Source organism: Neofelis nebulosa, chromosome 13 (genome assembly GCF_028018385.1).
Source record: "Neofelis nebulosa isolate mNeoNeb1 chromosome 13, mNeoNeb1.pri, whole genome shotgun sequence".
NCBI classification, from domain to species: Eukaryota; Metazoa; Chordata; class Mammalia; order Carnivora; family Felidae; genus Neofelis; species Neofelis nebulosa.
Window position 1 is genome coordinate 289,688 of NC_080794.1, and position 71,273 is coordinate 360,960.

Sequence of the window (71,273 nt, forward strand, 5' to 3'; positions counted from 1 at the left end):
GCCATCAGCACAGAGCCCGACGCAGGACCCGAACTCACTGCAAGATCACTATCTGAGCCGAAGTCGGATTCTTAACCGACTGAGCCACCCAGGCGCCTCCGAGCAGATGACTTCTAAGAGTAGTTGGGACTAAGTAGTAATCAGAGTGTTTTGAACCACAGTATTATTTGAAGGTGGCTAATGGGCATCCTTAGGAATGACAAGGGTGGGCAGTCTATGCTTGATCTCCGAAACAGCAACAATTCTGGGCCTTCTTACAAAACTTAGATTAAAACAATGCTCGGTCATGATCTCTCACCATTCTATGGCTGGTTCCTTTTTTTGATTGCAGCAAGATGTGCATGGCATAAAAGTCACCATTTTAGTTATTTTGAATGCACCGTTCTGTGGCATTAAGTACATTCCCGTTGTCGTGCATCCATCACCACCATCTGTCACCAGAGCTTCTCGTCTTCCCAAACTGAAACTCTGTCTCCATTAAGAAGCAGCACCCCACTGGGGGTTGTAGGGAAACCAGTCTGTCAATAAATTGTGTGAAAAAGAAAGAAAGAAAGAAAGAAAGAAAGAAAGAGAAAGAAATAAAGAGAGAAAGAAAGAAAGAAGAAAGAAAGAAGAAAGAAAGAAAGAAAGAAAGAAAGAAAGAAAGAAAGAAGAAAGGAGGAAGAAAGAAAGAAAGAAGAAAGGAGGAAGAAAGAAAGAAAGAAGAAAGAAAGAAGAAAGAAAGAAAGAAAGAAGAAAGAAAGAAAGAAAGAAGAAAGAAAGAAAGAAGAAAGAAAGAAAGAAAGAAAGAAGAAAGAAAGAAGAAAGACAGAAAGAAGAAAGAAAGAAGAAAGAAAGAAAGAAAGAAGAAAGAAGGAAGAAAGAAGAAAAGAAGAAAGAAAGAAGAAAGAAAGAAGAAAAAAAGAAGAAAGAAGAAAGAAAGAAGAAAAAAAGAAGAAAGAAGAAAGAAAGAAAGAAGAAAGAAAGAAGAAAGAAAGAAGAAAAAAAGAAAGAAGGAAGAAAGAAGAAAAAAAGAAGAAAGAAAGAAAGAAGAAAGAAAGAAGAAAGAAAGAAAGAAGAAAAAAAGAAGAAAGAAGGAAGAAAGAAAGAAAGAAGAAAGAAAGAAAGAAAGAAAGAAAGAAAGAAAGAAAGAAAGAAAGAGAAAGAAAGAAGAAAGAAAGAAACAGCTCCCCACTCTGAGCTGTTGGGACCCGCCATTCTACTTTCCGCGTCTATGAATTTGCCTGTTCTAGGTACCTCGTACTGGTGGAATCACACAGTATTTGTCCATTAGCGACTGGATTATTTCTCTTAGCCTAATATCTTCAAGGTTCATCCATGTTGTAGCCCGTGTCAGAATCCCTTGCTTTTTAAGGCTGAATAATATTCCATCGTATGAATATATCACATGTTGTGTATCCATTCGTCTGTCGATAGGCATGTAGATCATTCTGCTGGGCATATTGGTGTGCAAATATCTCCTGGAGTCCCTGATTTCAATTCTTTTGGGTAATACCTAGGAGTGGAATTACCGGTTCACATGATATAATTCCATGTTTCATTTGTTTGAGAATTCACCGTACTGTTTTCCGCAGTGCCTGCACTGTGCTTCTAATTTCTCCACGTCCTTGCCAGTACTTGTTATTTTCAGTTTTAAAAACTTGTTTTTCTTCCTTTCTCTGTCTTTTTTTAAGTTTTAAAAAAAATGTTTAGTTATTTATTTTCGAGAGCAGGAGTGGGGGAGGGGCAGAGAGCGAAGGAGACACAGAATCCGAAGCAGGCTCCAGGCTCTGAGCTGCCAACACAGAGCCCGACACAGGGCTCGAACCCACAAACCATGAGATCACGACCTGAGCCGAAGTTGGACACCTAACCAACTGAAGCCACCCAGGCGTCCTGTTTCTTTCTTTCTCCTTCCTTCTTTCCTTCCTTTTTTCCTTCCTTCTTTCCTTCCTTTTTTCCTTCCTTCCTTCCTTCCTTCTTTCCTTCCTTCCTTCCTTCCTTCCTTCCTTCCTTCCTTCCAGTAAGCCATCCTAATGGGTGTGAATATGGCACTTCTTACCAGAGTCTCTCAGGTAGCTGCTGGGCTTGGGGTGGGGGTCATTTGCGGCTTCCCCCATGTGTCTTGGGTTGGGATCACTGGAACACTACGGTCTTCCAGGCAGTGTCCCCTTCAGACAACCCCTCCATATGGCTAGTTTGGGCTTCCTGGGGATCTAGGGTAGTTATGCTTTTTGATATAGCTTCTGGCTTCCTCCTGAGCAAATGTTCCAAGACAGAATGTAGAAGCAGCCAGTGTCTTAAAACGTGGGCTTGGAATCTATTATGGGGACCCTTCCACTGTATTCTTTAGTCAAGCACTCACGAACATGCCGAGTTTCAAGGGGAAGGGACTTGGAGGCTACCTCCTAGGCCGAGGAATGTCAAAAGATTTTTGAGCGTCTTCAAAAGTCCCGGGTGAAGTTGCTAGACTAGGTCGTGCTCCTAACAGCTCTCACAGGCAAACAGATAGAGACATTTCCTCTACTTCAGCCTTGGCCTTTTGAGAAGTTGGAACTCCAGCCCAGCATCACTCTCTCTGAGCCACTCATTTTGCAGTCTGGGTGACACGTCACCCCCTGTCAGTACAGCCTGGTCGTCCCTCCCAGGCCATGGCTGAGCAAGCCTGAGGCTGGATTGAGGTCTCTGAGGGCCAGGGACTCAGTTAAGTCCCTTTGAGGACAGGTAAAGAGCAACTCTTCCCCAACAAAAACTTGTTACAGATTGAAGTCTGGGTATAACCCATCACAAAGAGAAGGATCTGTTTTCTGCATTTATTGTTTCCTTCTGGGCTTCTGAACTCCCATGTTCGGGCAGAAGAGGCAACCTACTTGGGGGCCTCAAATCCAGATGGTTAGACCACTTATTTTTGGAAGAATAATTTCTTCTTTATTCTGTTTAAGTTAATAGGAAAAAAAAAAGTCTGGCTAGAAAGGTTATCTTAGAAGTAAGTTCTGGGGCGCCTGGGTGGCTCAGTCGGTTAAGATCCAACTTCGGCTCAGGTCATGATCTCGCAGTCCATGAGATCGAGCCCCGCGTCAGGCTCTGTGCTGACAGCTCGGAGCCTGGAGCCTGTCTCAGATTCTGTGTCTCCCTCTCTCTCTGACCCTCCCCGCTTTATGCTCTGTCTCTCTCTGTCTCAAAAGTAAATAAATATTAAAAAAAAAAAAATTAAAAAAAAAAAAAAAAGAAGTAAGTTCTTAGGGGTAGGTTTTGCGGTCACATGAAAAGTTGTCCCTGAGGGGCGCCTGGGTGGCTCAGTCGGTTGGGCGCCCGACTTCAGCTCAGGTCATGATCTCACAGTTCGTGGGTTTGAGCCCCTCATAAAGCTCTGTGCTGACAGCTCGGAGCCTGGAGCCTGCTTTGGATGCCGTGTCTCCTTCTCTCCCTGCCTCTCCCCTACTCACGCTCTCTCTCTCTCTCTCTGTCTCTCAAAAATGAATAAGTTTTTTTAAAAAAATATTAAAAAAAAAGAAAAGTTGTCCCTGAGATGAATAAAGATTGGCACAGAGAGATTCAATGTTTAATACACACTATTTTTTCGAATTTTAAGAAGAAAATGTATCATATGCACACTGAAGCCTGTAGATTAAAAAGAATAAAAAGAGCTCAGGATTCAGGTGAAGTTGCCAAGTATCTCAGGATTCAGTAAAAAAAAATTTTTTTAATGTTTATTTATTCTTGGAGAGAGGGGGACAGAGCAGGAGTGGGGGAGGGGCAGACACACACACACACACACACACACACACACACACACAGAATCCAAAACAGGTCTCAGGCTCTGAGCTGTCACCACACAGCCTAATGCGGGGCTTGAACTCACCAACTGTGAGATCATGCCCTGAGCCAAAGTCCCTTCCTTACTGAGCTCTTGTCAACGGCCTCCCTTTGTCCCCACCCCACCCCACCCCACCCAACAAGGGGTAAGTATATCCTAATTACTTTATTAATAATTCCCTTCTTTTTCCATATAGCTTTACCGCTCATGTATGGGCCCTCGGTCATAAACAGTTTAGTTTTGAAAAGCCAAAACCTAAACCTAACTATGCCAGAAAAGAATGTCATTGCCCCTGTCAGATGAAGACTCCCTGGAGAAGAAAAGTAGAACAAGATTTCTGAGTTGTAACCAGGCTCTTTTTCTTTGCTCTGTTAGTTTTCTAGCACAGGTTTTTTTTGTTGTTGTTGTTTTTTTTGTTTGTTTTTTAACGTTTATTTATTTTTGAGACAGAGAGACAGAGCATGAACGGGGGAGGGTCAGAGAGAGGGAGACACAGAATCCGAAACAGGCTCCAGGCTCTGAGCTGTCAGCACAGAGCCCGACACGAGGCTCGAACTCACGGACCGTGAGATCACGACCTGAGCCGAAGTCGGCCGCTTAACCGACTGAGCCACCCAGGCGCCCCTAGCACAGGGTTTTTTTTTGACGCTCCAAGTTTCTCCAAAAAAAAAAACAAAAAAAACAAAAAAAACCCCCGAAAACCCAAAAAACAAACGCTATAAATTTCTCTTAGTAGTCTGTATCCTACGGCTGTTGATAACGTGTTTTCCTTTTCACTGAGTTCAAAATATTTTCTAACTTTTCATGAGACTTGGACTCATGGGCTATTAAGAAGTGAGCTGTGTACTTTTCCTAATAACTGGGGATTTTCTAGGTTTCTATTGCTGATTTCTAATTTCATTCACTATGGTCAGAGAACAAACGTACTTTGCATGATTTCAATTCTTTTACATTTGATACAGTTTGCTTTAGGGCCTGGAATATGGTCTATCTTGGTGAATAGTTTATGTGTACTTACAAAGGATACATTCTGCTGTTGTCCGGGAATGCTCTATAAATGTCAATTAGATCCAATTGGTTGATGGTAGCTTTCAGTTTTTCCGGTTTTCTGTCTACTCCTTTTATCAATTACCGAGAGAAGAGTACTGAAATATACAAGTATACTTGTGGATTTATCTGTGTTTTCCTTTCGGTTCTATTAGTTTTTTCTTCTTTTTTTATTATTTAAAAAAAATCTTTTTTTTAATGTTTATTTATTTTTGACAGAGAGAGAGAGAGACAGAGAATGAGCGGGGGAGGGACAGAGAGAGAGGGAGACAGAATCTCAAGCAGGTTCTAGGCGTCAGCACAGAGCCTCGCCCGGGGCTTGAACTCATGAGCTGTGAGATCATAACCTGAGCCTTTGGCCACTTAACCAACCGAGCCATCCAGGTGCCCCTAAAAAGTCTTTTTAGATTACCCTGAAGGCATATGTTCCAAATATTGTGTTCAAAATTTATTTGGGTTATCAGTTTTTTTTTTAATTGGTATTGCTTTACCAAAAAATTAGTTACAGACAAAATCTTTTCTTTTTTATTAATAAAGTAGCTTGGGGAGCACTGCATCTTCGTGATGCTCAGGTGTCTTACTGAAGAACAGGTAATTTCAGGGGCACCCGGGGGGCTCAGTTGGTTAAGCCTCTGACTCTTGATTTGGGCTCAGGTCATGATCTCTCGGTTCGGGAGACTGAGCCCCTCGTCGGGCTCTGCTCTGACAGCAGGCAGCCTGCTTGGGATTCTCTCTCTCCCTCTCTCTCTGCCCCTCCCCTCTCAAAATCAATAAATAGGGGCGCCTGGGTGGCGCAGTCGGTTAAGCGTCCGACTTCAGCCAGGTCACGATCTCGCGGTCCGTGAGTTCGAGCCCCGCGTCAGGCTCTGGGCTGATGGCTCGGAGCCTGGAGCCTGTTTCCGATTCTGTGTCTCCCTCTCTCTCTGCCCCTCCCCCGTTCATGCTCTGCCTCTCTCTGTCCCAAAAATAAAAAAAAAATAAAAAAAAATAAAAAAAAATCAATAAATAGACGTTCAAAAAAGTTTTAAAAATGAAAACGTAATAAAAAATACCAAATGATTTACAAAAAACCTATTTGAGTCTACTTTTGTGGGGTTTTTTGCAAGTGTAAAACGTTTTCCTCATACTGGTTTTGCACATTCTTCCGTATGTTATTTACTTTGTTGCTATTGTGAAGGGAGTTTTCGCTATGGTTTCATCAGCTGACTGCTCATCGTTTGTGGGTATGAAAGCTAACAATTTTTGGGGGTCAGTGCCCTGTCTGAATTGTTTTGAGTTAGTTTTATCATTGATAATCTAGAGTTTGACAGGTGCACGATCACAGCCTTTGCAAATGGAAGCAGTTTTGCTTCTTTTCGTGTCTTATCTGTGCCGTCTGTCTTTGCTTTCTCTTGCCTAATGGCATTGCTTCACACTCACCGTGTAATGTTGCAAGGGGTGGTGGTAACGGGCATTCTTTCTTTGTTCCTCTTCCCAGCAGAAATGCCTCTGGTGCTCTAGTGTTGTCCCATTAGCAAGATGCCGGCTTCCGGACTTTAGGACGAAGATATGTAATCATATGGATCTATTTATCTATGATTAAGAAGGTATCAAATAATTTCTGTTTTCATTTGTGTTTTACAGGAAGGGATATTGAGTTTTATAAAAAGTTTTGTAGCATCTATGGAGGCGATCATATGATTTTTCTTCTTACGTTGATTCATAGGGTTTATTATATAATGGATTTCTTCACAGTGACTCCATCGTGAATTCCTGGAATAATTCCAACTCGGTTATGGTGTATTATTTTCTTAGCACGGTGCTGTTTACCAATATTTCATTTTGAAAATTTATCTCAATTTTCATTATGACATGGGTTTGCAATGTTTCTTTTTCTGCACTGTTTTCAGCAAGTTCAGGTAACAACTATTTAAAAAAGAAAAAAGTAATAAAAAATTAAAAAGTGCAAACAAACCAAGTTCAGGTACCAGTGTTATATTTTCTTCATAAAATGTTAGGAAAATTGCTTCCTTTTTCAAAGATCTAGAACAATTAAGAGATTAACTTTTTTGGAAGAAGATTTCCCTCTGAAACCATATAGACCTGGTGTATTCAGGGGTATAGTTCCTTGATAACTTTCTCCGTGTATTTGATAGATATTGGTTTGTTTGAGCTTTCTAAATCTAAAGAGGTTAATTTTGGTTAACTGTATTTCCCTGAAAATTATCCATTTCACCTAAGTTTTCAAATTAATTTGTATACGAGTTCTGCAAAATAGTCTCGTATGATTTATTATATTCCTCCTGTTTCGATGCTTATTTTCCCCTTGCCGTTTCTTATTTCATGTTTGTGTTTTCTTCTTTTTTTCTTGATTATTTTAGCTGGTGGCTTGTCTATTTTCTTAATTATTTTTGAAAACCAGGAATTTGTTTTACTAGTCAGATTTACTGTTTTTCTACTGAACTCACTCTTCCCTTTTAAAGTTTATTTATTTATTTTGAGAGAGAGAGAGAGAGAGAGAGAGAGAGCCAGAGAGGGGCAGAGAGAGGGAGACAAAATCCCAAGCAGGCTCTGTGCTGTCAGTGCAGAGCCCAAAGTGGGACTGGAACTCATGAACAGTGAGATCATGACCTGAGCCAAAACCCAGAGGCGATCACTCAATCAGCTGAGCCACCCAGGTGCCCCACATGCTGCTAATTTTTTTTTATCTTTAAGTTTTCTTTCCTTGTACTTTCCTTTAGTTTGCTTTGTTTTGTTCTTTTTCTAGCTTTTTGATCTGGGAATTTAATTCCTTTATTATTGTTGATCAAAGTGTTTAAGATTATGAATTTTTCTATGATCACGGCTTTAAATGTGTATCACATATTCCGATACATTATGCTCTTATTATTGTTATGTTTTAGAAATTTTGTAATTTTAGTGTCTATTTCTTTTTTGTTGTCATTTTGTAATTTTAGCGTCTATTTCTTTTTTTTTGGTCAGTAATAATCTTTAGTTTTATTCCTTTGTGAACAGAGCTGTTATATGTAACATTTCTTCTGTTTTGTTTTGTTTTGTTTTTTTTTTTAGTTCAGCAATCAAAAGGAAGAAAATAATGACATTTACACTCAAATATGCCCATCAATCCTCCTTTACTATTATAGTTAACTACGAGACCGCTTGGTCTTCAGCTTGGTATGCTATTTTATTTAAATGGCTTTCTCTTGGCTCCTTCTTGTTGACCTTCTAATGTCTGAACGCCTTAGAGTTTTCATTGCACCCTAGACATTGGTTGACAGTTTTGTTGTTTACTTGCAAGGGTAAAGGTACTGGTCATTTACCAATTTCATGAGTCCTTTCATTTTTATGATTACTGCTTAGACACCCAGTAAGCCACTCATACATAATTCCCAGGCTCCTCTATAATTAAGCCCTTCTGATTGGATATACTAGGGTAACAATCCATTCTCCCTGATTATCTGAGATTGCTTCAGGTCTTTTGAGAACTGGTCTTATGCATAATATCATTTAAAACGACCCTTGAATTCTACAACTGATTCTTGTTTGTTTGTTTAGTTGAGTACATTTGACATGTAATATTGTATAAATTTATTTATTTATTTATTTTTTAAAATTTTTTTAATGTTTATTTATTTTTGAGACAGAGAGAGACAGAGCATGAACGGGGGAGGGGCAGAGAGAGAGAGGGAGACACAGAATCGGAAGCAGGCTCCAGGCTCTGAGCCATCAGCCCAGAGCCTGACGCGGGCTCGAACTCACGGACCGCGAGATCGTGACCTGAGCTGAAGGCGGACGCTTAACCGACTGAGCCACCCAGGCGCCCCTAATATTGTATAAATTTAGAGTGTACAACGTGTTACTTTAATACATTTATAATGGTAGTATGATTGCTGATGTACGATTTTGTCACATTACATAATTAGGATATTATTGCCTATATTCATTATGCTCTAATATTATTGTCTATATGCATTATGCTCTACGTTAGATCTCTGTGATTTATTTATTCTCTAGCACAAGGTTATGCCCTTGCATACCCCACCCTGCGCCTCCTGGTAATGACCATTTTATTTTCTTTCCCTCTCTCTCTCTCTCTCTTTTTTTTTTTTTTTAGAGAGAGAGAGAGAATGCATGGGTGTGAGCAAGTCAGGGGCAGAGGAAGAGGGAGAGGGAAAGGGAAAGAGAAAATCTGAAGTAGGCTCCAGTTCGGGCTCAATCTCGCAACCCTGAGATCACGACCTGAATTGAAATCAAGAGTCCAACGCTTAGCCCACTGAGCCACCCAGACACCTCCCTCCCTCTCTTCTCTCTCTCTCTTTTTTACCTTTTTTTTTTTTTAACTTTCTCTCTTTTACAGGTTTAATTTTTTTTTTTTAAGAATCCACATGTAAAAAAAAAAAAAAGAATCCACATGTAAGTGATATCATTACAGTACTTGTCTTTCTCTGACTTATTTCACTTTGCATATGATATTTCTACTTTATGGAGCTTGCTATTTTCTTTGTGACCTGATACATGACTCACTTTGTGAATAATCCTTATACCTTGAGACGGAGTTGTATCTTCCACTGTCATGGTGAAAACTTTAATATATAGCCATAAGTTGTATCTTATTGATTATGTTATTTAGCTCTTCTGTATCTTCATTTATCTTTGATTCACTAGACTTGTCGTGTTCTGAGTGGCCTATTAAAGTCTCCCATTATCGGGGCGCCTGGGTGGCTCATTCGGTTAAGCAACCGACTTCGGCTCAGGTCACGATCTCAAGGTTTGTGAGTTCGAGCCCTGCATGCTGACAGCTCAGAGCCTGGAGCCTGCTTCGGATTTTCTGTCTCCCTCTCTCTCTGCCCCTTCCTTGTTCGCACTCTCTCTCTCTCAAAAATAAATAAACGTTAAAAAAAAATGAAGTCTTCCATTATTAGTGCATTTTTATCGATGCTTCTTTGCGTCTCTTGTAATTATTGCTTTGTAAGTATGACGTCTTTGCGTTGAGAGAGAGAAAGAGCAGGGGAGAAAGGCAGAGAGAGGGAGAGAGAATCTTAAGCAAGCTCCACGCTCAGCACAAAGTCCTCCAGGGGGCTGGGTCCCACGAACCTGGGATCATGACCCGTGTCTAGATCAAGAGTTGGGCGCTTAACCAACTGAGCCACCCAGGCGCCTCCCCCCCCTCCCCCCAACAATGTAGACTTTTTTAAAGCCCATTGAACTTTTTCTTCCTGGAATTACTTCATGTGGGTAATTCCTGCTTACTTTTCTCCTTAGTGTTTATGCCATACTTTCCCCTGACTTCCCATAATTTGTCTCTCTGTTATCATTTCTCATGAAGAATATATAAATTCATCAAATCCTTCTCTACGTGTTAAGTTCCTCCCGTGTGCCAGCCACGGTTCCAGGTATTGGGAGAGCAGTTGTAAATAAGAAAGCCAGGAACTGTCACCATTTATTTGTCTTTCAAACATTGAACACAATTTGTGGTTTGATACTGCCTATCGGCTTCCAGTCACCATTTTTCTTTCCTAAGGCTTAACCTAATTTGTGGTTTCATATTTTCTGTCTGTTTACTGTCAGTACGTTTCATGAGCAGAAGAACCATGTGTGTTTTGTTCACTGTTGAACCCCCAGCACTTAGTACAGTGGGGACCATAGGGTGGGCGATCAGTAAGCATGTATTAAATGAATCTACAGATCTGCCTGTATTTGTTTTCATATTTTATATATTTCAGATTCCAGACTAGTGGCAACTAGTTACTATTACACACACACACACACACACACACACGCACACACTTTATTTTTTTTCAGTTCAACAGTACATTGTTCTTACTCAGGTGCTATCTGAAATCCATCATGAGGGAATATCATGAAAGATAGGGAGGGCTTCATATTGTATTCAGGCACACATTCCGGTTTTTTAACCTTTGAATAAATGAGTTCACTTTTCTTTTCTTATCTAGGGATTACTCGGAAGCGGCTGGTACTTGTGCGGGTGTCCTGACTCGGACGGGCTGTGGCCTATTAGGAGGCCTGTGCTGAGGACGTGCTATCAGAGGCTGTAACAGAGCTGGAAGGAGCTGGAGTTAAGAGTTAGTCTTTTCATGACACTGAAACAAAAGCAGTGCCTGTCCCAGGAGGGTTTTAGAAGACCAAAACATTTCAGATCTTCAAAACCGTCGAAGAGTGCTTTTTTTGATATACCTACTTTAAATTTTTTTAAAATTTTATGTTTTTTAACGTTTATTCATTTTTTTGACAGAGAGAGAGAGAGAGAGAGAGAGAGAGAGAGAGAGAGAGAGAGAGCGCCGGTGGGGGAGGGGCAGAGAGCGAGGGAGACACGGAATCCGAAGCAGGCTCCAGGCTCCGAGCTGTCAGCACAGAGCCCGATGCGGGGCTCGAACTCACAGACCGTGAGATCATGACCTGAGCCGAAGTCGGCCCCTTAACCGACTGAGCCACCCAGACACCCCTGATACACCTACTTGAAAGGGTGCCTGGAATTGCTCTGCTTGTCCTTATAATAAAGCTGTGTGTCAGTCACCTGGCTGCGAAGTACAGAGCCCTTTACAAGGACAGAGCCAGAAAGTCTCAAAACACAGTCTGTATGAGCAACAGCTTCCCCCGAATGGAGATGACGTCTTTCTGCCTCTAAGGACCTATGGTATTTAGCGTCACTTCAGTGTAGATTCTCAGAGGTTAGCGAGAATATCTGCCACCCGTGAGCTATATACTCCCAAAGAGTATATTTCAGACTACCATGGAGGGGGTGGTGTGGGGAGAATGGGGAGAAGGGTATCTTTATCACTTACCCCCCTAATCCATCATTGTGAAAAGCCTTTGCCAAGGTGAGCTACCATTACCGAGTGATGCTGGAGGCATGCCCTCTGGCATCTTGGTATAGGAAAAAATTGAGAATCAGCTTTAGCGAAATGATCTTATCAGAGATGATACTTGCTTGCTGGCCCGTCATCTCAGTTAATGACAGCAGTGTCCTAGTCTCTTAGTGTAAATCCAGTTCTGGGTTCTGGGACCAGACACAGCACCTTTGAGTCCAGCTAGCTATTGAAAAACTATTCCAGATCAGAAGAAGATATAAGCAATGGATCAGGGTAATTTTAAACCCCTCATGAGCACATTTGATTAACAGGGTTGTGTCATGTCTGAATATAATATAGGATATGCCTATAGATCCTTTCACCTAGATCGACTTCCTCTGTGAAAATTACATTTGTTTTTCTGCTATATATAAAAATATTGACTAGATACTACCGTAAAGATGATGCGATATTTTATAAAATCTTATTTTTTAAATAGGAATTCGAGAATAATTTCCAGAAGACCATTTTCATGGTGTCGCTTATGTTGGAAATTTACATGTGAATTGGGGACAATGAGAGGAAGACATAACCTTGAGCTTCCTGACCCTCAGCAAGAACCGCTTATCCATCCGTGGATTTCTAATAAATGGGCTAACAAGAAACAGAGCTTTGAAACAGGAATAGTCAAGAGTTTGCTTCTAGACTTGAGGAGATGTCAGGATGATGCAAGTAAGTTTCAAGGCCAGATGGAATCCACTATGAAGGTTTGGGGCAAGCTTAGGAGGTTTATTAGTCATCTATGGTCATCTAACAAATTATCCTAGAACATAGCTTAAAATATTTATTATCTCTGAGTTTATGGGCAAGAATTAGGAAGCACCTTAGCTGGGTGGTTCTTGCTTATGAGACTGTAGTCGAGGTATTGGCTGAGGCTGCAATCTTCAGAAGGCTTGACTTCCACTCACATGGCTATTGGCAGAACACCTCTGTTCTTTGTCATGTGCTCTTCTCCATATGTCTGCTTGGTGTCCTCATGACATGGTAGCTGGCTTTGTAAGAGAGAGTTACCAGCCACCCGCCATCATTTCTGCCATATCCTATGAATAATCTGAGTATGAATCATCCCTACCTAATGTGAAAGTCCTAGTGTGAAAAAGGACTACACAGGGTGTGACAACACTGGGGGCCAGCTACCTGCAGGAGGTTATGCCGGATGCCAGCCTAGAAGGTGAGAACTGCCTTATCAACTAGATGAAGAGATCGGGGGACCGGTATTAGATGTTCTTAGGGAACTTTATGAGGGGAGGGAAGGGAAAACTATGCAACGTGGCTACGAGGTGTCTTGAAACTCAGATGTGGGATTTTTGGGAGATGTTAGAAAATTGCTTTTCTTTTTTTTTTAATGTTTATTTTTATTATTTTTTTTGAGAGAGACAGAGAGTGGGAGAGGGGCAGAGAGAGTTGGGGGGGGGGGCAGAGTATCCAAAGCAGGCTCTGCACTGATAACAACAAGCTCGACGCGGGGCTCAAACGAACTGCGAGATCATGACCTGAGCCCAAAGTTGGATGCCCAACTGACTGAGCCACCCAGACCCCCCCAGAAAACTGCTTTTCTTAACTGGAAACCTAGAGACTAAAGTATGAATGGGGAGATTAGGATGGTCATAGGGGGACATGAACAGCTCTGCCCAGGAAATGCCTTAGGAATGACCAAGTAGCAGATGACCTTGGATGCTTACTGTGGGAGGGATTGGGTCTTTTACTAGCTGGGAAAGCAGGTTTTGAGAGGGAGTGAGCATTATACCAGATCTGGTAACAAGGTCAACCCAAATCAGCTTTACCTACGTGGCCAATTGAGCAAAAGGCAGCGTGGTTTTAAAACCAAAATATAACCTTATTTAGGTGTGTGTGCACTTATGTATGTATATAATCTCTGCACCCAGCGTGGGGCTTGAACTCATGACCCTGAGGTCAAGAGTTGTATGCTCTTCTGACAGCCAGCCGGGTGCCCCCAAAACCTAGCTTTTAATAGGACCTACTCCACAGTGCCTCTCTCGAGGGGATAAGGGAGAGTAGCAGGAGGAAGAGAGAGATTTTCTGCTAGTTTCATGGGCGACATCAGTATTTGGCTAGAGTTTAGATCAGGTAAGACTCAAAAAAATCTTCATATGTTCTTGTATTATTTTACTTTCCCATCCATCCATACATCTATCCAATGTTTATTGATCACTTACTCTGTGCCTTGATTCTCTAGAGAAAAAGCAAAATTGATGAATTTTTAAAAAACTGTTTTTAGATTTTTATTTATATTTGAGAGAGAGAGAGAGACAGACAGACAGAGTGTGATGGGGGAGGGGCAGAGAGAGAGGGAGACACAGAATCTGAAGCAGGCTCCAGGCTCTCAGCTGTCAGCACAGAGCCCGACGTGGGGCTCAAACCCATGAACCACGAAATCATGACCTGAACCGAAGTCAGACGCTTACCGACTGAGCCACCCAGGCGCCCCCAAATACTCTGTCTCTGGAGCATATTACCACACTAGTCAAAAGAAGGGAGCTAAAATTTGTTGGGGGTGAAAGTCACACAATTAACAAATGGTAAAATTGCAACCAGATTCAGGTTGGCCGGTCTGTCTATGCCCTTTGGATCACATTTCCAAAAATGACTATCTTAATATTTCTTTTTTTTTTTTTTTTAACGTTTATTTATTTTTGGGACAGAGAGAGACAGAGCATGAACGGGGGAGGGGCAGAGAGAGAGGGAGACACAGAATCGGAAACAAGCTCCAGGCTCCGAGCCATCGGCCCAGAGCCCAACGCGGGGCTCGAACTCGCAGACCGCGAGATCGTGACCTGAGCTGAAGTCGGACGCTTAACCGACTGAGCCACCCAGGCGCCCCTCTTAATATTTCTTAATACAGTAGCTTTCTCTCCCCTAATGCTTCACCAAGAAACATTGATTATTGCTTCTTTTGAGAAGACTCTCATTGCTCCCCAGGACACCTGAAATAACCTTAAAGAAAATTACATTAAAATTCCCATACCTTTAAAAAAAGTTAGACTTAAGTACGCTTTTGTAAATATCTATTTTGGTCTCACACTGTAATTATGAGAATTCCTAATAGATAATGGCCACTTAAGCAAAAAAAATTTTTGTGTCCGCAAATAAACATTTAAAAACAGGGCTTTGGTTGTCAGATACAATTCTCAATAGATAATATATACTGCTGTGTATACAAAACACATACTCAAAACATTCTGTCTCCAAGTATATTATCTACATTGTTATGGGCTGAATTGTGTCTCCCAAAACTCACGTGCTGAAGACCTAACGCCCTGTTTACCTCAGAATGTGTCAGTGTTTGAAGAGGTCACTAGAAGAAATGGGGTCATTAGGGAGAACCCTAATCCCATCTGACTATTGTCCTTACAAGAAGGGGAGAGGAGGACACAGAAAAGCACAGAGGAAAGACCATGTGAAGAGAGGACAGCCACCTACAAGCCTTTCTTCCTAAGATAAGCAGAATATTTTAATGCTTTTTATTTATTTATTTTTAAAAAAGCATATTTATTTTTGAGAGAGAGAGAGAGAGAGAGAGAAAACGAGTGGGGGAGGGGCAGAGAGAGAGAGAGAGAAAGACACAGAATCTGAAGAGGTTCTAGACTACGAGCTGTCAGCACGGAGCCCGATGTGGGGCTCGAACCCACAAACCACGAGATCATGACCTGGGCTGAAGTTGGCTGCTCAACTGACTGAGCCGCCCAGGCACCACATTTGAGTGCTTTTTAAAAGGATATCGAAGACTGGAGGGCTCATGATTAGTCAAAGTAGAGCCCCCCAAAATCTGTCCCCTTAGTTCTAGTAAGCTTGAAGCACACATGGATTTTATCCGGCGAAATGAACTCTGGGCAGGTCTGTTTACCGACACAAGATCAACGCGCAGATCCAGGGGCTGTGCTGGACAAAGAAAACCAGACTGTTTGGTTCAGGGCTGTGTGCTCAGGACACAACCCCACGACTGCCCAGACTTTGTTTCGACCTTGGTCGTCCCTGCCTTCGCTGAAATTCAACCCAGAACTAGAAACTAATGAAGCAATCAGTTTGTAAACAGGGTGGCTACAGCGCCATATTGGGTTTGTTACCGGCCACCTTAGAAATAAAGGAGACAAGGATTGTTTCAAATTTGAAAGGGGCCAAATGGCCTACTGTGCAGGGAGGCTGGAGGCACCCACGCAGATAAGCTCTTACTCATACAGTTAGTGCACTTAGCAGTTACTTTTCCGTTTCTCCCTTTCCGGCATCTGATATTTGGTCTTAATATTTGTAGGTTTTTAACTGTCTGTCCTTTTCATTTAATGTCAGAGTCCCACAGGTTAGCCCTGGGGCCTCTCCGCTTCTTGGTCCAAACTCCTTGGACCATCCTTGGACTTGGTCCATCCTTCCTTGATGATCTAATGCCCTCCCATCCTTCATCTATGTGCTGGTGAAACTCTCTCACGTCTCTAGACAGCATCTCTCTGTGGACTCCAGACTTGTATATTCAACTGTCCACTCAATATTTCCTCTTGGACATCTCCTAGGCAACTCAACCTCCTAGGTTCAAACTGAATTCCTACTCTTTCTTCCTGAACCTGCTACCTGCTGGAGTCTTCCTTACCCAAGTTAATGACAACTTCAGTTTGTCAGGCTATGATCCTTGGACTTGTCTTGCCTCCTTGGGTGCCCTCAAACCTAGGACCCAATGCACAGGAGGGTCGTGCTGGCTCCGCCTTCAAAGCGTGTCCCAAACCTTCCCACCGCCACTTCCGCACTCCCAGTCAAGTTCTTCATCTCCTAAACTGGTCTCCCTGCTCCCCTCGTCCTTGACGGTGGCTTTTCATCTGTAGCCCCAGGGGTCCCGGGAGCCCGGGTCGCATGGTGCTACTACCCATCTCAGTTCCAACATCCAACATGGAAGACCTGTCACCATGTCTGCCATGGCCTAGGTTCATTTTCCTTTTTTCATTTCTTCCATGGCCTGATCCTCCCCCTTGCTATCATCTTCCGAGGCGCACGAGGCTCCTTGCTGTTTTTCGGACCTGTTGACCCAGTCCCTGCTAGCAGAGATTTTGCTCTTGCGGTTGCCTTTGCCTAGAATGCTCCTTCCCCATTCCATGGTGAATCAAACTAGCTCACTATGACTTACACAACAGAATGCTCCTTCCCCAGACACCCACACACCTACTCCCCTCCATCCTTCGAAGTCTTTGCTTAGACGTAACCCGTGTGAGGCCTCCTCTGACTACCTGATTAAGACATACTCCATCCCTTGGGGTGCCCGGGTGGCTCAGTCGGTTGAGGGTCTGACTTCGACTCGGGTCATGATCTCACTGCTCGTGAGTTCGACCCCCGAGTTGGGCTTTGTGCTGACGGCTCGGAGCCTGGAGCCTGCTTCGGATTCTGTGTCTCCCTCTCTCTCTGCACCTCCCCTGCTCGCTCGCTGTCTCTCTCAAATATAAAATAAAACATTAAAAGCAAACCATACTTCATCCCCCTTCTCTTTCCCTGCTTGCTCTCCTCTATGGTGCTTTTCATCCTCTACCATGATACGTAATTCACTTACTTGTCTGTTGTGCTGATTGACATATCCTCAGTACCATAGGCCTCACATGCAGCTTAATCAATATGTCCTAAGTGAGTGAATTTAATGACATTCCTCCCACACAATATCCCTTCTGTAGAGAGGAAAGTCCCACTGCCTGGGAAGAAAGGGTACACCCGTGGTGGCTCGAGAAAGTTCCCTTTGAATTAAACTAAATCTAGTGGGGGTGGGTTTTGAAGTTCCCTCCTAAGATAAGGTAAGGTTTGTATTTATATTAAATATGTATGATTTGGAAGCTCCTGTTTCACTAGGTTGATCTCTGTTCTTTTAGACCTTAAATATACCCCCTGACACATAGACGCGTTCAACAGATATGGGCCGAGGTGAGCCAAATCACGTTGATTGACGTCATGTCCTTCGCTGGAGCCAAGCGAAGCCACGTATTTTGGTTGGCTGTTTTTCAGTCTTGTCTGGTAGCCTTTCTCTGCACTTCATTTCATTTCATTATTTCATTTCATTTCATTTTATTCCACGTGCTTTCAAAATTTCAGGGCTACTGTTAGAAGGATTCAAGGAAAAGGAAACTAATGTTTTTAATCAACAAAAATCTTGCCTGCTGCTCGTATTCATCTTCTGGGTTATTTCAGATTCAGGAATTTGAAGGCGCTCTCTTAGAATGTGTGGTAGGAATTCGCTCTGCACCCTCGAGTCCCAAAGGGCAGGGTTTCAAATTCTACAGAAACTAGATCCCAATGATAATAAGGCTCGTTCTATGTTCCTAGGGAGGAATGGCCCAGAAGTATTTCTCACCCAGTGGTGCCCAAATCTGGTTCCCTGCCACGCTTGGGAGGTATACAGCTCTAGGAGTCATTTCCAGAAGCCCATGGTGGCCGCAATACCAGGGGCCATTGGCACAGAGCCCCTCCCCCTTACCCCCACCCTCCCAGCTTTGGAAGCCTCCTTAGTGAAACTGTGAACCTTTCTTTACCCTCCATGTCTGCAGAGCCCATCTGTGAGGGGTGAGCATACCAAGAAGGGCACTTCCCAAGGTGGTGAGCACAGAGGACAGAACGATAGCAAATTGGCCATTGGCTCCAGCTGGACCTACAAAGATGCCTAAGATTTCGTCAGGTAGGTAAAGGCAATAGAAAGCGCTCTCCAGACTGGGATAACTCTGTAAAATATTTTCATTGATTTCCAATTTTGTTGATTAGAGAGCCACCTGAAGTAACAAAATTTTAGAACGACAGGAAAAATTGTAAACAAAATATTTGGTCCTTAACAAGTCCTTACGTTAACAAAGGGCCACAATCAGTGTCTCTGGAATTACTTTAATGCATAGGTAAAAATGATTTTAAATTTGCAATACGCACATATGAAAACATTTCAACAGGGCATGATGTATATATATTCTACTTTTTGTTAATTTTATTACTCTTAAAAAATTTTTTTTTATGTTTATTTACTAGAGAGAGAGAAAGAGAGAGCACAAGCAGGGGAGGGACAGAGACGGAGAGGGAGACACAGACTCCGAAACAGGTTCCAGGCTCTGAGTTGTCAGCATAGAGCCAACGTGGGCCCCAGGAACCGTGAGAACATGACCAGAGCCGAAGTCAGACACTTAACCAACTGATTCATTATTGCTGATTCATATCAAGTTCATGAGTTGGATCCTTCCATCCAATAAGGTAGCTAACATCCACACTCTTTTACCTTCCAAATAAAATTCATGGCACAATTCCAATGTGCAGACACAGTATTCACCTTCTGACCCACTCTTTTTTGGATATATATGACAGAAAAAACGGGCCTCCTGCTACACGATTTCTTCTCAAAGACGAACTGAGGCAGGTTTGTAAAGCATCTGGACGTGCACACACTCATTTTGTGTGTTACACTGTCAGTGCAAACCCAGCAATGGATTCTGACAACTATTGGAAAATAGGAAAATTCCCTTCTCTTCCCTATTGTAGGATTGGGGGTGCTTCCTGGCCCTTGGCGGGGACGATCTCGAAAAGAGAGATGGTTGCAGTTTCTGGCAGGGAGCAGGACAGTCCTGTTATTTCAGAATTGCCAGCTTGGGTGATTACACTTGTTGGGAAATGATTGCATGGTAGTTCTTATCTTCAGGGTGGCTGAAAAATGAGAGGAGGTCAAGGTTTTGCAATAGCTAAGAGGGGTTTCTGAGGAGTTCTTATCCTGTGTAAGGATTTGGACAGCTGGGAAATGTTTGGCCTGGGGAGGTTCTGTGATGTGTGTTTGGGGAGGGAAGTTGGAAGCATATCAGTTGCTGCAAACGTCTGGGAAGGAGGCTTTTCTATCAAAAAGGTCAGAACAGCTGGGAGGGCAAATCCAGAATGTTGCAACAGGTCTTAGGGTACGGACTTGGTGTTTCCCACCAATGGCAGAGTTGCAACAGCTGGGAAGACCCAGAGTGGGGATTTTAAGGAGGAAAATAAACCAAGGCCGAGTAGGGGGACAGGTGCCCGCAGTGTGGCTCAGCCTGCCTTGCACAGCGTCTGTTTTTGACATTGGCGGTGATTCCGGCCTTTCCTCTCCAGCGAGTTCTCAGTGCCAAGTTGCCTGCCATCCCTCCGAGGGCCCTCCCTGGTGCTCTCATTTTCCTCCAGGAACTTATGTCTGTAAATTGCCAATTCCCGTCTTTTGCAATAATCCTGCAGGACCAGTTTAGTTTGTTAAAAATTTTAAAACACCTATAAACAGCACTTGTTGGAAGATGATGCACATATTAAAAATAACTATTAGAGATGTAAATTACGTACAGCAGGACTTCATGATATGTGGGAAAGTTTTGTGTAAATAGGATTTGGGGCAATCAAACCACATTTAAATTTCACTTTAAGGGGCGCCTGGGTGGCTCAGTCAGTTAAGCGTCCGACTTCGGCTCCGGGCATGATCTCACGGTGAGTTCGAGCCCCGCGTCAGGCTCTGTGCTGACAGCTCAGAGCCTGGAGCCTGCTTCGGATTCTGTGTCCCCCTCTCTCTCTGCCCCTCCCCAGCTCACATTCTCTCTCTCTCTTAAAAATAAATAAACTTTAAAAAACTGTTTAAATTTCACTTTAAGAGTCTGTTATCTAGTTCAAAAGGTGTACAATGCGTGTTAGCACTGTGCTAGGGCTAAAGCAAATAGTTCTTTAAATGCAAACACCCATCAGTCCTATTTAATACAATTTTTAGGTTTCAATATTTTTAATCATTTATAATGACTATAATGAAATTCATAAAAGTGAATGCATTCATATAATGAAATTCATAAAAGTGAATAAAACAAGTATATAGTGTAATAATTAATTACTATAAAGCAAACACCTATGTAACCACCACTCGGAACTGTATCTGAACATCAGAAGCCCCCTGTGGCCCCCTCTCCTTTCCAAATGTAACAATTATCCTCAATTACTCTGACTTCTAATGCTGTTTAGTTTTTCTCCTGTCTAAACTTTATATATATCAAATCAGATCGTTCACACTTTTTTTGTATCTGGCTTCTTACACTCCGCATTATGTGAGTGAGATTCGTTAGGGCTGTATTTATCTGCACTTCATTCATTTTCTTGACCGAAAGAGTACAACATAAATTCCAAAATGAACTTACCCACTTTACCATTTTGACACTTAGATTGTTTCCTGTTTTGAACCCATACAAAATTGCTGTCGCATGCATGGGTACATGCACAGAAATGCATGGTGCACGCAGAGCTGTAGGCTGAAGTCATATCTGAGAGGAAGCATTTAATAGTTGGCATGTGACCTGCCGTTTTCTCTTTCCTGGAAACCATGTGTCCCAGGTGGCATAGTTACAAGACACAAGCAGATCAGATCCCTGAGTCACAATTTGGAAGGGAGCTGCCTTGGAGAACCACTAGGTCTGCGGCGGACTTTGCATGACCCCAAAATAGCTCCTAAGTTTCTAGACATTAAGATTTTGAGTTTATTATCACTGCTGTACAGCCTAGCTAATATCTGATCAGTAGAAACAATACATTTTATTTTCAGATATATTTCTTCTTTTTTTTTTTAATGTTTTTATTTATTTCTAAGACAGAGAGAGACAGAGCATGAGTGGGGATCCCACTTTGGATCCTCTTTCCCCCTCTCTCTGCCCCTCCCTCACTTGCGCTCTCCCCCCCCAAAATAAATAATTGAAAACAAACAAACAAGAGTAAACACACATAGCTATGTGCCCTGTTATCATGACAGATCCAGAAACCATGCACTTCTGATTTGGTTATCTGCTGTTATTTATTTATTAGAGATGGGTAAATGGTGAAATATTATATAAATAGCAGAAAAAACACCTTTGTATTGAATCTGATGATGGATCCTGGCAAGAGATGTATTAATTAAAAAATTATGGTAGCTTACTTCTTGAATATGTGAAAAGATAGAAAAGTGAAAGATACACGGTGAAGATTCCCTTAGGACGGCTGTTTTACTATATTGGTAAACAAGTTATAAATTCACGATAATTAGTAGATTTCAAAATTAGATAATCTTTGCTAGTGGAACAGGTAGAAGAACTTTTTGGAAAAAAATACTAGAAAATGTGTTGGAGTTCAAGAGTTTGGTGAAGCAAAGCACAGGTACGTCAATGTCAGGGGGTCAGGGAACACTTCCTGGAGGAAGTGACGTTTCAGCTGAGACCTGTGTCATAAACAGGGATAAGTCAGAGAAAAAAGGGGGAAAGGGGTGCAGGCTCCTGGCCTGGGTGTGTCGGGCAATGGTGGGACTCTGGAAGAGTGGGAAGAAGGGTTTGGGGTGGGGTGGAAGATGTTCACACATGAGCTGGAGAGCCAAACAGGGATGAGATTTTTTTTTTTTAATGTTTTATTTATTTTTGAGACAGAGAGAGACAGAGCATGAGCAGGGGAGGGGAAGAGAGAGAGGGAGACACAGAATCCGAACCAGGCTCTAGGCTCTGAGCTGTCAGCACAGAGCCAGACGTGGGGCTCGACCTCGCAAACCGCGAGATCATGACCCGAGCGGAAGTCGGACGCCCAAGTGACTAAGCCACCCAGGCGCCCCAGGGTTGAGATCTTAAGAATGGAAATCCTGTGGGGCATCTGAGCGGCCCAGTTGGTTGAGCAGCCGACTTCAGCTCAGGTCATGATCTCACGGTTCGTGAGTTTGAGCCCCACATCAGGGTCTCTGCTGTCCATGCAAAGCCCACTTCAGATCCTCTGTCCCCCTCTCTCTGCCCCTCCCCCACTTATGCTGTCTCTCAAGAATAAAACAAAAACATTAAAAAAAAAAAAAAAAGAGTGGAAATTCTGTGCCCAGGCAATTGCCAGCATTTCCCGTATTTCCTACCCTCAAGACCCAGTGGAGACATTGAATCAATTGTGCGGTCATGGTGAAGTCAAATTGGGATACAGGAGGGGTAATGCATTCTTAAAAGAGAGGAAAGACATGGTCTTTCCTAGTCATTGCTTCAAGACACAGATTTGATTGTGTAACCGAAGTAATAGAAATAGTAGTCTATTATTTGCCCCACGTGATTCTGAGTGTGGGGTGTAGGGATAAACAAAATAAAGTCCTTGCGAGAGGAAACAGACAGAAAATACATTTAAAAAGTATCATTCGGGGGGCACCTGGGTGGCTCAGGCGGTTGAGCAGCCAACTTCGGCTCGGGTCATGATCTCGCGGTCTGTGAGTTTGAGCCCCATGTCGGGCTCTGTGCTGACAGCTCAGAGCCTGGAGCCCGTTTCGGATTCTGTGTCTCCCTCTCTCTCTGCCCCTCCCCTGTTCATGCTCTATCTCTCTCTGTCTCAAAAATAAATAAACGTTAAAACAAAAAAAAAAAGTATCATTCGGTTTGGACCCACATACTTGGAGGGCAGGGCCTGACCTCAGTTGGCTTTCTGGTGCTCCAGGCCGCTTCTCCACTTTTCATCTGGAATGACATACCACACCGTGAAGCGTGGAGCCTGCTCTCCTGAGTCACCAGCATCAGATTCTTATAAATAGGGGGAGAAGTCGTTCTGGGTATTTTTGATAAGGCTGCAGTTTATTAAGCTGAATCGAGAAAGAGGGGGCGAAATGAGTGGGGATGTGACAATATTCAACCTAGTAGGGGACAGCATAAAAAAAGGAGTGCAACTAAAAAGGTTCCACACAGCAAAGAAAACCATCAACCAAATGAAAAAGTAATTTATTGAAGGAGAGAAAGTAGTTGTGAGTCATCTGTGCGATAAGGGGCTAATACCCAAAATATGTAAACAACGCATAGAAACTCAACAGCAAAAAAACTCTCAAACAATCCGATGAAAAAATGGGCAGGAGGTCTAAACAGACATATTCCCGAAAACATATGGATGGCCAACAGGTACGTGATAAGATGCTTACTAGCATTAATCATCAGGGAAATGCAAATCAAAACCACCGTGAGATACCGCTTCACACCTGTTAGAATAGGTGTAATGGAAAAGACGCGAAAGAACGAGTGTTGCTAAGGATTTGGAGAAAAGGGAACCCTGGGTACATTGCTTGGTGGGAACGTAAATTGGTGCAGTCTTTATGGAGACAGTATGGAGTTTCTCCAAAAAAATAAAAATAGAACCACCATATGATCCAGCAATCTTACCTCTGAGAATTTATCCAAGGAAAGTGAAAACATTAGTTCAAAAAGGTATCTGCACCTCCCTAGGCATCACAACATTATTATTATTTTAAATATGAAATTTGTTGTCAAATTGGTTTCCATTCAACACCCAGTGCTCATCCCAACAGGTGCCCTCCTCAATGCCCATCACCCACCCTCCACTCCCTCCCACCCACCCCCTCCATCAACCCTCAGTTTGTTGCAACATTATTTTTAATGGAGACATGGAAACAACTTAGGTGTCCTTCAATGGATGAATGGATAAAGAAAATGTATTATATATACACGCACAGTGGAATATTATTCAGCCACACAAAAAAAGAATGAAATCTTGCCATCTGTGAAAACATGGGTGGGCTTTGAGAGCATTTTGATAAGTGAAATAAGTCAAATGGAGTAAGACAAATATTGTATGATCTCATATGTGAAATCTAAACCAACCAACCAACCAAATCAACCAAACAAAAACCAAATAAGCTCACAGATACAGAGAGCAAATCGGTGGTTGCAAGAGGTGGGAGGTGGTGGGGGTGGGAGAAATGGGTGAATTTTTTTTTACAGTTTAAATAAATTGAACAAAACTTCTAAAAAAGGGAGTAAAGCAGGAGTCAAAGGCTATAGGATACAAAAATTAACATATGGCCAGATGTAGGGGGTAAAGCAAAGTTTTGTAGAGCCTAAAAGCTTATCAAATTTGGGGGCCTTCTTTAAGAGAAAAATATCAATTAGACGATTAGGTACAAAAATAAATATTCAGGGGCACCTGGGTGTCTCAGTCGGTTAAGCGTCCGACTTGGGCTCAGGTCATGATCTCACAGTTCATGAGTTTGAGCCCTGCATCAGGCTCCGTGCTGAAAGCATGGAGAGCCTGGAACCTGCTTCAGTTTCTGTCTCCCTCTCTCTCTCCCCCTCCCCCACTCACGGTCTGTCTCTCTCTCCCCCTCAAAAATAAATAAACATTAAAAAAATATTCATTTAAAATGAGAAATGCATCACAACAAGCTATAAAACTTAAAAGGCCAACAAATACCATAAACATCAAGAAAAACCCGCAAGAAAACATTTTAATAAGCTGCCTGACACACCGCTCCATAATACTATTTTTCAACCTTCTTTTACCTGCATATCCTTTTCCTCCAGTATAGTTGACAATTAAAAATTGTGCACATTTAAGGTATACAATTTGATAATTTAATACCTATATACGCAGTGAAATACTCACCCCAGTCAAGGCAATTAACATTACCCATCACCTCACAGAGTTACCTTTGTGTGTGGGTGGTGAGAAATTTAAGATCTGCCCTCTTAGCAAATTTCAAGTAGGACGATACAATGTTGTTAACTATAGTCCCATTGCTGCACATTAGATCTCCAGAACTTACTTATCTTGTGTAACTGAAGCTTTGTGTCCCTTGAACAGAATCTCCCCATGGCCCCATAGCTGCATAGTCTCAGCACTGAAATGTATAGGATCATTGAATCACTATATTGTACATCTGAAACTAATATTACACCGGATGTTAACTAACTGGGATGTAAGTAAGAACTTGGAAAAACCAAGAGCTTAGGCTCTGGAGCTAGACTATTTGGGTTTGGATCTTGTCGTTGCCACTTTACAGCTTGTGGAAACTGGGCATTTCTAAAATATCTCTGAGCCTGAGATTTTCTCATCTGTAGAATGGGTATAAGTCACGTGAAGATTAAACAAATGAGTTCAGGCAGAGTGCTTCCAACAGTGTCTGGCACATAAAGGCTCAATATTTATTAGCTCCTGCTGTTATTGTTATTGTTGTCGCGCCAGTATTTATGTGAATAGTATGTGACGCTTTTTAAACCACCTGTAAACCCCGAGAAGCCTTTGCGTCCAGACTAGAACCAGGCTTCCCTGTTTTCTGCGTGGACTGTTGACTAAATGTAGGAGGAAGAAGTCAGAGACAAATGGGACTCCCCGCCCCCCATTATATTAATGTCTCCAAATAACATTTACGCAAAAGAAGAAATTGAATCTACAAATTACTTTGCTGGTTCATGGCATGCCCAACGAGCAATAGCGCTGGACCTGACATCATTTTGTTCCCAAACGATTGGAGCACAAATGATCTTAGAAGAAAAATCACACGATGGGCTGTAGCGAAGACTTTAAAAAGTTGCCTTTTAATTCAGTCTCCTGCGGGCGTGTCCCCAAGACACTTCATTTCCCCCTTGGGTGAAGCACTGTGGCCAGCAAGGGGCCCCCACGGCACAGGCTGCGGCCGGGAAGGGGAGGCGGGGAGCCAGGGGAGCCGGAGGAAGCTCAGGCTTCCCCGCCCGCGTGGGCGCAACGAGGCGGAACCGCTTCGGTCACTCCGGCGGTGGTGTCAGTCTCGGCCGCCGGGGGTGGGCGGAGGCTGCCTTCCGCTACCCGTCGCCTCCGGGCCACGCGCCCCGGAGTGGGTGTTCAGGGTCCACCCCCAGAGCGGGCGGCAGCCGCGCCCCCTGCAGCGAGGGTCCGTTCGGGCCCGGAGCCGGCGACCGCGCTCCTCACCCGCCCGGCGTAGCACCGCCTCTGGCCCGGGTGCAGGGGCCCGGCGCGCAGGCGGGGGGCGCTGTGGCCTCGGCGCGGGGACAGAGCGGCCGGGCCGGACCCGCCTCTTTCCCCTCCCCTCCCGCCCCCCACGCGTCGTGTCGCCGGGAAGCCGGGAGGAGACAGAGCGCTCGGGCTCCACGGCGCTCGGCCGGCCCGCAGTCCTCTGACCGCGCGGAGCGGAGCCAGGTGGCGCCGCCCGAGCCCAGAGCCGCGACCCACCCCGGCCGCCTTTGTCTGGGAGCGTGTGGCCTGGAACCGCCGCTCTCGGGGGCCGGGCACGCGCCCACCGCGGTCGGTGACAGCTCGTCCCTCTCGGAGGGCTCCGGGACCGAGGGGCGGGCGGGCCGGGCCCTGCTCGCTCGCGCCTGCACGCCCGAGCGCGCGCACCGATGCCCCCGCAGCAGGGGGACCCCGCATTCCCGGGCCGTTGCGAGGCGCCGCCCGTTCCGCCGCGCCGGGAGCGCGGGGCGCGCGGGGGGCGCGGGCCCGGGGCGCCGGGGGGCCGGGGGCGCGCGGGCTGTGCCGAGGGGCGCGGCGTCAAGTGCGTGCTCGTCGGCGACGGCGCCGTGGGCAAGACGAGCCTGGTGGTGAGCTACACCACCAACGGCTACCCCACCGAGTACATCCCCACCGCCTTCGACAACTTCTCGGGTGAGCGGGGACGGGGGCGCGGGGCCGCGGTCTGCGGTGCCGATGGCCCCGGTGCCGCGGTGGGGGGGGGGGGGGCGGGGAGGGCGGCGCGAGGGTCGCGGGGCGGGGCGGGGGGGGGGGACCGAGGGGGCTGTGGGGCCGGGAAGCCGACCAGGCGCGGAGCGCAGGGCATTTCCCGAGCCTCGGGGACCCGGCGAGCGCGGAGCCTCCAGAGGCAATGGGGAACCCTAAAGCCGGAGCCTGGCGGAGGGGGCGGGGTACGGGGGACAGAGCCTACGCGAAAAGAAATGGTCGGGCAATTTAGTAGCAGACGAGCGAGTATCAGACAGGTCGAGTTCAGGTTGCCTGGTCAGTTTGCTGCGTAGGAAAGTTGCGTCAGGTCGACGTTGCTGGCGCCGCTGCCGAGTTTCAGTGGGAAGGTGACGCGCAGGTGGCCCTACCTGTGGCCCGGAGAGTCTCGGTCCTTTCCTTTTGGCGGTTCCCGTGACAATGGGCGTCTCCGCTTTAAAGAGCCAGAAAATACTCGCTTTGGTGAAAACGGCACTGGTAAAGGCTTAGGTCCGGATTAAACCTGGAGAGTAAACCCAATTTCTTAGGAGTCCCTCTCCCCTGGCCCCACTGCCCCTACTTCCATCTCCCTCATTGGCTGTGTTTCTGATGTCTTAGTATCTTTTCAGTTATCTCTAAGCTATTTACAGCTCTTAAGTATGGTATGCTGGGTTTTAGTTTGGTGGAAACAAAGATAAAGGGGTTTTCGGGGATTTTTTTTTTTTTTTTGAAATTCACAAAAACGTGAAAATCCACAGAGCCTAGTGTGAAACACTCCCTCTTGCTCTTCAAGGAAAAAAAAAAAAAAGAAATGTTTCTTGACCTCGTAGTCCCAATGGCAAGGGCTTGGGTACCCTAGATGAAAGTGTGCCGCACCTAATGGGTTTCCCACCTAAACAGTTTTGGGTTTTTTCCCCCCTTTCCTCCTCCCAGCTGATCAGTGTAAACATTAAAAGAACTGGGAAAGTTGTACTGAGACAAACTTGGGTGCTTAATTCAAATAGAAACCTCAAGCTGTGCCCTGAGGCAGGCCCCTGCCCAGTACCCCATCCCAGTGGAAAGGTGGACAGGCTTTCTTCTCTTTTTTAATCCTCTCTTTGAGCCGACAGGGTGAGATGAGTAGGGCCCGCTTCCATAAACAGGACAATGCAGGCAGCCTGTGTTTGCTCGTGTTCTCAAAACAAGCTACAATTTTCTGATAAACCATGAAGTCTTGGAACAGATCCCAAGGGAAAACAGAATTATTTGTGAGGCTTCCCACTGAGTTAAAACGGCAAGGTTGGTTCCCATTTACCCCCTAGTGTTGCTTTTAGGTTTTTTGAAACTAGTGTGACGGGCAAATAAATCTTCCGGGGCTGGGAGAAGAGTGCAGGCCCTTCTGGGGTGCCATCCGATGGCTCAGGGGTTTGTGGCCTCATCCTGGGCAGTGCAGTGAGGTGCCAGCCCAGGAGGGCTGTATACAAAAGTGCCTGCATGGGGGCCTCCTTGTTTTATTTTTATTTTTTTTATTTACAAAAAAAGTTTTTTTTTTTTTAAATTTTTTTTTTAACGTTTATTTATTTTTAAGACAGAGAGAGACAGAGCATGAACAGGGGAGGGGCAGAGAGAGAGGGAGACACAGAATCTGAAACAGGCTCCAGGCTCTGAGCTGTCAGCACAGAGCCCGACGCGGGGCTCAAACTCACGGACCGTGAGATCGTGACCTGAGCCGAAGTCGGACGCTTAACCGACCAAGCCACCCAGGCGCCCCCCAAAAAAATGTTTTTTAATGTTTATTTATTTTTGAGACAGAGAGAGACAGAGCATGAGCAGGGGAGGGGCAGAGAGAAAGGGAGACACAGAATCTGAAACAGGCTCCAGGCTCCGAGCCATCAGCACAGAGCCATCAGCACAGAGCCCGACGCAGGGCTCAAACTCACGAACTGTGAGATCATGACCTGAGCCGAAGTCGGACGCTTAACCGACTGAGCCACCCAAGGGCCTCCTTGTTTTAGACCAGTCTTTAATTCATTAGGGGACCCAGAATAACTGAAGGGTTTGGAGGGACAATGGTAGTTGCAGCTAAAACGATGTTTTTCCTGAAAGGGGTTAAAGGACACCCCCCCCTGATCATTGTTTTCATCTTGTTTTTAAGCGGTGGTTTCTGTGGACGGACGGCCTGTGAGACTCCAGCTCTGTGACACTGCCGGGCAGGTTAGTGTATCGTCGCTGCTCAGTGGTGGGAAGGGAACCAGCCTTTGAAAAGCCTCAGAATACCCTCCTTGCATAAACGGGGTCATTCTAAAGCCTCACGAAGTAGACCCACCCCTGAGAGGGTGACGGGGAGGGGGATAAAAACCGGGTTTGGCTCAGCTTCGAGTGGGCAGGACGGGGACAACAGGGTGAAGAACAGTTCTCTTCTCACAGGCGTTTCTGACCTTATTTACTCTCTGGTGTTTATTAAAAATTATCACTGACGCTCTGTGATCATTTCTCAAAGTTAGTTGGCGATGTAATCATTTCATTAGAAGTCAACCAGCCACATATTAAAGAAATTTGCTCGGGGCGCCTGGGTGGCGCAGTCGGTTAAGCGTCCGACTTCAGCCAGGTCACGATCTCGCGGTCCGTGAGTTCGAGCCCTGCATCAGGCTCTGGGCTGATGGCTCGGAGTCTGGAGCCTGTTTCCGATTCTGTGTCTCCCTCTCTCTCTGCCCCTCCCCCGTTCATGCTCTGTCTCTCTCTGTCCCAAAAATAAATTAAAAAAAAACGTTGAAAAAAAAAATTAAAAAAAAAAAAAAAAAAAAAAAAGAAATTTGCTCAAGAGAAAGATGGAGTTTTGGGGCACCGGGGTGGCTCCGTCCGTTAAGCGTCGGACTTCGGCTCAGGTCATAGTCTCGTGGTCTGTGAGTTCGAGCCCCGCGTTGGGCTCTGTGCTGACACTTCAGAGCCTGGAGCTTGCTTTGGATTCTGTGTCTCCCTCTCTCTCTGACCCTCCCCTGCTCATGCTCTGTCTCTCTCTGTCTCAAAAATAATAAATAAATAAATAAATAAATAAGAAAAAGATGGAGTTTCCTAAGCCGTGGTTTGACTTGCTAGGGCCACCTTTGTTCCCTGAAGCAAATGCAGGGGTCAAAGCTGTCCTGCACCAGAGTCATGAATGAACCTGGACTTAGTCTTTCCAAATCGTGGGAAGGTTAGGCACTTGGATCGGACACCCAGGGAGCGATGGGGATTCAGGTGTTTCCCGACGAGCTCCAGGGACTCATCATCACCCGTCCTCCCTTGGCATGGCGCTCGTCACCGAGGTCTCCTTGTTCCCTGTGAGAACCCAGGGTGCTGTCTCTTGAGTTGGTCAAAGTGACAGTTAACAAACATGTAGTCCTTCCTGTACTTTGTTAGAGCAAATGCTGAGGGGCACTTTGTAGGCCCGTAAAAGGGCCCACTTCACTTTCTGAGGTATCGTCACGTGACCTTCCGTGTTTAAGAAGTTGGCCTTCCAGTATTCTCTAGTGCCTCGTCCCAGCCAGGACTTCCAAACTGCTTACCTAGCCTGGGGACAGCAAGTTCAAACCTCCAGGTGATACAAGCCTGAGCAGCTCTGGTCTCCAGCTCAACGCTGGTTTGGCGGGGGCCACAGTGGCGGGAGTGGTAGCCCGGCCTCTTCTTTCTCTCCTCATCCTTCCCCTTCCGCTGCAGCAGGGAAAATCAAACGCCGTGTGTAGTCTGTGCAAAAGAGAGCACAAAGAACACCGCCGTTGCAATGTTTCATCTTTCTGGACGCCCTCCTCGTATTTATAGCTAACGCTGTATGGCTTTGCATAAAGCGGGAATATTTTTCCTACTCCGTGTCTGATTTTCTGACCTTCCAAGTGAGGTCAGAGGAGCACATCGATAAATATAGGCATCCCTGCTAAAGCAGGAAGGAGCAGCTTAACGGCCCGAGAAGGCACAGTTACTGGGGACCCCTGCGGGGGGGCCTGGGAGCAAGCAGCTCAGTGCACATCCCTGCCCACTGATGGGGCTCTCCTGTTACATGTTGGTTCTTGCCGCAGACACGGCTTCCTAAGTTGGGGTTCTGCCTGCATAGTGCCTGCCACATAATAGGGCTGAGTCGCGGTTTCGCATGGAGACAGACAAAGGAGAGCTAGGTCTTGGGGAAGTGCTAACTGAGGTCCTGGGCCTGCCCCTCACAAGACTTTACAGTCTGTAGGGAAGACAGACCAGTGAGGAGAACTTGTGGAAAGAAACCAGTGAAGTTCCATAAGGCGGAAGGCAACGTGGGCTCGGGGTGCAGGACAGGTGGGTCTGGGGAGAAAACCTCTGAGCAGTTTTGGAAGAGGCATAGGAGTCTCATCGGGACCGCTTTGTGGAAACGATCCTGAATTATTGAGGCGGGGTTTGATTTGTCGTAGTATGGCCTGTCTGAAAGTGGGGGAAGCACGAGGATAATTTTGGAGACATTTTCATGAAGAAATTGTTTAACTAGGGAAATAGAAGGATTTTGGTGCAAGTTGGTACGTTTTGGTTTATTTGGAAAATTTTTTTTTTTTCTCTTGCTCTCCCAGTGATGTTTTCGTTGAGATGGACTGTATTTCCTTTTTTTTTTTTTAATTTATTTTTGAAGGAGAGAGAGAGAGAGACAGAGCATGAGCAGGGGAGGAGCAGAGAGAGGGAGACACAGAATTCGAAGCAGGCTCCAGGCTCTATGCTGTCAGCACAGAGCCTGATGCGGGGCTCAAACCCACGAACCGTGAGATCATGACCTGATCCGAAGTCGGTTGCTCAACCGACTGAGCCACCCAGGCGCCCCTGGACTGTATTTCTTAAATGACGTATTGGTTAGTAACGCATACCTTATTATGTAACGGAGGAGGTGACCATCTAAAGACATGTAGAAAACTAACTTCAAAAACTATTCATGAAACCTACACGGTTGGTAAGATAAAGTCCTTTTTCCCCTACACCCCAAGTGTTATTTGGGACTTATTTGGACTCACAGCAAAGCCGGTCCAAGTGGTAGTTCTTTTCCAACTTCCTTAGTTAATCCAGATCTGATAAACTGCCTTTTAAGGGACTTGATGTGACACCTGCTGTGTTTCCCTGATGTTGACTCAACCAGTGGAACCCCCCCTGCCCCCATCCCTTCAGGCAGTTCTCACAGTAGCCTTATGACTTGTGTCACATCTGAGTCCCAACCCAGGGAAACGTGAGCACAGATAGCCCTAACCTGGGGCCCAAATACCCTGGTTTCATATGGAAGCTCGGGGCAAGAATGTGGCTCTCCTTGGCTGCATGAGGAACTAGAAATCGCTTTTTGTGCCTTCGGGTCTTCCTGTCAGGGAGGTAGGTGAGCATATAAGGCCTTACGAGGAGCTCTTAACACTGGACTCACAGTCTTACTTGAGTGAGAATAGATCGGAGACTGAGGGCTCTGCAAAACATACCTTTGGCAGAAGAGAAAGGACTGTCACTGAGATAGGAGTAGTTCGCGGTGGCATTACCAGGAGAAGCTGAAAGTTCTTCAGCCTTTTGACCCGTGAGGCACTTAGAAAAATCTCTGTGGTACCAAAAAAAAAAAAAAAATCAGGTTGCAGCTTGACCAACGTTACTGTTGAGCTGCCTGTCCGGCCCGCCCCGCCCCTGACGGAATTCTGTACGTCTTCCGACCCGGCAGGTGCATGCCAGTCACTGGGCCTCAGCACACGTTTCCTTGGGGGTGCGTTCCACTGGCCTCGTCCCCCATGTGCACATTGCATTTATTTCAGCAAATATCTAAGGTTTCTGGGCAGGCCGTGAGGAGGAGGGTTTCATTTCTGCTCGGCTCCCGGAGCCCCTTAGCCAGACTCCCCGGAGGTCTGGGGAGCCAGATTTCCAAAGGCCTGTCCCAGGGCCCAGCCCCTGTGCTTGTCTTTCTTTTTATTGGAAATGCAAGCCCAGATTCCAGGCCACGGCCGAGGGTGACTGCCTTCTCACAGCGAGGTGCAGCTGCCTGAGGGAGCTGCCTTTACGTGGGGCTCAGTCTTGTGCTTTTGCTTTGAGGCCTCCGAGAACAGAAGGAATGTTTTATTACGAGGTCTTCAGAGCGAGGCCGTAGTCTACCTGGTCGGGTTTCTGCGTTTATTCCTGCACACAGAGTTGGCACTAAGGAAGCTAAGTTGTTCTTTTTAAACCGTCGTTTGTAGAAGACACGTGGCAGTGACGTTCCGAAATGCCAGATTTATTCCTGAGCATTGTAGCCGGCTGACTTCAATATTGCTGGTTGTTGCCCTACAACTGAAATATGGAGCTTCAAATGAAGAAAAAAAAAAACAGATCCAGGTTTTCTTTACATCTGCAGAAAGGCTGCAGATACGGAATAATGTGCATGTCAGTAATGAAAACCTGGATGACATTTCACTTTTTCTTGCCACTGGGAAGTGGTCTGTTATAGTCCACTTGCGGATGGCTGGCGCCCACCGACAGAGATTTTATTTTATCTATTTTTTATTGTTTTTAACGTTTATTTATTTATTTTTTTCATGATCGCTACACCCAGTGGGGGACTTGAACTCACGACCTTGAGATCGAGAGTCCTATATGTCTTCCGACCTGAGGCAGCCAGGGGCCCCCACTGATAGAAATTAAAAAAAAAAAAATTTAATGTTTATTTCTGAGAGAGAGAGAGAGACAGAGTGCGAGCAGGGGAGGGTCAGAGAGAGAGGGAGACACGAATCCGAGGCAGGCTCCAGTCTCTGAACTGTCAGCACAGAGCCCGACGCGGGGCTTGAACCCACAAACCGTGAGATCATGACCTGAGCCGAAGTCAGACGCTTAACTGACTGAGCCACTCAGGCGCCTCAGAAATTCTAAATAGGAATGAGATGATGTAAATATTTTCCTATGAGAGAGGTGAGTGAAAGCTTTCAGTTAGCTGAATATGGGACTCCAGGAGACTATAAAGAAATGCTGACTTGGAGGCAGACATCTCTGCAAGGGCTGAGGCCAGGTCTGTCTGTTCCCAGTGAATCCCCTGGCCCTGCCCGGGGCCCGGTGTCCAGCATGCATCTCTGTGAAGTGGGTGACTATTGCAGATATTCAGCATGATGCTTGGTTTCTATAATGAATTAGAATTATTCCATCCAATTCTCTATATTTTAAGAGTAGGGTGGGTATGCCCTTTCTCTGGTCCTTTATCTTCCCAAAGCACCGTGCGTGGAGGCCCCTGGTATTTGCAGGGGGTAAAAAAAAAAAAAAAAAAAAAAGGCTAAAGGAAGTAAGAAAAGGAAGAAAGGAGGGAGAAAAAGAGATAAAGCAAGAAGGAGGTACATCAAGCAAGAACGAGAATGTGTTAACCAGTGTTGTAAGTGATTTGCCAGTGAGAGTGGCCTATGAGAGGTCTCAGCTCCAATTCTGGGTCTGTCCTTGTGTCTGATTAAAATTCTTCCCTGCACTGTGTGTGCCCTGAGTGTGTACAGGTACAGATAGGTGAGGCGGGCGTCGCTCACAGCTGTCATGGGGACAGGCAAGCCTGGATTCTTCTTTTTTTTTTTTAAGTTTATTTATTTTGAGAGAGACAGAGGCAGCGGCTGGGGGAGGGACAGAGAGAGAGGGAGAGAGAGAGAATCCCAAGCAGGCTCTACTGTGTAAGCACAGAGCCCGACAAGGGGCTTGAATCCCCAAAACCGTGAGATCATGACCTGAGCCAAAACCGAGTGGGACGGGTAACCGACTGAGCCATCCAGGCACCCTAAGGGCAGGGCTGGATTCTTGAAGACAGGAGCTGTGTTAGACCAGGGCTCACTGGGGTCAGCTTGGAGACCTGGGGATCAGTGTGGATGCTGTCTAAGTTTTGGAAGAGTGGCTAAGTACCACAGTTGAGAGAGTAAGTCTGGGTTACTCTGAGCTGAAGGCTAGATGAAGTCAATTTTATTTCTAAAATTCACCCGATGTAAATACTTTTTCTGTGGTGAGTTGCAAGTGGGTCATGAGTGTTGATGAAAACACCGAACACTTTGGGCAGATTGCATGGGGTTGGGCGTGTGGGCCCCACTTAGGGGAAGCAGCAGGATTGCTTTCCGAGGCCCTGGCAGTGGGCTTGCTATAACCCTTTCCGAGGAAAAAATTGGTAAGGGGGTCTTTTTGCTAATGAGAATGGATTTAAAAAATAACTTTCGGGTGCCTTGATTGGTTGCAGGATGAGTTTGACAAACTCAGGCCCCTCTGCTACACCAACACGGACATCTTTCTTCTGTGCTTCAGTGTGGTGAGCCCCTCATCCTTCCAGAACGTCAGTGAGAAGTGGGTGCCCGAGATCCGATGCCACTGTCCCAAAGCCCCCATCGTCCTCGTTGGAACTCAGTCGGATCTCAGAGAAGACGTCAAAGTCCTCATTGAGCTGGACAAATGCAAAGAGAAGCCGGTGCCTGAAGAGGCAGCTAAGCTGTGCGCCGAGGAGATCAAAGCCGCCTCCTACATCGAGTGTTCGGCCTTGACTCAGAAAAACCTCAAAGAGGTCTTTGACGCGGCCATTGTCGCCGGCATCCAGTACTCAGACACTCAGCAACAGCCAAAGAAGCGCAAAAGCAGGACTCCTGACAAAATGAAAAACCTCTCCAAGTCCTGGTGGAAAAAGTACTGCTGTGTCGTATGATGTTGGCAAGAAACCCGGAAAAGGCAGTTTTTAGATGAAGCCGATATTAGAAGCTATATTAGCTGACGTGACTCCTTTTATTGTGTAGAACCTGGATAGGAAACGCGTGTGTATGCGTATAACAGGTGGAGCTCTCAGTTTATGTATTCTTTCTTGCCTTCGATGTTTTTGTTTGTTTCAGCTTAGGGACCAGCCAATTCTGCAAGATATTTCTGAAGGGAGTTGAGCAATGTTCCTAACTCTGGAAAAGGAGAGCTCCGAGACCTCGGGATTAATTCATATCTGATATGAAAGAGAGCTGCTCGGATGTGGGTGTCAAGGATGCAACTTGGCCGCGTTATGATGCGCAGAAGGACCAACGGCGAAATGGTGTGGTCGACCCTCCCTTGATGAAGGGCTACTCGATGCAAGGACGTTCCGTACGCGGGCCGGCCAGGGAGCACCCGCCAGAATTGCGTTTAAACGTCCACACTTAAATCGTCCCGCCTGCAGGGAAGTGAACATTCTTGAAGGGCCTGCAGCAAATGTTTGTAGGAGACAAAATGACCTTTATTTCCCTTAAGTCAGCCAAAATGTGCACACACACACACGCACACGCACACACGCATGCATGTACGTACGGCTATATTTGCTGCTGATTCAGACTTTTAAACGGTTAATGGGGAAAAGCACGGCCACGAAAAAACATATGAGGGAAGCTCAGGTTCCTGCTTTTGTTACTTTTTTGAACAGCTCTCTTTTTGATGATACCCTACTCAGAGATGGGATTTTAACTACGTCTCGGCACGTCTTTGAGGCCACCTGAAAACCAAACGTGAACATCTCTTGAAACCTGTTTTAAAATGGGTGTCTCTTGAAACCCGTTACGACAACCAGTGAAGTCCACAGATGCCTTTCAGGGACCTGGCAGCAGGGCCCGGCGCTGTGTGTCACCGGGCTCGTGGGGCCGGTCTGCTGCGGCCGGCCGGGGGGGCGGTGGGGTGGGGGGTGGGGGGTGGGGGGGTGGACCACAGCCCCCTCGCGAAGCTGCATCCTTCCTGTGGGACAGCCAGAAAACCATATGCTTGTGAAACGTTTGTGTTCTTCAAGGTGGCAGAATTTTTAGAGCTTAGTCCTCTGGAGAAAACAAGTGCCGTATCAGAGGAATAGTTTTCCTTTGTGATGGCAGTGCTTCCGAAGTGCCAAAAAAGGTAGCCTGACGCGTTGAATTATCACGTCCGGCTGCCGTGGGTGACACAGACTCACCAAGGTCGGCTCAAAAACTAGGGATAAGCTCTGCAGAGCCAGCGGAGAGAAGCGTCTCCTCTTTCCGTGGGTCTTGCGTTGTCTTTTTTATATTCAAAAAAACTAATTTGTGTTTTTCTATGGAAGAAATCAAAGGTTGGGACGGGGTTTCTTTCACCTCTGTTGGCAAATCAGATTAACGGGTTTCCTTGTTTGAAAATGAAAACACATGGGTTGTTTGCTATTTATTTTTGCATCCGTTGGAAATTGATAATCCGCTGTTTCCTGAAGCATTTAGTTCTTTTTTTTTTTAAATTTTTTTTTTTCAACGTTTTTTATTTATTTTTGGGACAGAGAGAGACAGAGCATGAACGGGGGAGGGGCAGAGAGAGAGGGAGACACAGAATTGGAAACAGGCTCCAGGCTCCGAGCCATCGGCCCAGAGCCTGACGCGGGGCTCGAACTCACGGACCGTGAGATCGTGACCTGGCTGAAGTCGGACGCTTAACCGACTGCGCCACCCAGGCGCCCCTGAAGCATTTAGTTCTAACCTGAGGGAATAACGTTACTTCGTTGTGAAAATGCTCCAGACAGACTTCCCGAAAAGCAGTCTTGCCTGCCTGGTCACAGCTATCTGTGAGAATAGCTTTCCGGGCTGGGCTCCGCCCGCCCTGCTGTGCAGACCAGGTGGGAGAGGGGGTAGAATTATTTGGGGAGTCATTCTAAACAGGGTTTTTGTATTTAAACAAATGTCATGGAGTGCAATGCAAATTAATTTTTAAGTCGGAACACGAAACTTGGAAGAAATTTTATGCATGTGATAGCATATGGGGCAGCTCTCGGCCCCCCTGGAGAGGCCACTGGCACCCTCTGCCTTGGAGGGCCACTGGTTGAAAGCTGTTGGTGAAACGCGCCTGTGTGGCCCGGTTCTGAAAGCTTTACGCCAGCGCTTTATTTCTAACCCAACTTGATACAGCCTGTACCGTTAGCGCTAAAAAATCTCGAGGGTTGACCTTTAAACACCACCATTTTTCATATGTTGCTGCGTTTTATAGAATAGTAAAGGTACGATTGATTGTACTTAATGCTTTCCTCCATTCTTGTTTCTTTGTGTGACTTGGGCAGAAACGTTTTTATCAACGTTTTTTTTTTTTTTATTTATTTTTGGGACAGAGAGAGACAGAGCATGAACGGGGGAGGGGCAGAGAGAGAGGGAGACACAGAATCGGACAGGCTCCAGGCTCCGAGCCATCAGCCCAGAGCCTGACGCGGGGCTCGAACTCACGGACCGCGAGATCGTGACCTGGCTGAAGTCGGACGCTTAACCGACTGCGCCACCCAGGCGCCCCCAGAAACGTTTTTAAAAGTACGGCTTGAGGTAAACGTAAAGTTGATCCACTTCGAAGCTTACCCATCGTTAAACTTGCAGCTTGGTATTGCAGAGGAGATTTTATGAGTCGTGCTTTAAGAAGATGCCACCTTCGCTTAACTCCCACGGTGTAGGCCAGTCATGATTTAAAAATACAATATACTTCCCAAGTGTGTTCTCTCTTTTTTACCACGTATGTGGAAGCGAACCTTTTGTAATGTCGTTCTCTGTGTTTGACAGACTTCAGAGAAACCACGCAGCTATCACCCAAGCCAAAATGAAGGCAGAGTCTTCTCCCCGACTGTCGTAACCTGGTGCCTTACCAAGTTGTGCTTCTCTCTTTTTCAAGCGTAAATGATGTTGAGCAGAACGCTGTCCTTGAAAATGCTATAAACGAGGTGGTATGAAATAAATTCTGACCTACAGATACAACTGCGCTTGCCTTTTCTGCCGAAGAGTGTCAGTGGAGGAGGAAGTTCGGCCCCGTCGAAAAGCAGGCCGGTTGGCAAGCCTCAGGCTTCCGTGCTGGGAAGCTGGAAAAGCCCAGAGGCATTTTGGGAATCCTCCCTAACCAACATTAAGTGCTTATTGAAAATGGGGTTTTGAGAATTCTGGGGTCACGGTCTGACTTCGGCGCGCTCTGACGTCAGACGCAGGTGTCTGTAGTGGATCACGTGCTGGTGGCCCGTGTGTGTCCCCGACAGGAGCACTGTTCTTGGAGCCAAAGGTCTAGGCTCAGAGAAGCACGTAGTGTCTGATGATGGGGAGGTCCCTGGATGTGAGCCTCCGTTCCCTTATGTGTGAAAGTACTGCCTTCCCCCCCCCCCCCCCCCACCCCGCCCAGGCTATTTGAATCCTGAATGAGAACACATGTGCACATGTGGGTTAGATGGCCAAGATCTGGAATAGCCATGAAAGGGATTAGAAGGTGCCGTGGGCCCCACCGGCTTTGCAGTGGAGACCAGCAGGGCTCAGGGTTCCCCGTCTCCGAGGGCTGGGAGGTGCCCACGTGGTGTATGTGAACTTGTGGTCAGCCTTCCCATGGTGCCGCCAGGATGCAGCCCTTACACCAGGGGAGGTGGCCCTGAGGACAGGAACATTCTGAGAGGCCAGATGTCCTCCTGCTTCCACCCTTCAGCCTCAAGGGTCATCTAGTGAAGGATGGGCCTGTTCACTCCATACCCCACGGAGCCTCTGAGGCCAGGCTTTGACTTTTCATGCATCCTGGAAGGCTCTGCAGAGAGCATTTAGATTACTGACCACTTGTATGTGCCCCGAAGTGCTAAAACCCAGCTTGCCCTCACTGGCCTCCACAGGCAGCCCCAAGCCAGCTCCGAGGGACCTGGAAGTTTCTCTTCACCCAGCCCCAGTTTGCCTCCCGTATCCAGGATAGGTCTTCCCAGGCTACATGGACAGAGCACATGGTACGAAGTAAATTCTGACCTATGGATGTAACTGTACTTGCCTTTTCTACCAAAGAATGTCATTAGAATGACAGTCCCTGCGGATCTTCTTTCTGGTCAGCGAGATGTAAATATCCCGGAGATGTTTACAAGACCTGAAGGAGGTGGGAGAATGACAAGTATCCTGGGAGAAAAGTTTCATAAAGGGAACATGGTTGCGATTCCTTAAGCAGCTTAAACTTCCTGCGTCTAAACGTTAGCAGCTGTAGGGGGGATAAGCACGGCACCTACCCCCGTGGGCTGGTGGGGTTCTGAGTGTAACGTGCGAGTGTGCCGGAAGTGCCCGGTAAATGTCGCCTCGGATTGGTCTTGTTGGGAAGTTCCGTGGGGAAGCTCATTTCTTTCACAACGGGACGCCTACGTGATTAGCTTACGAGTGGCCCCTAATGGCTCTCATCGTCATCCCTACTAATTTTGGGTGAGGCTTCTGCTTTTTACGGGTAAGAGCACATCTATGTTTCATTTTTTATGAGATCAGAGCAAAGCGATATGAATTATCTCCAAAAGTCCCGGAACAGAGATGCTGCCACTTGGGGAGCTGGGCCTGCTGGGGGCGGCCACCCACTGGGAGGATACCGGGGACACGTGTGTGCACGTGCATGTGCTAGTCCCCCAGGAGGGGAAGATGGCATTCAGCCCGTGAAGGTGCTTTGGTGAGTCTGAGTGAGACAACAACGTAAGATTTGTGCGGAAGGGAAGGATCATGCTGCTGGGGTGTCCCTTGATTCCTTTCACACAAGAAGCTCTTGCTAGCACATTTGGCTTTGTGAATCCAGAGTCCTCTGTGGCTGCCCACCTGAGCCAACCAGGCTCCCCTGTGCAATCCGGACAACACAACCGAATCTTGAAGAGACACGGTCTGCCTGCGAGAGAAGCATGTGGGGGTGGGGAACCTGACGTGCATCTCCAACCAGACGTGTGTCCTCTAAATTGCATTCAGTTCCATTGACTGTCCCACAGATACTTCATTCTGGCCGTTTCCATTCGCTACTTTGACAAATTACTACGAACTTAGGGGCTTAAAACAATACAGATTTTCTTACCTGATGGTCCCAGAAGTGGGAAGTCGAAAATGGGTCTTACTGGGCTAAGATCAAGCTGATGACCGGCCTGTGTTCCTTCCTGGAGGCTCCAGGGAGCCATCTTCTTTCTTCTTCTAAGCTCTGGAGCCCATCTGCATTCCTTGGCGCACGATTCTCCCCCACCTTCAAGCCAGCAATGGCCGGTCAGGTCTTTCTTGGCATCCTGCTGACACTGACTCCTCCCCCTCTGCTTTCACACTTAAGGAACCTCATTATTATATGGGGCCTCCTTGGAGAGTCCAGGGTAATCTCCCCACATCAGGGTCCGTGGATTAGCGGTTTCAATCTCATCTGCAGCTTCCGTTCCCCTTGTGGACATCTTTGGGGGCCATTCTTCTGCTGACCACACTCCCGTCCGGGAGGTCAGCTCATGGCTCCCCAGATCGTTACCACCTCTTTCGTTAGGGAATGTCCAGAAACACAGCAGTCAGCGGCCTTGTCGGTCAGACATGGGCAAACGTTGGCAAGGCCCCCTTTGGCTCAGCCGGCCAACGAAGGATAGATGTGCCAGGGTGAGAGCTACTGAGGCGAGCAGTCAATGACTGAATATTTCTGGTCCCCCTGGCGAAAACACCTCTAATGTGACCTGGGTGAAATCTTGTCTTACCTTTATCTCACGAAACATCCAGATCTCCTGCTCTCCGTATTCTTCAAGACACCACAAACAACTTTATTATGATTCGGCATCTCAAGGAGGTTCCCAAAGAGAGAGCGTGCGGTCATCATACCAAGTGCCCGAGTTTCCCTTCCCAAGACAGTGTTTTCTCCTATGACGTTAGGAGGGTGGTTTCTGATTAGGATTTGGCCTGAACTGGGGAGAAAAGGCACTAAAAATGATGACGTGAATGTTTGATGTCTTTGCCCGGTTTTGCAGAAACAGGATCCGCCTTCACGGAGCCCTTTCTAACGTTGCCTCCTGATCAAAGAGCTCAAGGTGTAACGTTGATTTGGCCTGCGGTGGCTGTCACTGTGGGAAGCGTTCCCTCGAGGGCGTGTGTCCTTACGTTCCAAGCATACTGCTTCGGAGTGTTTAAAACGTAAAGCACAAATAGAACTCAGGCGTTGGAAAATATCCCTGAGCACAGAAGCTTTTGGGAGAGGCGTGGGCATGAGTCACCCTTTGACAGGTTCTGGATAATAGTTGGTTCAGGGTTTAACTTGAAGACAAGCACCATATTGTACGTGGCCGGTGGAAGACGGAGTTGTGTGCTTCAGCAGCAAATATTAAAACTGACATTTTACCATGGAAATCATGACTCCTATCACTCATCATGGATTTAGGATACACCAGACCCAGCCTGGCTGGTGCTTAATCCCATTTTGAGCCTGCTCGAGTGTCTGAAGAGGCACTTGTTAGGAACTTAGAACTCTGATACCTAAACCGTCATTAGGGGTGCCTGGGTGGCTCGGTCGGTTAAGCGTCCTACTCTTGATTTTGGCTCAGGTCACGATCTCATGTTTGGGAAATCGAGCCCCCACCTCAGGCTCTGTGCAGGGCATGCTGCTTAAGATTCTCTCTCTCCCTCTCCCTCTGCTCCTCTGCTGCTCTCTCTCTCTCAAAAAAAAAAAAAACAACCCGTCCAACACGCCCCCCAAAACCCCACATCACTCGTAGCAGTAACAGTAGAACTGATTTGGCTTGCCTTATTTATTTAGAAAATGTTTTGTTAACAAACGTACAGAAAAATCACGTATATACAAAGTCACCCAGAACCCGCAAACTTCTCCCTCTGCTTTGATCTTCTTGTCTCTCCCTGATCTTCCAGGGTTCCTACTTTTTATTCTGGGACAAAATCTCAGGCCAGACCACAAAGCTAGAAAGGCTGCCCACGGGCTACTATTGTTCACTAATGTTCTAAACCACGCAGTCAGAGATGAGTGGAGTTTCCAAGCATTTATTTAATCTACAAAATTTACCTCCTTTGTCCCTTTGTTTCAGGAACTAAGGGATGCGAATGAGGGTAGGGCCATCATATGGATTGTTACTGCCTTTGCAACAGCCTCTGTTAATTGTTAGGATCAGCTCTAGTGTTGCTGAGGGCTCACCCAAAGTTAGACACTCTCCGTGTCCCCAGTCACCAGTTCCCTAATCGAAACCACCTCGTCTTTATCCCCAGAACTCATCAGGTATTATTGAAAGTCAAGTGTTCCTCTTTCAAAATAGAAAAAGGAGAAGGGAATCAAATATTGTTTAGATAAACAATTGTTTAGACAAAACAGTTAAACAAGTTTCTTACAGAGGAGATCAGGAAACAACAAGGCTTTACAAGAGGAGAAAATGTGTTGGTAAGTATCATCATACCTGAAATTTAGGAGCCACATTCACTTATTTAGCATGAAAAAATATTTTACCTATTACCATAAACCTGTCTAAATCTTCTCCTGACCAAATTGTGTTATAAATGAACAAATAAATACATCTCTTCTAACCTCATACCTCCCATGGTGGGCATCGATTGGATTGGTTGCTATTATCCTTATTTATTAGAGAGAGAAAAAAAAAAACTCATTGGCTAAGTAACAGATTCTGCATGAGTTAGCGGTAGAACCATTCATCGGTGAGTATATTTTAAGCCTAATTTCCCTTTTCCATTTCTGCTCTTATATAGAAAATAAAAGGGGTCTTTAAAACCACCGGTAGGGAGGGAGGGGAGGGTGGGTGATGGGTACTGAGGAGGGCACCTTTTGGAGGAGCACTGGGTGTTGTATGGAAACCAATTTGACAATAAATTTCATATTAAAAAAAAAAATAAAACCACCGGTAGGGATATACTAACTCAACGATCTATTTCTGTATAACAAACCACCCCATCGCTTGGCTTAGCGGTTTAAAACAACAACAGATCTCGTGATCCTGTGTGTTGACCCGGTTCATGGGGCGGTTCTGCTGAGGTCACACGCAGCAGGGAGCTCGACCTAGGTGACTGTCTAAAGAAACCCTGGGTCTCTCTCCTTGTGGCCTCTCGTCTTCAGTGTCTAGCCCGAGTTTCTTTACAACACGGAGACTGACTTCCAGGAGTAAATGTGCCAAGAGAGAACGCTCCGGTGGGCAAGGGCTTATCGAGGTGTTTGCACCATGTTAAGGTCCATGGGTCAAAGCAAGTCCCAGAGACAACGTGGGTGGGAGGTGGAAGGAGCTGCACATGTGAATGCGGGAAGATATGCTTATTGGGGCCTGTCCAGTGGATCCATGTGGGAAAGCAAGGCTGTGAGGCTGGTGCAGTCCATCGTTCGCATCTGTCCAGGATGAAGAGAGGTGGGTCGTATGTACAGGTGGAGAATACAACTGGTCCAGCAGCCAGGACTTGTGGTTAATAAAAGGCGTGTTTGGCACCTTCTATTATTTCAATTAGGGTCTGAGTATTCGAATGGGTGACCTAGTATGTTGCCTAAACTCTTCATTGAACCTTTTTTTTTTTTTTAACTTTATGTATTTATTTTGAGAGAGACAGAGACAGCTCGAGTGGGGCAGGGGCAGAGAGAGAGAGGAAGACAGAAAATCCCAAGCAGGCTCCGAGCTCCCAGCACAGAGCTCAGCGAGGGGCTTGATCTCATGAATCCAACCATGAGATCATGACCTGAGTCAAAACCAAAGTCAGACACTTAACCGATCGAGCCACCCAGGTGCCCCACTTCACTGAATCTTCTTTGCCGACAGAGTACAACACGCTTAGAATGGGTGAAAATGGGCACCTTGCTGAGTGTGCAGACAGCTGGATGGACGGAGTTTGGGGATTTCTGTTGTTTCCACCTGTTGTTTCCATCTTTCTTTTTCCAGCAAAAGGGACAGAGTTCAGCTGCAATTGGACAAATGAAATAATATAGGGCACAGCGTATATGAAGCACTTTAAAAACCTTGTATTAAGACTATCACCGTTGCTCCTGTGATGATTAGTAAGGAGAATTCTACACAGAACTGAAATTCCTCCCAGCCATCTGTTAAGGACCCATTTCCCACAGCAACAGAATTAGTTAACAGCATGGCTAGTTTTATCTGATTTGGACAGTTCCCATTCTTCTGCAATGCCCTGTTTACACTCCCAAGACTTTAGTTTGCTTTTCCCTTGCGTGCATTTTTTTTTTTAATATTTATTTTTGAGAGAGAGAGAGAGAGAGAGAGAGAGCACGAGTGGGGGAGGAGCAGTTAGAGGGAGACACAGAATGGAAGCAGGCCCCAGGCTCTGAGCTGTCAGCACAGAGCCCGACGCAGGGCTCGAACTCACGAACTGCGAAATCATGACCTATGCCGAAGCCGGGCGCTCAACCGACTGAGCCACCCAGGAGCCCCATCTTGCGTGCAGTTTCAATGTGTCCACACTTGGGATCTAAAGGAGAATCCAGATTGTAGGGCCAGCGGCTTGTGCACAGAGACACGGAAAGAGGAGGTAGCTGTGTTTCTCAAGAGCGTGGCAGGCCGAGTCCTGGGTAAATAGAACTTTTTCCAGGAAGACAATAAATCTGTCACTGTCTGATGCATTCCGGTACAGTGACCGGCCTCTTCACGAATCAAAACCAGTGACAGGTGAAAGGAAAAGAAGAAAAAGGGAAAGAAACCCAGCAAGGGTTGATGACACAGAGCTGAGAGCAATGCCCCAGGATCGCCGGGCTCCCGGCGCCCTCATCCTGCCTGTGCCACTGACCAGCTCTATGCATTCGGAGAGTGAGTTTAATCTCTTTGGGCTTTAATTTCTTCAACTCACCAGGAGGTGAAGCTATGAAGTCTCCATTGCCCCTCTTCTCCGTTATTTTAAGATAATCGCGCTTCTTTTCAGCCTTGATCTTCACGGGCTTAGGAGCTTTCATCTTAAGCAAAATCAGTATCAAGTGACGTAGCCAGTAATTCTCACCAAATTTCAAGTCCAGAAAATAACGAATCGAGACCTCCGGCTCAGCTGGGCCGCGTGCACGTGGACAAAGGCCTCCCAGCGGCTTGTGCACGGAGACACGGAAAGAGGAGGTAGCTGTGTTTCTCAAGAGCGTGGCAGGCCGAGTCCTGGGTAGATAGAACTTTTTCCAGGAAGACAATAAATCTGTCACTGTCTGATGCATTCCGGTACAGTGACCGGCCTCTTCACGAATCAAAACCAGTGACAGGTGAAAGGAAAAGAAGAAAAAGGGAAAGAAAAAAGAAATAAAGGGAAGGAAAAAGACTCAAGGACGAGAACATTAGGCAGTGGGTTCAACTGAGCGTACTTCATGAGAGTTTGCCGGTCGTTACCTCTATCAGGAAAAGAAGTTATTATGCACCCATGTGGACATCCATTGCGATACCGAATGCAAAGAATCCTTGTCCTTCAAGAACGTACCACGCTGGATATGGAAAGTCATGTGGAGAGAAAAATGCTCCCTCTTTGATCTGTTCTTAGGGAGAATTGCCCAAGTTAATCAGTCTCTTTTGGGGAGACGGACTTATCTCTTATTGACTCAATAACAATTACCTTTTTAACAATTAACCGTAACCTTTAACCACAAATGTGCCACGATTTAAGCAACATCGTAATAGTGTCAACCGACAAAAATGTGTTAGTCCTCAAATGCTTATTAATTGGGGACCTTTATCCCCAGAGCACTGTGTTGAGCACAGGTCTACCAGGCCTTGGTTTTGACGACTTACTGCATAACAGATACCGGAAAAGTGATTCCTATGCATTGGCCGCTGTGAATAAAGAATGAGTCAGGGGAACTGCGTGTGTGGGAAGAAGTTACGTTTGGAAACTACCGTTAACCGCTGTTGGAGCACTTTTAACTCATAAAATTGATATTTTCTCAGTATAAGAGTATTGGAAAAAACTAGAAACCTAGAAGGAAGAAAGACAATCATAGTGCTATCACCGAAGAGTTTGGTATTTTTCTTTAAAAAAAAATTTTTTTTAATGTTTTTATTTATTTTTGAGACAGAGAGAGACAGAGCATGAGCAGGGGAGGGGCAGAGAGAGAGGGAGACACAGAATCCGAAACGGGCTCCAGGCTCTGAGCTGTCAGCACAAAGCCCGATGCAGGGCTCGAACTCACGGACCATGAGATCATGACCTGAGCCGAAGTTGGACGCTTAACCAACTGCGCAACCCCGGCGCCCCATTTTATTGATTAATTGATTGATTGATTGATTTTTGGTATTTATCTTCCAGGACTTTCTTTTATGCACTTAAGCTCCCCCCTCACTGTCCATTTCTGTCTTTCAGACCCTGATTATCCTCAGGCACTTTCCACATGTATAGCTCAGCTAGCGCTGGGCCAGTCTGCCCATTAGGACTTTGATGAGGTCAGCTTAAACTCCCTTCCTACATCTCTGGGAAGTTTGGGGAGTTCCTCAGGATTTCTGATGTGGACTTCTCATTTCTGCTGGAATGTCATTAAAAATATTTTTTTAATGTTTATTTATTTTTGAGAGAGAGAGAGACAGAGAGAGAGACAGAGCACGTGTGGGGGAGAGAGAGAGGGAGACACAGAATCCAAAGCAGGCTTCAGGCTCTGAGCTGTCAGCACAGAGCCCAAGGCGGGGCTCGAACCCACGAACTGTGAGATCATGACCTGAGCTGAAGCCAACTGAGCCGCCCAGGCAGCCATGGAATTTCATTTTTTGAGTTTTTGTCTTGTGAATGTTCTTTAATCTTCCATACTAGTTGGATCCGAATGAGCTGGTGAGGGATGGGGCCAAAGGTTTAGCTCAGCTCAGTTTTAGGGTTCTAACGAGGCGTGGGATGGCAGTCACCAGGTGAAGTACTCCTGCTCCCGCAGAGATGCTCTTTGCTGGTCAGTAAGCCAGATCTCGAATGTGAGACCCCTTGACGGGTAGGTCGAGGAACAGTGCACCTCCTTTCCTCCAAACGGTTGTCGCGTGTCTTGTCTTCTCTGTCCTTCTGTGTCCGTTCCGGGAAGCAGAAATGGGGTTAGGGGTGCGAGAAGTGTATGGAAGGTGTGATGTCTCTGGAAGATAAAAGGGAGGAAGCAGGCTGTACTGGGCCACCACAGGTGGTGATGCAGGTTGAACAGTCTTGGTCAATCTGAGGGGAAGCTCCGAGCACGGGTGCCCTTCAGAGGGTCCCCACTTTGGGCAGGGGTAGCCTCACCCTGGTATCCTGCCTTCTCGGTCAGCTGGGGGCCGCCTCCCTCTATGATCCTCCCAGGTGGGCTGCAAGCTTTTTTTGGAGGGGAGATGGGGACAGAGGCCCGTGCCTGCCACACCAACCTAGTGAATCTGAGAGGACCATGGCTTAAAGCTCAGTCCTGAACATATTGATATGTGTTGGCCTCTGATACGTGCTTTAAATAACCGTATTTAAGCGGCAAAACAACCCTGAGTTAACTTTTATTTTCTACAAATGAAAGGTTCGAGAAAACTTAAGCTCAGAGAGCTTGAGTAATTTGTCCAAGTTCAATGGCTAGAAAATGGCAGAGCCAGGGGATTTGAAAGCATGAAGCAAAATGATCATCAGCACAGGGTATAGAAACTTGTCTTATATTCTCACAAAAATAGAGCATGTGCATTCAGCTTATCCAGAGAATGTAGGGATTTTGCCCTGGTCACAGAGTGTGGTGGGAGGGAGAGAGTAGAGAATTAATCACATCAACATGGGACAGAAGACACGAGTGTCTGGTAGGACCAGCTACCTCATGGCCACCTGCTTCCAGAATATTGGCCTAAAGCACCTGGCTCACACTAGGCTAACATTCAGAAAGTAAAGGCAGAGGAACAGTGTATAATCGGGAGGGGCTGGGGACAAGGCCTTTCAGATTCCCATCTGCTCTTATCAAACCAGAAACTGGAAGGTCTGGCCCTACGTTCATCCTTTCACAAAGCAAAGAGGGCCCCTTTAAGTTTCTGGAAAGTCCACCGACAAGTGATGGGAGAGGAGACATCTTTGTCATGACATCCAAGGTGGAATTTTTTTTTTTTAATGTTTACTTATTTTTGAGAGAGACAGAGAGAGAGAGACAGAGAGAGAGAGAGAGAGAGAGAGAGAGAGAGAGGCAGAGCGTGAGCAGGGGAGGGGCAGAGAGAGAGGGAGACACAGAATCCCAAGCAGGCTCCAGGCTCCCAGCTGTCAGCCCAGAGCCCAACATGAGGCTCGAACTCACGGACCATGAGATCATGACCTGAGCCAAAATTTGGACACTCAACCGACTGAGCCACCCACGCGCCCCCCAAGGTGGAATTTTGAAAGGTCCTCAGCAAAAGATGACCGTTAAACTCTCACTCTGTTTCATTCAGTTCATCCTGTTAGTCCAACACTGAGAATAGACACCAAGATATCCATGCCAAAGGTTCAAGTGAGGGCAAAATGATTGCTTAATTCCCAGTGCGGGTATCTGTCCAAACATCCCTTCTCGGGGAGCAGAATGGTAAGCACGGTGCTCAGGTCCCGGGGCTGCACCCGAGAAGAAGACCATGGCCCTAGATGGGCCAACCTGGACTTGAGGGCGATTTGACAGGTGGCCTCCAATCTAGGGTTGCCATGCAATATTTGGAATGTACTTATCCCCCCAAATTATGGGTTCTCTGTCTGCAATTCAATTTTTTTTTTGACTTGGCGTTTTATCTGTATTTATTTATATTTCAAAATCTTGTGTTTTATCTGGCGGCACTGCTCCACTTACAATCTCCAGAATGGAAGAACAGAGCCAAAGTGTCAATCCAAAGGGGCTGGACAAAAAAAATGTAGATTTTTTTTTGGTTCCGTTTTGTGTTTTTTTTTGTGTTTTGTGTTTTTTAAATTTTTATTTAATTTATTGTTATTTTATTTTTGTTTTCATTCAAAAACTTTTTTAATGTTTATTTAGTTTTGAGAGACAGAGACAGAGTGTGAGTGGGGAGGGGCAGAGAGAGAGAGGGAGCCAAAGAATCCAAAGCACGCTCCAGGCTCCGAGCTGTCAGCACAGAGCCTGATGCCGGGCTCGAACTCATGAACTGTGAGATCATGACCTGAGCTGAAGTCAGATGCCCAACTGACTGAGCCACCCAGGCACCCCTTTAATTTATTCTTTTAATTTACATCCAAATTAGCATATAGTGCGACAGTAATTTCAGGAGTAGATTCCTTTTAATGCCCCTTACCCATTTAGCCCCTCCTCCCTCCTGCAACCCCTCCGGTAACCCTCTGTTTGTTCTCCATATTTAAGAGTCTCTTATGTCAAAAATGTAGATTTTAATAACTGGGCACAGAGATCAATTAGATCAAGGCAGGTGCTTTTGAATTGTTGGGATCATGAAAACTATTGCCTAATTGAAACATACTGTGTGCTACATAACGTGTTTGATGAAGGCAGGAGAGTCGTTAAAAAGGGGTATCTAAGAGGTAGCTACTATTATTAGCCCTCTGTTACAGCTGAGGAAACTGAGGCACGAGGAGTGTAGGTGACCTAGGACACACAAGTGATGGAAAGGGGACTTGAGCCATAGGGGGTCTGCCTTTCAGATCTTTCGTTTGTTTATAAAAATGGGTGCTTGGGGCACCTGGGTGGGTCGGTCGGTTGGGCGTCTGCCTTCAGCTCAGGTCATGATCTCACTGTTTATGAGTTCGAGCCCCGTGTTGGGCTCTGTGCTGACAGCTCAGAGCCTGGAGCCTGCTTTGGATTCTGTGTCTCCCCCTCTCTCTACTCCTCCCCTGCTCATGCTCTGTGTCTCTCTGTGTCTCAATAATAAATAAACGTTAACATTAAAAAAAAATGGGTGCTTAAAGACCCTAGAAACCTCCTGCTGAAGACAACTCCTCTGTGCATGGATTAGGGATGGGTTAACGGAGGGGAAAATTAAACTTATCAGACTCTTCCTTAATAGTCACGGATTAATAAAAGGAGGACATTGTTCTAGGCAGAGGGAGTTTTCAATAAGAGTCATATGTGACGTGTTGCTTGTTTAAAAAACCCAGAGGTCACGCATGCTCTCTTGTGAGTTACAATACCTTACATTTCCAGAGTACCTCGTTTGTCAACTGTTCACGGATTTGGCACGACGTTTGCGAAGCACGTGGTGTGTGCATTTCGTACTGGGCTGAGTTTTCTGTTTGTTCTTCTAGGTCTCCTTGGCTGCCCTTCTCAACTTCGCTGTGTGGTGGGAAAGTTGACCTCTTCCCTCTTCGGCACCTGGATCTCTGCTTCCTGTTAGATTTAGCTGATGGCAGGCACTGGGGGACACGGGAGCTGGGGAGAGCCTGGAGGTTTCTCGCCTGGCTCCTTCCCTTAACAGATAAATGGTGGCTCTGCGTGTTTGATGCTTCCCCCTGGAACCCCAGGTCCTGTCTGCAGCCACTGCTCTGAGTTCCGATCAGTGCTCCCCACCTGACACCCCAGGTCTAGGGATGGTAACCTTCCTGTTGCTTAGCCCTGGGGGCTTCTCTATGGCTCATTGGTTTCCTTAATCCTCTTCTGACTCTCTAGATAGCCTGTCACTTAAGCCTGTTTGGTTACCCCTTTGAGTGTGTCACCTCTTTCCCGCTGGGACACTGATTGATAGCAAGCTTCGTTCTCTCCCCTATGATTATTGCTTTCCGGATTGTCCATAAAACCTGACACGCAAAAAAATTCAAACCCGAGACAAAACCCCCGAGGTGACAGAATATACTCGTGAGAAAATAGAACTCAAATGACATGCATGCTGGCTGTGCCCCAAGGAGGAGAGAGGCTGTCACTCTTGGTACAGTGGGTTTGCATTGCGCTGACCAGGGTCCATTGCCAAAGAACTTCCCATATGTGTTTTATCAATGTACGTGTCATGTATTGTAAAGCGACCCATAGAATAGCCATTGCTGAACCACAGGGTGCATGTCATTTCTATCAATGTATAATGTCATGTACATACACGTACACATGTCGCATATAAAGACCTCTAGTAACTGGGGTTAGCCGGGAAGAAAGAAAATCGCGCAGGACAGATGACTGCTGTGTTTGCTGAATACATTTTACGCTGCTCTAAGAGATGTTACAGAGAACAAAAAAGGATGTTCTAGGAAAGAACATTTTACTTGAGGGAAAACTTTATAACCGTGTGAGATCCAAAAAGAATTTACAGTTTAGCTGGAGGTTATTTTTTCATAAGAATCACTTGGTTTTGCCTTTTGCTCAGAGGAAATGTCATGAGTTTCATTACATGATGTAAATAATTTAAAAAATAAATTTAGTAGGCAGTCCCTGATAGCCTCTCTTTTTATTTATGTATTTACCTTTGAGACAGAGAGAGACAGAGCACGAGCAGGGGAGGGGCAGAGAGAGAAGGAGACACAGAATCCGAAGCGGGCTCCAGGCTCCGAGCTGTCAGCACAGAACCTGACGCGGGGCTCAAACTCACGAACTGTGAGATCATGACCTGAGCCGAAGTCGGTCGCTTAACTGACTGAACCACCCAGGCGCCCCTGATGGTCTCTCTTTTTTTAATGCATATTTATTTTTGAGAGAGAGAGATAGAGCGCAAGCGGGGAGGGGCAGAGAGAGAGGGAGACACAGAATCCAAGGCAGGCCCCAGGCTCTGAGCTGTCACTGGAGATCATGACCTGAGCTGAAGTTGGACACTTAACCAACTGAGCCACCCAGGCGCCACCCCCCCCACCATGGCCTCTCGTAATGTAGCTTTTGTTTTGTTGTTGTTTTTTCTTGTATGCTAAGAGCTGAATTTTAAGGAGCCTGAAAGGAAAATGGATTCTTGGCAGGAATATCTAAAAGTTAGCAGTCTTTTGCATTGGGGAGGGGGGTGTGGTATGAGAAAAAAATAGCTCACAATGTGTTAATGTAGCTGTCAGAACACTGCCGGGCTCACAGTAGCTGTTCTCTAAGTGCCTGCTAGCATTATTATTGTTATTTTTTTTTTCTAAACTTCTTTTTGACGTTCATTTATTTTTGAGACAGAGAGAGACAGAGCGTGAACAGGGGAGGGCCAGAGAGAGAGGGAGACACGGAATCTGACACAGGCTCCAGGTTCCGAGCTGTCAGCACAGAGCCCGAGGCGGGGCTCGAACTCACGGACCGCGAGATCACGACCTGAGCCGAAGTCGGACGCCCAACCGCCTGAGCCACCCAGGCGCCCCTGTAGTTTTACTTGGACAGCAGCTTTTTACACAACACTTCGGGGTTCAGTAGGCCCAACCATCGCTCTTCCAAAAATGGGCTCTGCTCCACCTCTCAACAGCAGGACCCCTCCCCCTCCCCCCCCTCTCCTCTGCAGTTTGTCTCTGCTGACCTGATCTCTACTTCTGCAGAGACTCTGGAGAGACTGAAAAGGAAGAGCCGGACCTTGCTATACAGGCTGCGACCCAGAAGGAGCTTCGGGGGCCTGAATGCCCTGTCCCCAACTTCTGCTTCTCAGCCTGAGGTCGTCCACTGTCAGCTCCCTACTGAAGACCGGCTGCTGAGTCACCGCCCAGACCATGACGCGACGCACGCAGCCCCAAAGTGGTTATACGCTGTCCTTCCGCAGGTGCTTACACAGAAGGTGAAAATGAGGATGAGGGAACATTAGTATCAGTTTTTCAATAGAAAGTGTGATTCTTTGGTAATTATAGTGTATCCTTGAGCTGGCACAGCAGACGAATAGACATCAAGGACCTGAAACTAGACTGGAATCTTTAATTTTTTTTTTAATGTTTACTTATTTTTGAGAGACAGAGACAGAACGCGAGTGGGTTGGGGCAGAGAGAGAGGGAGACACAGAATCGGAAGCGGGCTGCAGGCTCTAAGCTGTCAGCACAGAGCCTGATGCGGGGCTTGAACTCACGAGCTGTGAGATCATGACCTGAGCCGAAGTCGGATGCTCAGCCGACTGAGCGACCCAGGCGCCCCTAGACTGGAATCTTTAAACTTGATTATGCAGTAGTTAAGTTGACTACTTCTGTTTTGAGCTTTTTATTTCCTTAAAATATTTCAGGTCCTTGTAAGATTCTGATTAACATGCTTGCCGTTTTCACAGAGAATGAAGCTTATTTTTAAAATTTTTAAAAAAATGTTTATTTACTTTTGAAAGAGAGAGAGAGACAGAGACAGAGAGAGAGACAGAGCGTGAGCGTGGGAGGAGTAGAGAGAGAGGGAGACACAGAATCCGAAGCGGGCTCCAGGCTCTAAGCTGTCAGCACAGTGCCTGATGCGGGGCTCGAACTCCCGAACGGTGAGATCAGACCCGAGCCAAAGTCAGACGCCCAACGGACCGAGCCACTCAGGGCCCCCCCTCAGTGACTCATTTCCAAGAGTATGGACACGGGAGGAAAAGCAGCTTCGTAGTGAAGCCTGGCAAACACCTCACTGACCAGGTGATGAATACCAATGTCATCATGGTAAGTCACATTGGTAGCAGGTAGCCTTGGATATGATGTGATGAGAGGGACACTTCACTTCTGTGGTCTTTCTCCCGAAAACCATGGTCTAATCATAAGAAAAGCATCAGATAAACTCAAACTGAAGCACATTCTACAAAATCTCTGACTGGGACTCCACAAAGCTATCAAGGTCACCTGAACAAGGAAAGTCTGAGAAACCGTCACAGTGTAGAGGGGGCTAAAGAAATATGCCAACCAAATATGATGTGTGTGTGTGTGTGTGTGTGTGTGGAAACCCCACATATGATGTGGTGTTGTGGGTGGGACCCCGTAACAAAAAAAGGACATTAGGAGGAAACTAGTGGAACCCAAATAATGTGTGGAATTTAGTTAACAGTAACACGCCCGGGTTGGCTCCTTAGTTATGACAAATGGGGCACATGAATGTAAGACGTTAACAATAGAAGGGACGGGGGAGGGTTTTGAAGAAACGCTATGTACTATCTTTGCAACTTTTCTGTACGTTGAAAAATATTCTAACGTGCAAGTGTGTTGAAATTAAACAAGAAGAGGCACGGGCCGTTTCCAATCCCAGAATTGATCCAAGGGCTCAGAGCTGTTTGCTCACACTAGCTTCTGCCTCTCAGATGCTGTCACTCAGCACCAGTACGTGATTACTAAAATAAACGAAGTCTACGTTTCACTTGTGAATAGCTTGTGGCAAGAAGTGACTAAATATCAAATACGTTGATGAACTGTAATTAGAGGGAGAAAAGAAATCAAGTCAAATTCTGTATGCTAATGGTCTGTAAAACAAGGCAAAACAGCGAAGAGAAATAACTCGGTTCGCAGTTGTCACTTCCAGCCTCATTTCGTTGGCCGGGGCCAGTCATGGCCACACCTGTCCCACGACGGGGAGGGGTGATTGTAGTCCCATAGGCGGTCCAGGGTATTTATCTTTTTCCATCCTTTGGATCTGAATCTAAGTGCCACTTCCCAGGCTCCTATGCCTTTGGGCTCCTTGTTGGCTCCGATTTGGAATTCTTCTCTGCCTATCCTGAATGAACATCCCTCTTGGTCCAGTCTGGTCTCGGGAACACAAAGTCCCTTCCCGCTTATAGCTCTCCTGCCAAGCCCACTTGGCCCCCAAAGCACATGGACAAAAATAATACTATCTGTGTTGCAACATGGAAGGTCATCAGAATTCGAGAGTTGAGGCTGGGGAGGAGCGCGGACTTGAACAAACCAGGACCCGAGCGTGCTCTGCGGACCTGCAGTGAGGGACCTGGGCGGGCTGGACCAGAAGACTTTCTTGGAAAGTGACGGGGGTAAGGGGGAGGGGCTGCGGTATTGGATCGGGAGGGGCCCTGTGTGCTCCGCGGAGAAGTTTGCACTTGGTGAGCAGAGAGAACCCCCGAAGGAATGTTGAACGGAAGTTGCCTTGTTCCAGGAAGATGAATCTTGTGGTGGTTCGCAGGAAGAGTCGCGGCAGACTGTCTGGTTAGGGATCATAATCTGGGAGATATTAACCACGGTCATCCAAATTACCGTGAGCACGTTGCAATAGAAAGCAGTGAAAAGAGGGGCGCCTGGGTGGCGCAGTCGGTTACGCGTCCGACTTCAGCCAGGTCACGATCTCGCGGTCCGTGAGTTCGAGCCCCGCGTCAGGCTCTGGGCTGATGGCTCGGAGCCTGGAGCCTGTTTCCGATTCTGTGTCTCCCTCTCTCTCTGCCCCTCCCCCGTTCATGCTCTGTCTCTCTCTGTCCCAAAAATAAATAAAAAACGTTGAAAAAAAAAAAAAAAAGAAAGCAGTGAAAAGAAATTCAAAGGCGCGAGACTGGACTTGTGAGTTTTAACTCCAGAAAGTATTCCTCTATTATTGCCTACTATTCTGTTCTTAAGATATGTGAGGAAACGATTTCCCAGAGGTGTGCACGGAGACGCTTGCTTATAATAAACGGCTCCGGGGTAGCTATTTTCTTTCTTTCTCGTCGGATTCTTCCTGAAGCACTGTATTATCCTTATTTCTGCTCCTCCTTCTCTCAAAGTAACCTCATCTTTAGGTGGCTCACGGGGTCGCTTCTGCCTTTGATGAAGTAGCCGCTGGGCGAAGAGCCAAGATCAGGCAATTGCATGTTTAGAAATGGCCTTGTTGCACCTGCTGGGCTAAATCACAGTTCGCGGGGCCGGCCGGCTGGCCGCAGCGCTCTCGCGATGCCCTGGAGAGTCTTGCGTTTGCTGGTGTGAACTCCCTCATCGGTGTCCTCTCATTCCCCCAAGCGCTGCCACTGGCTGGGATTTCTGTTTCGCGAAAGAAAGCCACGGGACTGGTCTCTTTGCCCCAAGCGTGCGATCGACTTGGAGAGCAAATATTGTAAAAGGCGAGCAGAGATCGGGCAGTAAAGGGGCGAGGGCTGGAGGGAGGGGCAGTGATTGCCCTGGGTCTTCCCCTCAGGGGTGGCACACAGCCTCTGGGAATTGGGCTCAGCCAGCTGTCTCCTCTCCACAGAAAAAACTGTTGCTCTTCTCATGAACTGCTGTTTAGCTAATAACCATATCGCTCTTCTAGGTACTTCCCTCCTTTACAGAGACTTTTATAGCATATGTGGGGTCCCTTGGCTAAGGGAGAAGAGGTTTGCCTACGACGGTCAAGCACAGTGCTTAACACAGGGGTAAAAAGAAAGGAAACATCACAGCTTGCCGTTAAGTTTCTGACTCTTGTTACTTTGGGCCGCGGCTTAATTTTGCTTTGTTTCAGAAAACGTTAGCATATAAAATTCAATTTGGCTCTTCTCCTCCCTCGAGTAGAAGTGAATGGGTTTCGGTGGCATTTGGTCTGGCCACAGGCTATTTCATTAGCTAAATAAAAGTTTCATTAATTTTTCGTGATCTCGTAATTATACCGGATGGTGGACTCTGGCGTAAGCAGGCAGTTACACTGTTCCCCTTCAGTTTAATCTTTTGTATTCCCCTGGACGGCGGGGCCCTGCTAATGTACATAACTACATAAATGGAGATTAAAGAGCCAGCGTTTAAGGTTAGATACTGTCACTGTTCTCCTCTCTGTTCTGGAATCAGAGGACGCTTCTCTGTGGGGAAGCTCTGCTTCCAGAAAGAGGGCCCTCGCGGGGACTTGGAGGAAGGGAGCAGGCCAGAAGTCACTCAGACAAAACCCATTAGGCACCTGGAGAATCTGACAGTCCGTGATGAAATAGACAAATTGTGGCTCCCTTGCCGTTTCTTTTTCATGAAGGAAAGAATTTTCGATCGGTTAGGTGAATATGTTTAAAATACAAATAACTCTTTGCTCCTGCTGGTGGCTTTTAAGACACGTAGAAGAAACAGTTGTTTCAAATGGCATTTGAATTGCACAGCTAGCACCAAATTTAACTATTGCTTTACAGCTTGAAAACATTCACAATGACACGTATACACAGCAGTGTGGATCGCACATGTGGATCTCACAGAGAGAAGGTGGAGCAAAAAGAATCTAGACCCGGAAGATCATATATGGTTTATTCACATGATAATTACTTATATTAAAAAAAAAAAAAAGACTAGAGAGTAGTGTTAGAAGACCAGAGAGGGGTTATCACTGGGGATCATGATGGGAAGAGGAGACGAAGGGAACCTCTCGGGCGCTGGCAGTGTTCTGTTTCCGATGCTGAGTGCGGGTTAACAAGAGGTTATTCACTTTGAATTAAGTCACTGCAGGTTGTGTGCATTTTTGTAAATAGTTCGCACTTCTGAAAGTTTTTAAAAAAATATTTATTTATTTATTTTGAGAGAGAGCGTGTGTGCGCGCGCGTGCGTGTGCAAGTGGGGGAGAGGCAGAGAGAGGAGAGAGAGAGAATCCCAAGCAGGCTCCATGCTGTCAGCACAGAGCCCAACCTGGGGCTTGATCCCACGAACTGGGAGATCACAACCTGAACGCCAATCAAGAGTGGGACGTTTAACCAACTGAGCCACCCAGGTGCCTCTTTGCACTTCCAAAAGTTTAAAAAAGGAAACAACCTCTTACTGAGGGAGAGAGAGAGAGGGTGCATAGTCATATAAATTATTTCATTTAACTTCTTGACAACAACCTGTAGCAGGAGGCATGTGGGTGGGTTGTTCCCCGCCCTGCCCCCTCTTCCCGAGGTTCTGTGGGTCCTGGAGAATTGCTCTTTGCTCCTGATTTGACAAAGGCCTGGCCCACCCATCTTCTGAGATGAGTGCGATACATTCCTTTCCCTGGACCACACCTGCTAGTATGGTTCACTGATTAGAATGTTCCAGCAGAATCGGGGGAGATGAGAGGAAGCAGAGAAGCCCTCTTGACCCTGAGCATGGTATAGAAGAAGCCAAAGGCACATGCAGTCCCACACTTGGCTTAATAAGAAAGCAGAGACACGAAATATGCAGTTTCAAAGCACTTGGACCCATTATTAATCTTCTCTGCGAGTGAATATGACCTTTGTCTCTCTTTCTAACCCTAGACTTGGAAGCTGTCATAGCCGAAGGTGTTCACAAGTGTGTCAGGAGAAGATCAGAGAGAACAGGCCATTTCCAGGAGATTATTTCTACTCTGGGTTACATCTGTGACAGATTTTTTTTTTTCCTTTGGGATACGCTTATTACATCTCTGATCAATTCCTGCCCATGAGTATCTTTTCTGACTGTCCACTTGGGGGGTGACCCTTCTTCTCCTCATTAGAAACATGTATTTTAGGACTGTCACTGTTTATCCTCCACTCATGACTGGCTAGCCACAAATAAGGAGAGCAACATAGATCTGCTCTGAGGACCGAGAATTCTCAGCGACCTCTGAAAATTTCCTTCTTTATTTGCAGTTCCATCAAATGAAGGGATTGAACTAGATCTCTTCCACCTGAGCGTTGTATTTTTGACTCTGAAACTTCTACAGGACTTCTAGTTAAACTTCCAGAGGATTGAACCAATGCCATTCCCCAAACCTATGCTACAGCAGAGCCCAGAGGGCTGGAGGCCCCCAGGGCCTCAGAAAGTGCGATGACTGACTGGTGAGGTACAAAACAAGACTGGCTGAAAATGTATACAAGGGACAGACAGATACATCCTTCCCCGTTCCCCACTCTGCTTCCTCCTTAACCCACACAACCAAGAGGAGAATTTATTTTGCAGAGAAATCAAACCAGAGAGACTTTGGACTCAGTGATATGAGCAGAATTAAGGGTGAGGTGCCCTACTAAAAAGAGGGAAATAGGTAAAATCCTACATTCTGAGTGAGTGCAGCCCAAAAGAAAGATGTAAAGGTAGGATCACACGGAGTTTTCCCAAGGAAACAAGAGTCAGGATAATCCACCACCCTGGGTGGTAGAGCCCACCAGGTGCTAGCTCCAGTCACCTTTTTACTGTCTCACTTCTAGCAAAAAGAGAATGTCACCAGACACCTCAGGAAAGTTTTTACCATGACAGGCGAGAACTAAAACAGATGAAAGAAAGGAATGTTGAAGGAAATGAGAGACAATGCTGGAAGAAAAAAAAAACATCAAGAGATAAGAGGATTTTGTATCCATGAAACAAGAACAGTATGCCAGTCAAGAAACAAAACAAAACAAAAACAAAATCAAAAAACACTTTAGAGAAAAAGAACGCTTTTGAAAATTTAATAAACTATAGTAGCAAAAATACAAATTAAAGGAAACGTTTTTCTTATCAGAATAAGGGTATGAAAACCATCACTAAGCCCAAACCCAAATAGAGAAAGGACCCACATCAGCCTCCAAATCCTTGCACCCAGAGATTGAGAAAAGCCAACCTCTGCTGGCTGCCTGGTCTCAAATGTAGTGGAATCGGCAGGAAAGTGGGAAGGTCACTGATATGCAAAGGGCTTCTTCGAACACAACCAGGTCATAAACAAACTAAAGACTAAGTAGGAACACAAATCCCCACTGATGTCTCCGTGTGGAAGTTTGAAACCAGCAAGAACGACGTGACCGCCAGTGATAACTACCATATGGGTTTCCTCTTGCTGCTGTAACAACCACAAACTTAGGGGTGAAAAACAGCACAAATGCATTATTTTAAATGAGTCCCATCTGGGTCTCACTGGGCTAAAATCACGGTACCAACAGGGTTGCTTTTTCTTCTGGAGGCTTGAGGAGGCATCCATTTCCTTGAGCATTAGGATTGTTGGTCGAATTCAGTTCTGTGTGGTTGTAGCACCCGGGTTCCCATCTCCTTGCTGGCCGTCACCTGAGGGTCCATGCCAAGCGTTGAGAAGCTGCCTGCATTTCCTGGCTCATCTTCAAGCCAGTAATGGTGGGCCAGGTTCCTCTCAGCCTTCCAATCTCTCCTGCCTCTTTTCCCATCTTCCCATCTCTCTGACACTGCTGGGTTCTCTACTTTTAATGTAACACAGTCACAGGGCCAGGGATTAGGACACGGACATCTTTGGGAGCCGTCATTTGGCCTGCCACACTTCAGAACGCTTTACCAGAAATATGGCCATATCCACATCTCAGGTTGACCCTCCTGATTGTTGCTGTGATGTTGATGAATTTGTAGCTGGTGAGGTGAAGGGAGAATAAGCAGGTGAGACATGAGGAAGTGACTAAGGAAGTCGGATATACATTACAAGTATTGCTACAACCCAGATACGCTAGTTTTTATGTTACTTTCAGGTGACAACATGTGGGAGCCAGGCACTAATTGGGATGGGATGTCACTGTGAGAATGGTCACCAGGGCTGACTACTGACCTCCCCCCTACTGCCGGGGCCTCTGCCTGTCCTTCCAGGGCTGTCCCTGTGGGACAAGTGGAGACTGACCTTCTAAGAGCACACGAGGTGGTCCCTTTTACCCAGTCAAAATCACAACCAAGGAGACATCTGTCGAAATGTTTCACTTTAAGCAAAGTTCAGCCTCACGACCACATGGGCTTCAACATCAAAATCACGTCCGCCGGAGGTACCTGTTGCAGCAAGAATGACCTCTCCTCCCAGGGAAGCCACCAGCTTTCTGCACAGGTGGCAACCCTGAGCCAAACAAGCCAAATCAGAACTGGTTAAGCCCTGGGGCTGCAGAGCCACGCTGCTTGGCTCTTTGCAAGGAGAAGGCCGATCTGGTCAGAAGCTGGAAGAGGCACAAAGTCTTGAAATCTGGTGACGATGCCAACATCGACATGATTCCTGCCTGGGCTCGCGAGATCATCTTCCCTGGGGGAGATTTACTGGCAGGGATATGAGAGTGTCTGTAGCTCTGGGTGTTATGAAGACAGTTGACGAGAAGCCTGATGGAAGCAGCAAGGTCAAAACATCTGTCTAGAAAACTCAGAGACTAAAAGCACATCCTATCCCATACCTGCCCCCAAGTCCCACTGCAGTGGGAGAACAGACTTGACGTCGTGTGTCCTGATGGATAATTTGAGTCATGTTTATTCCAGAGGAAGAGGTCAGGGGCACCTGGGTGGCTCAGTCGGTTAAGAGTCCGACTTAGTCTCAGGTCACGATCTCACCATCTGTGGGTTCGAGCCCCAGATCAGGCTCTGTGCCAACAGCTCAGAGCCCGGAGCCTGCCTCAGATTCCGTGTCTCCCCCTCTCTCTCTCTCACCTTTCCTCTCTCTCACGCTCTGTCTCTCTTTCTCTCAAAAATAAAATAAAAACACAAACAAAAAATTTTTTTTTAAAAAGAGGAAAAGATTGGCTGATGAAATCAACGTGTCACAGAAGATTCAAAAGGAAAAGAATGTTTCGTGGACTTGTTGTTTGTGGCAATTTAAAGTTTTTGGGTTTAAAATCGATATTTAGGGGCGCCTGGGTGGCGCAGTCGGTTAAGCGTCCGACTTCAGCCAGGTCACGATCTCGCGGTCCGTGAGTTCGAGCCCCACGTCAGGCTCTGGGCTGATGGCTCAGAGCCTGGAGCCTGTTTCCGATTCTGTGTCTCCCTCTCTCTCTGCCCCTCCCCCATTCATGCTCTGTCTCTCTCTGTCCCAAAAATAAATAAAAAACATTGAAAAAAAAAATTTAAACAAAATCGATATTTAAAAATGGAGACCAAAAGTAGGTCTCAGAATAATAAGACAGCTAAAATGAAATTTAATATGCAAAAATAATCAAAGGGAATAAGGTAAGATAAAGGCAAGGAAAGCTCCCGGCAACTAAAAAATACAAAAAAATAAGTGAAAAAGACAGGACAAGTAAATGATCATCTACAAGACCCACCCAACGTCCTACTAAAAGGAATCCTGTGTGAAGATGAGGAAGTGTTTGTCAAAGCGTCGTTTATTATTATTATTTTTTAAGTTTATTCATTTTTCAAGAGAGAAAGTGAGTTCAAGGGGCAGAGGGAGAGAATCTCGAGCAGGTCCCACACCATCAGCATGGAACCCGATGCAGGGCTCGAACCCACAAACCGTGAGATCATAACCTGGGCCGAAATTGAGACTCGGATGCTTAACCGACTGAACTACCCAGGCGCCCTGGTCAAAGTGTCATTTAAATTAAAATTTCAGATGTGGAAGACACGAGACATCAGGGCCACCACATGCCCAGCACACAACGAGTGAAAAACACCTTGCCAAGGCACGTCAGCATGAATTTTCAGGGGTAAAGATAAAGAGAAGATCCTAAAACTATCTGCAGTGAAAAAAAAACCCAAAAAACAAAACGAAAAAAACTCCCTTACAGAGAACGAGAGTTTGGATGCTATTGGATTTCTCAACTGTCCCACTGGTATTTAGAAAACAGAGGAGCAAGTCTTTGAAATTCTTAGGGAAGATGATTTCTATCCTAGAATCCTACGTACAGTCCAGTAGGTATGGACAGGTGATATAAAGACAATTTCCGAGAAGTGACCTCTCTGAAATATGTGTTTCCCTTGTAACTTTTCTTAAGTCCTTAATCAAAAGAAGAAGTAAACCAAGAAAAAAATGATTTGGAATTCCAGAAACAGGGGATCCCACACAGGAGAGTCACTGGGAATCCCCAGCGTGCGGTGGTGGGGGGAGCCCAGGCGGGTGGACCAGGCTTGGAGATCAGCCCATCCAGGTAGGCCATGGAGCAGCGCCGGTTGCCCTTCCGGAGGGATATTGCCAGGAAAAACAAAAAGCAGAAAACAGATCCATTACCTGACGTCTGTATTGAGAGGAATTTTGTAACTTTGCCCGGAGAATTTAAGAATCAGTGAGGTAGAGGGGCGCCTGGGTGGCTCAGTCCGTTGAGCGTCTGACTTCGGCTCAGGGCTTGATCTCACGGTTCGTGGGTTCGATCCCCGCATCGGGCTCTGTGCTGACGGCTCAGAGCCTGGAGCCACGTGGTTGTTAATACTGGAATGATTCATTGGGCCTCGAATTGTTAATATAAGTACATTAAGGGGATGAGGGTGAGGGAGTGGAAGTGAAAGGGGGAGATATTGGCAGAAGGCAGCTAGATTCCAAAGCCATGAAATAAGAAGCCAGGAGATGATGTTTAAAAGTGCAAAATTTTAAAGAAGCCTTGTAAGTGTATGATTCAAAGACACAGAGGTGAAGTTCAGAAAACAAACCTGAAAAGGCTGCCTCTGGTCGGGGGGGCTCGGCGGTGAGGAAAATGTATCTGAAGACCACGCTTTTTCATTGTAGGACTTGGGGTGCCATCTGAATCTAAAAATCATGCACACCGATTGCTGTGATAAAAATACAAATTAAAAACTATAAATAAATTAGGGGCGCCTGGGTGGCTCAGTCGGTTAAGCGTCCGACTCTTGGTTTCAGCGCAGGTCATGATCTCACAGTTTTGTGAGTTCAAGCCCCACATCAGGCTCTGCGCCGGCAGCATGGAGCCCGCCTGGGTTTCTCGCTCTCTCCCTCGCTCTCTGCGCTCCCTCCACTCGCAGTGTCTCTGTCTCTCTCAAAATAAATAAATAAACTTAGAAACACATATATAAATAATATTAGATGTCTCCGCTATCGTAGCAGCTGTGTGTGTCTCCCGCGTCATAGACAGGAGAGTCTTCTGTAACCTGAAACTGTTGAGCACATCACACAGCAGAGACACGAACCCCCCCCCCCCCCCACCCCCCACCCCCCCGGCCGGTCTTGCGCAAGGCCGCACGAGAAGCTGGCTCACACTGGTCTTTTCAGACTCCCCATGGATTTCCTTGAGGCCACTTCCTTCTTCTCCCAGAATCACTGCTTTCTTGGGAAAGAGTTGCTGAGATGTATTGACAGTCGAAAGTGACATACGCTGAGGTCAGGAAATAAGCATGTGGGGTGACTGTCTGGATAATTGTGAATAATTCGGGCAAAAAAAAATGCACTATTTTAAGGGGCGGCATATGTTGAGCCGAGTTTCCTGATTCTGGTATTTATCCTGATCAGATTTGCTAAGCTTCTGCTGATATATGCTTCTGCCTGCTTGGTAGCCCAGGGTAGGAGCCTCACGGTGGAATTCTTCCTCCCTTGTCCCAGCCTGAATCTAGCCCTGAATGAACCTGAATCAGATTCATGTGGATGAATCTAGAACCTTTTGTTGATCTCAGAACTCCTACTATCTTTGCTCCGTGGCTTTGAGCGCAAATAAGGGTTTTTTTTTTTTTTTTTTTTGAGGCCATCCTTCGTTTTTCTGTGTCTCCTTTGCTTGGAGTTCTGTGCTAAGGGCGGTCTGTGTTAGGTTAGCAATCAGAATTCTATATATTTAGACACCAGAGGCTGGCCTGGCTAGCTTCCGCACCTGATCTGGCTTTCCTGTGTTTGTGTGTGGGTTGGACAGAAGCCACCAGGCATGGAGCCTCCTGGGCTGTACGACCAACTCCTTGCCCTTGAGAGCAGTCTCCTGCCAGCCTGTGTCTGAGATAGCTGGGTTTGGGTGCACTGGGGTGACCGCAGAGGTGTTACTTCTGGCTTCTCTGCCTCCGTGGGAACTGTAGGCCTGGCATCGGTGTGGTTAGAACCGGACTTGGAAATTCAGCTGTAAACCTGTGAGCTCCCAGGGAAAGCCTTTCTGCTGTTTCACAAATGTCAAGTAAAATGGAAGATTGGGGGTGCCTGAGTGGTTCAGTTGGTTAAGCGTCTGACTCTTGATTGAAGCTCAGGTCACGATCTTGCGGTTCGTGGGTTCGAGCCCCTAGTCAGGCTCTGTGCTGGCAGCACGTGAGCCTGCTTGGGATTCTCTCTCTTCTTTTCTGTCTGCCCCTCCCTGCTCACATTCTCTCTCTCTCTCTATCCCTCTTTCAAAAAAAAAAAATTAAAAAAAAATGGAACATTGGATCAATGACTTGTCCAGAATCAGCTCAAAGGCTTGTTCTTCATTTGAAACATCTAGAACCACGAAAGAAAAAGAATGTTATATTCATGATGTGAATTAGTCCCTGGATTCTTGGCATTAGTTTTGTATGTGTATGCAGAGCGGGGCTGAGGATGTGGGTCTGCTCTAAATGCTTGGCCTGTCTTGGAAAACTTCATGCTGACCTTGACTATTGGATTTCACAGTGAGCCGGGGGAGTTGATCTAGATTTGTCTCTGCACTAGAGAGGGGTGTGAATTATAATCAGTCCACGAGCAGGCCCGGCCGTGAGTGGGTAAGTCACAAGTGGGCACAGCTGTTCTAGTGCTTGGGGGTACTGAGCTGATCTGAATGACACTGACTGAGTCACTGTGTGTGGTAGGCTTTCACAAATAGTCACCTATGTCACAGGGGCGGTATTATCCCGGTTTACCATGAAGGAACGGAGGTCATGAAAGTTTACGTGACTCACCCAAGCTCATACCTGGCAAAGCCTGGTTTTGAACCCCGGTTTCCAAGTCACAGGCCCAAACTCTTAACCACTCCTGATTCTCTCTCCTGGAAGCTAGGAGACCTGGTCTGTTCCTCGGAGGATATGTGACTGTGGGGAAGTCATTTCCTTGTCTGAACTTCTGAGGCTTGCTCTGTATAAAATGAGAAGTTTAAAAATTTTTTTAGATGTTTTTTTTAAATTTATTTTTGAGACAGAGAGAGACAGAGCATGAGCAGGGGAGAGGCAGAGAGAGAGGGAGACACAGAATCCGAAGCGGGTGCCAGACTCGGAGCTGTTAACACAGAGCCCGACGCGGGGTTCGGGCTCACGAACTGTGAGATCGTGACCTGAGCTGAAGTCGGACGCTTAACCGACTGAGCCACCCAGGCGCCCCTAAAATGAGACGTTTTGACAAGAGAAACTCTGGATCCTTTGCGCTCTAACACGCCTGCCCTGCGTGTGGCAGAAGCTTGCACACAGTAGACACTTACTACGTGTTGGGCTGAACGAGTGAGTGGTACATGAGGAAACGATTCTTTCTCAGTAGAAGAAAATCACTCACCTATGCAGGCAACGAGCTCCCGTTTGGAAGCCAGAAACTGTGGAGTTGGGAGTCTAGGGCATAAAATGGCTGCAGAGTTTCTCTTGTCAAAACTGCTGAGGAAATATCAGGAACTACTTTGTATTGCTGTTATGTTGATTTTTCATGTCCATGAGATTGCAAGTTTCCTGAGACCTGGTCCCCACTGTATGTTTTACCCTGCGTGTTCTCAAACTTCGGTAGGTACAAGACACACCCAGGGAGGTTGTAAAAATGCAGATTCCTTGGCTTCACCCCCAAAGGCTCCTGACTCGGGAAATACGAGATGTGGTTTAGGAAGCTGCATTTCCATACTCCAGAACACCCTAGTGCTTTGTTCTTTGCTTTCCATTATGGAACCTTCTATGCTGGATGAGCCCTGGAAAAATCGTTTCATAGATTAAGTCATGTGTTTCAAAAGGCCCCTTCCCACCCCACCCCTGTGGGTGAAGGATCGGGAGGAGGTCCAGTTTAGGAGTGGCTGGTGAGTCCCCAGGGGCTCAAGTCCAGGTTGGGTGGCCCACGTTAAGTAGTAAGACAAAAGGTAGGAACCAAAAGGGTGCAGAGCTAGGCAAATTGAATGGCAAAGAATAGAAGATGACCAGAAAGGAAGCCAGTCTTTTTCTATGATTGCATGAGCACGTCAAGTGCATGAGCAGAGGAGATACTTAAAAAGTGGCACCAACAACCAACCGTGAATATCGGATGCCCACAGCTCAGAATGTCCTGGGAATAGAGGGCAGGGGTGGAGAGAGGGGGCCGCTGGATCATGGCCTGTGCCTGCATGAGGCTGGACACAGAGCCCTGTGTCTTATGTCCCCATTGTGAGGCTCAGGGCCCTGCCTTTGGTGGGTGGGGCTCATGACAGGTGTCTCCTTAATTGGAAGGTCATAGTCATTGGCCATGAGTCTGATGCTATATTTCAGAATGGAGAGGGATTCTCCAAGGCGAATAAATAAGGTAGTCGTTAAAATTGACCAGATGGTCCTGGGCAAAAGGCAGCTCCTCTCCAAGACCATGTGTAGAACTCAGCAAGAATAGTAACCAAATTGAAATCAAATCACGACAACAAAAAGGCTCTTTGTCTCAACAGAAAGCCTACTGAGCGTCTCAGAAATCTCCCTTCTCTTTGGGGTAAAATAACTTGATCAGCTGTGCTGCTCCCCTCTTTGACGACGTCCGAGCACCTCCCCCGGCCCCCCAGTTACCAGGCTGGGCAAGACGTGGGCTGAAATAGAGCGAGAGCCTTGTGAGAGCCACTGTCTGGTTCTACATGTGCTGCTGTGTTGTGATTTGAGTGGCACAGACCGAAAGGAAGGGGGTTAGGTACGTTTTATTGTTTCCTTGTCATCTTTCGTTCTGATAGGATGTGTCCCACTTGCCCCCAAGGCTGTTTATTCCCTGTAGTTTGTTGGGGGGAGGGTGGGTGGGATTTAGCCACATCTAAATGTTTTGTGTTTACAGATGATGGCAGGGGACATTTGTTTTAGGAGTAGGTACAGCTCATCTGACAAATGCCTAAATCCTCAGGGTCTCTGGGAGGAGGAAAGCTAGGGGCGGATCAGAAATCCTGAACCAAGCTTGTGTTTCAGAGATCGAAATCAGCTCCTCCCGGAGACAAGGAGGTTTCTTATTCCCTTTAAAATCACTCCCTGAATTCTTTACGTGTGTGTGGGCACGTGTGCACGCCGTGGCAGCTGGGGGGAGGGGGAGGCAGAGACAGAGACAAAAAGAGACATCTGGGAGGGTCACCTCCATAGGAATGATGGACGTATTCTCATTTATTTCGGAACTCAGAAGTTCAACGAATTAGCATTCAGCACCTTGGACTTTTGACTGTCCTAGGACCCAGATGAGTCATCCAGGATAAGAATGCCGAAACGGCTTCCGAGTTTCTGGGCCCCTGGAGGATTTAATTCCTAGGAGGTGAGGTAGCTCACTGAGGCCTATCCTGCAGAGATGAAGGGTGGGGGTGGAGGAGAGGAAAGAATTACACGGTCTTGTGCTCCTTTCGGCAAAAGGGGAGGCGCATAACGGTGAGCTCCCTAGTCCAGTGGGTTGGGTTTCTCCTCCTCTCTTGCACGGCTCTGGTGATGACAAATCTGCATCAGCTCCCCTGTACACACTCGGAGCCTGCGCGGGCCTCCGTCGGGAACGCATTCTCTGGCATCCGAGCAAGTGGGTTCAAAGTCCGACTCTGTGGACCAGGCGCTGGGCCCCGAGGGGGCCAAAGGCAAGTCAGTGAGGTCTAGGCCGTATGTTAGTTTCTAGCCTAGTGGAGAGGAGAGAGGTCCGCACGTGCTGGCCTCAGTCAATGCCTAATTTGCTTGCATGGAATGTCCGAAGGCAGCTGGAGAGGCAGGGGTCGCTATGGCTGGCCATCCACCACACTAACTGCCTCTGCACGTGACCCTCAAACCCGTGCTGGCAAGTAAGTAGAGGTGGGACCCAATCCATCTGTACTCGGACTTCACACTCCCCGCACACTCCGTGCATCCCAAAGTTGAGGACAGTCTAGCTTCCCGAGCCCACTTTTCCTGGGCGCCTCCCACCCCCCAATCCTGGCCTGGACGGCCTTTTCTCTCTGCTCCAGTGTAGACGGGGCCCTGACACTGGCATTCCACACACACCACTAACACAAGGCCGGTAAGTAGAGCTGACTCTTTGTAAGAAGGTGGAGGGACCCACTCAGCTTCAAACCCAGTGTGGAGTTTCCTGGCCGAGGGCCGCACCCTGCTGTCTGTTGTTCCACGGTTTCTTCCTGCGCACCGGCGCCTGCCGTCCTGGGGCTCAGACCACCACAGAAGGGGAAATTCCTCTGAGTCCGTTGAAAAAAAACAAGCCAAAGCAAAACAATCTCAAGAACTTCAGTATTTGAATAAGCAGAACAATTTTATCTGCCCTTAGCTTCTCACATCTCTAGTCTTTCCCCTAACTTTTACAAAAAATGCCACTAAGTTGTGTCCCCAAAGAAAGGCAGTGCTCTGCCCCAGAGGAATTCTATTGTCATCGCAGTAAACCGCCCTTTTCCCCAATCCATCTGGATCCGTGGTCGAAAATATTAGGTTGGACCCTAAGAAACTCATTTTGGAAGTCAGGATGGTCACATGCCCACAACTTTATACCACCCAACACGAAAACATCTAATAATGACTGAATTCAAATGACTCCTGGGAATTAATTTTAGTCCTATGGCCAAACACAAAGAACCCTAGCAACAACTCTGAGAACAATTTGGATCGCTGTCAGTAGAAACCATAAGGATAAGAAAAAATTTCATCACCGAAGAAGACAGAGTGATGACGGAGCCAGGCTATGGAACTTTCTGCTTCCCTGTCACTGCCCAGCATCTCTCCCGTTCTAGCAAATCAACCTGGAGTGGAAAGCTGCTGTCAGATTTCTACTTTACCCAGGGGTTCAGACGTAGGTTGGAAAGACAGGCAAGACCGAATTGAACCTGCAGTTGGCGGGGGGCGGGGGGGGACGGGGTGCAGAAAAGCTGACCCCTGGGTCAGTGAGGGAGAATGAGGGGCCAGGAGACCCAGCACTTCCTCTGAACCCCGACCCCAGGCTCTGCTCTAAGAGCTCGGCATATATTAACACCCAGGAGGAAACTGGAAACAGGCAGGTTGGGGGGAAGGGGGCGGGGAGCCGGGGGAGGCCCCGTTGCAAATGGAGCAGGTCTAGCTCCAGGGTCCAGGCACTCGGACACTTCCACTGTTGGCTCTGCACCCACAGACGCTGGCTCCTGGGGGTGAGGGGGCAGAGGAAGGTCGTGGAAGGAAATGGAATCGGTGTCAGGCAAAGAAACAGGGTTCGGGGTTACCCCCACCCTGACTCTCGCAGTCAGATCCGCACCTTGGCTGAGGCTGGGCTGGAGGTTGCACCCCACCCTCCCATGTGGGCACGGGGTAGAGCCAGTGAATTCTCCACAGTGATGAGAAACCAGCTTTGTCTGGGGAGACAGGCGCCCCTCTGTGGGAGCCCGGATCTAGGCTGCCCTGAACTTTTCCAGAGACTGAGGCAGCCTCGCTTTTGCTCGGGGCTGTTTTATTGTGAGGCGGAGTTCATCTTATTTCCTGCTAGAGACTGCCCTCCTTCTCCCGTCCCGTTCTCCTGGTACATGGCTTCCCCATCAGGGGACATTAGAAAAGGCTTTGTGGGGCACCTGGGTGGCTCAGTCGGTTGAGCGTCCGACTTCGGCTCAGGGCACGATCTCACGGTTTGTGGGTTCGAGCCCCGCGTCGCGCTCTGTGCTGACAGCCCGGAGCCCACTTCGGATTCTGTGCCTCCCTCTCTCTCTGCCCCTCCCCCGCTCACGCTTTGTCTCACTCTGTTTCTCAAAAATAAATACATGTAAAAAAAGAATTTATTTTTCAAGAAAAGGGTTTGTATTTGGGAAAGAGGAGTTTTGATTTGTAGTTGCGCCCCTCCCCTGCGGCCCCCCCCCCAATATTCCTGGCTCTCTCAAATAAACTCCGATCATCTTGGACCACTCCTTTCTGCCTACTCCTCACAGATGCTCTTCATCTCCAAATTATTCTTCAACCAAGTCTCTCTCTCTCTTTCTCTCTGCCTGCCCCCCCCCCCCCACCCCGCCGCCCCATCTCAGACCAGACTCTCATCATCTCTCACTGTCTCTTATAGTAGACGTCTAACTGGTCTACCCCACGTTCTGGAACCTTCAAATGCATTTTCCAGTTACCCGCGTGATGGCATAAATAGAACCTGCCACGTTACTCCCTTGTTTAAAGCCTTAAATTTGTTCCTCGGCAAATGTTTTACTGTGGCCTCCAAGGCTATCCTGCCTGGCGTTGACTCTCCGTCTGTGCTCCACGACGGGAGCTGCTGATTGCCGTGTCCCCAAGGCGCCCCCTCGCTGCTCCCCTTCC

General features: G+C 46.8%; 1 protein-coding gene across 1 annotated transcript; it reads left to right on the forward strand.

The window, feature by feature from the left end:
- The first annotated feature begins 26,553 nt into the window (after nt 1-26,553).
- RHOU (ras homolog family member U) lies at nt 26,554-36,680 on the forward strand. The gene is made up of 3 exons (XM_058696077.1): nt 26,554-27,054; nt 29,237-29,295; nt 35,255-36,680. Exons 1-3 carry the CDS (start codon nt 26,793-26,795, stop codon nt 35,708-35,710), a joined length of 777 nt encoding a protein of 258 aa, XP_058552060.1. The 5' UTR covers nt 26,554-26,792; the 3' UTR covers nt 35,711-36,680.
- The last annotated feature ends 34,593 nt before the right edge of the window (nt 36,681-71,273 follow it).

What these genes read in the sequence shown, in the direction of transcription:
- RHOU (XM_058696077.1), top strand. Translation starts at nt 26,793, where the DNA reads ATGCCCCCGCAGCAGGGGGACCCCGCATTCCCGGGCCGTTGCGAGGCG. An exon ending in CGCCTTCGACAACTTCTCGG is followed by an intron (nt 27,055 to 29,236) that starts GTGAGCGGGGAC and finishes CTTGTTTTTAAG; the next exon opens with CGGTGGTTTCTGTGGACGGA. An exon ending in TCTGTGACACTGCCGGGCAG is followed by an intron (nt 29,296 to 35,254) that starts GTTAGTGTATCG and finishes GATTGGTTGCAG; the next exon opens with GATGAGTTTGACAAACTCAG.